At 32.4% G+C, this 70,610-nt stretch overlaps 10 protein-coding genes and 1 pseudogene across 12 annotated transcripts in view; 6 read left to right on the forward strand and 5 right to left on the reverse strand.

The window, feature by feature from the left end:
• LOC114367226 overlaps positions 1–249 on the forward strand; it is a 611-nt gene extending 362 nt beyond the window's left edge. The window contains exon 1 of the mRNA XM_028324367.1: positions 1–249. This exon is cut by the window's left edge and continues 362 nt beyond it. Within this exon, the coding sequence (XP_028180168.1) occupies positions 1–46 (46 nt within the window). The 3' untranslated portion in view covers positions 47–249.
• A 2,771-nt stretch (positions 250–3,020) lies between these two features.
• Positions 3,021–5,268, forward strand: LOC114368832. Its single transcript, XM_028326095.1, has 2 exons — positions 3,021–3,448; positions 4,691–5,268. Exons 1-2 carry the CDS (start codon positions 3,110–3,112, stop codon positions 4,940–4,942), a joined length of 591 nt encoding a protein of 196 aa, XP_028181896.1. The 5' UTR covers positions 3,021–3,109; the 3' UTR covers positions 4,943–5,268.
• A 2,519-nt stretch (positions 5,269–7,787) lies between these two features.
• LOC114368834 (heavy metal-associated isoprenylated plant protein 25-like) lies at positions 7,788–8,762 on the forward strand. The gene is made up of 2 exons (XM_028326096.1): positions 7,788–7,903; positions 8,029–8,762. Exons 1-2 carry the CDS (start codon positions 7,831–7,833, stop codon positions 8,256–8,258), a joined length of 303 nt encoding a protein of 100 aa, XP_028181897.1. The 5' UTR covers positions 7,788–7,830; the 3' UTR covers positions 8,259–8,762.
• A 60-nt stretch (positions 8,763–8,822) lies between these two features.
• On the reverse strand, positions 8,823–9,914 carry LOC114368831 (dehydrin DHN3-like). Its single transcript, XM_028326094.1, has one exon. The coding sequence runs from the start codon at positions 9,912–9,914 to the stop codon at positions 9,153–9,155; it is 762 nt and encodes a 253-aa protein (XP_028181895.1). The 3' UTR covers positions 8,823–9,152.
• Positions 9,915–16,316: 6,402 nt separating this feature from the next.
• Positions 16,317–22,503, forward strand: LOC114425580 (aluminum-activated malate transporter 9-like). The gene is made up of 6 exons (XM_028392523.1): positions 16,317–16,936; positions 18,679–18,816; positions 18,939–19,208; positions 19,332–19,468; positions 19,566–19,712; positions 21,440–22,503. Exons 1-6 carry the CDS (start codon positions 16,519–16,521, stop codon positions 22,124–22,126), a joined length of 1,797 nt encoding a protein of 598 aa, XP_028248324.1. The 5' UTR covers positions 16,317–16,518; the 3' UTR covers positions 22,127–22,503.
• A 2,298-nt stretch (positions 22,504–24,801) lies between these two features.
• Positions 24,802–33,474, forward strand: LOC114368837 (serine/threonine-protein phosphatase 2A 65 kDa regulatory subunit A beta isoform-like). Its single transcript, XM_028326099.1, has 13 exons — positions 24,802–24,941; positions 25,133–25,552; positions 25,882–26,128; positions 26,465–26,577; positions 28,186–28,265; positions 28,532–28,673; positions 28,763–28,843; positions 30,299–30,403; positions 30,515–30,697; positions 31,428–31,520; positions 32,290–32,429; positions 32,500–32,566; positions 33,063–33,474. The coding sequence occupies exons 2-13, from the start codon at positions 25,160–25,162 to the stop codon at positions 33,180–33,182; spliced, it is 1,764 nt and encodes a 587-aa protein (XP_028181900.1). The 5' UTR covers positions 24,802–24,941; positions 25,133–25,159; the 3' UTR covers positions 33,183–33,474.
• A 1,630-nt stretch (positions 33,475–35,104) lies between these two features.
• Positions 35,105–37,266, reverse strand: LOC114368838 (lysine-specific histone demethylase 1 homolog 1-like). Its single transcript, XM_028326100.1, is given in 2 exon segments — positions 35,105–35,314; positions 35,316–37,266. Coding segments are annotated over 2 exon segments (2,013 nt in total). The 5' UTR covers positions 37,263–37,266; the 3' UTR covers positions 35,105–35,248.
• Positions 37,267–38,303: 1,037 nt separating this feature from the next.
• Positions 38,304–43,052, reverse strand: LOC114368839 (aspartyl protease APCB1-like). 2 transcript variants are annotated; one of them, XM_028326101.1, is made up of 9 exons: positions 42,334–43,050; positions 41,622–41,739; positions 41,180–41,412; positions 40,860–41,099; positions 40,415–40,565; positions 40,220–40,305; positions 39,906–40,020; positions 39,749–39,821; positions 38,304–38,679 (listed from the first exon to the last, which is right to left on the reverse strand). In XM_028326101.1, exons 1-9 carry the CDS (start codon positions 42,900–42,902, stop codon positions 38,546–38,548), a joined length of 1,719 nt encoding a protein of 572 aa, XP_028181902.1. In that variant the 5' UTR covers positions 42,903–43,050; the 3' UTR covers positions 38,304–38,545. The 2 variants fall into 2 exon arrangements, with proteins under 2 accessions (XP_028181902.1, XP_028181903.1); XM_028326102.1 differs by lacking the exons at positions 38,304–38,679; positions 39,749–39,821 and having other exon boundaries at positions 40,201–40,305; positions 42,334–43,052.
• Positions 43,053–44,834: 1,782 nt separating this feature from the next.
• On the reverse strand, positions 44,835–50,490 carry LOC114368486 (annotated as a pseudogene).
• Positions 50,491–54,950: 4,460 nt separating this feature from the next.
• LOC114368841 (cytochrome P450 CYP736A12-like) lies at positions 54,951–60,061 on the forward strand. Of its 2 annotated transcripts, none has more exons than XM_028326103.1 (3): positions 54,951–55,779; positions 56,149–56,687; positions 58,130–58,587. In XM_028326103.1, the coding sequence occupies exons 1-3, from the start codon at positions 55,096–55,098 to the stop codon at positions 58,428–58,430; spliced, it is 1,524 nt and encodes a 507-aa protein (XP_028181904.1). In that variant the 5' UTR covers positions 54,951–55,095; the 3' UTR covers positions 58,431–58,587. The 2 variants fall into 2 exon arrangements, 1 of the variants encoding a protein (XP_028181904.1); XR_003657432.1 differs by lacking the exon at positions 58,130–58,587 and adding an exon at positions 59,899–60,061 and having other exon boundaries at positions 55,064–55,779; positions 56,149–57,209.
• Positions 60,062–61,545: 1,484 nt separating this feature from the next.
• On the reverse strand, positions 61,546–69,469 carry LOC114368842. The gene is made up of 4 exons (XM_028326104.1): positions 68,735–69,469; positions 65,674–66,504; positions 63,663–64,253; positions 61,546–62,629 (listed from the first exon to the last, which is right to left on the reverse strand). Exons 1-4 carry the CDS (start codon positions 69,404–69,406, stop codon positions 61,790–61,792), a joined length of 2,934 nt encoding a protein of 977 aa, XP_028181905.1. The 5' UTR covers positions 69,407–69,469; the 3' UTR covers positions 61,546–61,789.
• Positions 69,470–70,610: the final 1,141 nt, after the last annotated feature.

Genomic DNA, 70,610 nt, shown 5'->3' on the forward strand with positions numbered 1-70,610 from the left:
CTTCAACCTTCGTTTCTTCTTCCCAATTGGATTAGGGATTTCTTAAGTTATGTTTCCATAAATACTTGTTATATATAAGTAAATATAAAGTTTCCTCAAAATCAGCTTATAGAGACACTATCTGAGAGGATTTACCCTGTTAATCTTTGTTATTATTGTTGTCATCATCAAGCTGCTGTGCAAAAGTATAAATGGATTAGGGAGATCTTGTAGATGTTTTATTCTAAGAGAACATATTTTTGGGTGATATTTACTTGTGCCAAATAAGTTAATTGTAGACCACAATACAGTTGTATACATAAGAAAAAAACTCAAAATTTAGATCACTAGTTAAAATAATTTTTTGCTGTTGATTAAAAAAAGTGAGAATAATTCTTGGCTGAAATTGCAAATGATTTTGATTTTGCAGTAGTGGGAGAAGGATTATGATCTGAATTTTACTATCTAGGTTCCTTGATGAGCCGTTTCATCAAAAGAATCCAATGTTAAAACATCCGCATAAAAAAATCGAGGTAATTGAATATGAAGTATGAACCGTGTCTGTCATGAAAAAAGCCTGAATTACACTTTTTTTTTATAGTTTTGTTTGGCTATGAAAAAAAAGTTAAAATTAGAAGAAAAGAAAAGAATAAAATAGAAAAAGCTGAAAGTGGGACAATTTTTTTTTGTTTGATAAGAAAGTAGAAGAAAAAGAAAATGATAGAAAAAATGTATTTTTATATATTGGATGTAAAACATGATTAGCGGTAGTGTTCGTTAACTCCATTAGATTCCCACTTAGCGGTTAATCGAAAGAGATTTTTTTTTCTTTGAAAGATATCTCTAGCAGTTGTCTTAACGAGATTTCTATGTTAAAGTTACTCCTAAAGTGTGTTTGGATAAGTTAATTTAACTAAATAATGTATTTTTTATAGGAAATTAAATTCTTTTTTTTTATCAAAAATAACTATTTGGATATTTTAATAAAATGAATTTAAAATTTTAGAATTTTAAAGAAATTTTAGCTAGTTGAAAGAATAGAATTTCAAATGCTATCTGCAAGAGAGTGAATTTCAAATTCTCAGACTCTGGCGTCGTCGTGGACTGCGTCTCCGCAGTCAAGAACTAACGCGGCAAGATCTGTGACCTCACGCATCAGGCGGCCAACACTGCGAGCTGTCACACCACGGCAAGGTCCGATGAAGGGCTGATTCGGCGGTTGTAGATTCCGGCCAAGTCCACCACAGACAAAGGACTAAAGTTAACATCAATAGCGTTTCTTTCACTGTTGGGCATGTATTCGACGACGAGTAATTTGTTATCGTTTGGGTCGGTGCTGAAGTCGATGAGGTTGACGAGGCAGGGGTTGGGGATTTGGGAGAGGATCTCAATCTTGTTTTCGGTGAGACTGGTGCAGTTGCCGCAATCAGTGCATTTGGTGGCGTGGTTTTTAGAGGTGCTGGTGGCGACAAGTTTGGTCGTTTTGACGACGGTGAGGAGCTTGTCAGCTTCGAGGGTGGCTCTGTAGACTCTGCCGTGGCGGCCTCGGCCCAGGAAGGTGTCGGAGGAGTTGTTGGCGGTGGCGACGATGTCATAAATGAATAGCTTCGACTTTTAATAAAGAAATCCAAACACAGAATTTTAAAAATAGAGAAATTTAAATTGAAACATTTGAAATTCTTAGAATTTGTCTCATCTAAACATACTCTAAATGAATCGTGGTAAAGGAAAACCAACAAACGATTAAAGTAAATTGCATAAACTTAAAGAAATGCAATTAAAGGCAATGAAAACAATAAAAAAATGTAAATGACTTAGTAAAAAATATTTAAAATTTTATATAAATGATTTTTCTCTTAATTTTAATTACAAAGGATGTAAAGTGATGTGAACCTAACCACGCGAGTGTTTATTGATTTTTTTTTAATTATTTAAAGAAAAACATTAAATAACAAGTCAAACTTTTAATATCATAAATTGATTTTCGGAAAGTATTTTCTATTTTTCTAAACTAAGGTTCTCTTTGAAATTCTCAAGTGCGTTGAATTAATAAAAAAACAAATACTTTTTTTGCTGAATGAAAGTTAGGAGTGGGAATAGGCCAAGTGGCCTGAGCCTAACCTACGATAAATATTTGAGGTCTGAGCCTAGCTTATAGTCTATGAAAGACTTTTATTTTGACTCGGCCTGATAGTCTTTTTAAAAGCTTTCTTTACAATAAATATTTAATATTTTATGGAGTACGAACATGTAGGAAAGTTAAAAAAAAAAGGAAAGTCAAAATAATGAGGAATATAAAAGAGCACATGACTCACACCTAAATTGTAATTAAAATCCTTGATTATAGGAATATAAGTTATGAAATAGTAATATGTAATCAAAGTCTGATAGTTTAAAAAAAATTAATTGTATTCAAAAAATAATATTATATATTGGTACCCAAAAAATTATATATATATATATATAAAAGTCGGTATATCAAGCTTATAAGGTTTTTTAATAAGCCTACTGATGGTCTATTTAATAAAACAAGGTATAATGAATTGATATTTTATTTAAAATATCTTTTAATTAATTGATATTTTATTTTTTATGACTATTTTATTCTTGGTTTCAAGGTATAATGAAAGACATTTTAATAAAACAAATATCTTTTAAATTGATTAGTATAATTAAATAGTATAAATTATCTTTGATTTAATTATAAATTTTATCATCTAGCTTTTATAATTTTATAAATTTTATTGCTTAAAATTTTAATTACTACACATTTTATCGCTACTGATGTATAAAAAAAAAGTTAAAGGAAAAAACAAGTAAGTTTGTTTCTGTTTCTGAGGTTAATCCTTTGTTACCTATACGAAGGTAAAATATTTTAAAAAAAAAATAGGTGGTAAGATTTGCAAAGATAATAAATATTAGGTGATAAAATTTGTATTTTTTATTACACAAAAAAAATCAGATTAAAAAATAACTGTTGGCATTGACAGTGTTATAATTCTGGTTTAGCATAAAAAAGAAAAGAAAAGAAAAGAAAATCCTTGTGGATAGGACGCAATCAAAAGAGCAAACGTTGTTTGTTGGTGTGTTATCATAAAATTATATTTTTTAGGCGCATTCTCATTCACCAATGGCGTTCACCGTCGCCAGTGGCAGTGGCGTGGCTATAATCCCCTGCGGCAACACCGGCACCGCCGCACTCTTCCCTCACCGAACGAGAAGAAACCTCCACGTGGCGCGCGCGAAGAAGCCCCTCAACGGCGACGACGTTTCCGTTTACGCTGAGCTCCTCAAAGCCGAAGTTTCCGTTTTGGAAAATAATAAGCCTCTCGACGACAACGATGCCGCTTTGAAGTTCCTAGAGAAGATAGACCGTCAGTTTCAACAGCCCGATTTATGGGAAGGACCCCAGTGGGACTGGCTCGGCATCTTCATCAAGTTTTCCCCCATCATTGGCATCGCTGTTGCGGTATACTATCCTCTTCAACCTTCCTTCTTCTTATTCTTGTGTTCCTTATACAAGTAGAAATGGATTAGGGAGTTATTATGGACGTGTTTGGATAAGCTTATCTAGAAGCACTTTTTAGGAGAAAAAATAAAATTAAATGAACTTTTCCATGAGCTAAAATGAGTTCATTAGCTAATTTGTCGGTGTCTTTCATCTTTTTGACAAATTATACGAGAGAGCCTACAAATTATTAGCTAATGGTTAACTAATAAATAAAGAACTCGTTTAAGCTTATGGAGAAACTCACTTTATTATTTTCTTCTCTTAGAAATGTTTCCAAAGAAACTTACCCAAACAGGCCCTAAGTTGGGTTTTGATAAATTTCTCAATAACCACTTATTACAAGTAAAGATTTTCTTATATATTAACTTATGCATAGGTTTAAATCAACCTTTGGGGAAGTTATCTGAAAGAGCTTCTGGAAATTAACTTGTGCATAGACTAATATTGATGGGGCCGTACATTAGTAGAAATGGATTAGGGAGGGAGCTCTTAGTTGTAGATGTTTTATTTTAAGAGAACATAGGTATTCTTGAGAGACAATTCTGCTCGAGTCGAATAACTATATTGTAGATGTAGATGACAAAGTTTGAGTATTTAATGCAATTGTAACATTTTATATCTAAGACTCTAATTTTGAACCACTAATTGTGCTTGTTGAAGTTGCAGATGCTTTTGATTATGTAGTACCTGGAAAAGGGAGTATGATTTTGATTTTAAAATTTAAGAGAATGGTGTTGTTTTTACACTTAGTTTTGTTGCATCGGTGTTGAGTTTGCTTCCTGTGGATTTCGCTGCATTGAGTTACTGAGTACTATAAAACATTTTCTGTTAATTTAAGGGCTTGTATGTTTTGGCAGAAAGAATTAGGCTTTGATTTTTTTTTTCTGGATGAGCCTATGTATCGAGTCAAACACTAATCTCTCAATGCACTCGTTTATGTGATTTAGCTCTTCTAGTTGATGTTATTCCATACACAGAGTGAGACTCTTAATTTATTTACAAAATTTTGTAGCCGTGTTTGTTTTGTTTTTTGAAAGAAAAAAGAAGTTAATGGAAATAGGGTTAGTTCTCACAAGGTGGGTACTAGAAATACTGTGTGGAGGAATGTCTTGATTGGAAATTTTGAGTAATCTAAGTCACGCAATTTGCATGTTGATTCAATCAAGGCTTTAAACGTGTTTATGATCATTGGGATTGTAGGCAAGTCTTGCTATCTACGGTTGCTTTACATTTCATGAACCACCAAAAAATGTGAGGGAGGCTGCTGAAAGGCTGTATTCTGTGCAGTCTGGTGTGGAGTCCAATGCAGAGTCCGATGATGTGGAGTCCAGTGCAGAGACTGATGTGGAGTCTAGTGCAGAGTCCAGTAGTGAAGTTTTCAAAGAGCCTGATGCATATGACTCAGATGTGTTTGATTCCAATCCAACAGAGGTAGCACCTAGTTTGGAGTAGACTCTCCGTAGATACTGCAAATATACCTTATTTTTAGCATTTGAACCAGGTGAAAGGATTCAAACTTTTTCTCCACTAAATTTGTAAGGCAATGCTTCTGCTTACATGTACACCCTCTTAAAGTGTATCAATTCTGAGACAGATCAAGTGGATTAGTTGTACGTGTAAATGTATGGTTATTTGTTGCATTGCATCTGATTGCTCTGATCGTTGTAGACAATCTTTTATCTATGTTATAGATCAGAACTACTGTAATGGAATCTTTTACAAACATATATAGTTCAGGTAGAGTTTGAGTTCAAATTGATACTGGTTTTTGTGGACCAGAATTATGTGTTACCATCTACTTAATTTGGTCTAGAATTTTGCTATAATTCATGAAGTATAAGTAGGAATTGATAGAGAATCAAATGTTGATTGTATAATTCAATGGCGACTGATTGTTACTCATGAAGTCCACTTGCATGGGAGGAAAAGTTTTATAATGTCTAAATAATAATAATACCTTCTATCTTGGACAGAAGGTATATTTCTTTGTTACACAGAAAAGATGTTTATTTGTTACACGGAAGGATAACGATAATCTACTATTACTCCCAAAATAAATGACATTATAAAGTTCATGAAGTACACTTGGACTGGACATATGATTTCAACTAATAGTAGTACAGTACAAATGCTAACAATAAAATTGTTACAGTTGTAACAACAACAAATTTGTTCCACATTTTCAAGTTAGTGGCTGTGCTACTTCCAAATCCGATCCCATCATGGTTTGTATTGGTGGCACTGAAAAATGCGGGAGAGCTACAGATTCAAAAGAGAACATCAAGAAGCATGATATAATTTTCAGGACATTGGCCAAGGAAATTATTATTAAGGAACATATAATCCTGTAAAAGTTAATATGGAAGCTAACCTAGGTTTATATTTTCCATTCATTTTGAAACATCAAGTTTCTCATACCAATACAGAAGTTAGAGGAATGGATAAATGAGAATGGAAAAAAAAGATGCTTGTTTACCAATACCAGTGGAGTTGTTCTTTGTCCCAAAGGAAACCTGAGAATGAGAAGTTGCAGGCATATCCACTTGTTCCCCTGTGGCAAAAAAATACACAGGTTTAGAAATAAGCATTAAAAATCAAGCACAGGTCACACTTTTTGAATGTAACCAGTCAATTATAAACAAATTGCTAGATATGTTTTAAGATTGAATGTGACAGTTTATGAAACCTAAACAAGCCGAGATATTGGCATTAACTTGAAGGGTGCAAAGAGCTGGTAGCTGCAGAGCAAGTGCCCTGTTGATGGGGAGAGATCTCTCAAGTTAGTGCCATTGAGAAAGAGGCACAGATAGTGTGGTTTTTGGCTGTAGTGTTGCTTGAGGTTGCCACAGCAAGACCCTGGAGAAGGGGAAGTACGCTGCACAAATGCTGTGCAAGGAATAAGGAGAAGGAGGCTTGGTGTGCATTGAGCTATAGTGGGGCTTGAGTCTAGCGAAAGTATGTTAGGAAGATGGGAAGTCAACAGCAAGAGAATAATAATCTGACACAAGATGGGGACAAAAATTAAATATTTCGGAGAAGACATTATGTTATTACGTGATCATGTTGTGATGATGGGAAAATATTTACCAAGGTGTCTAAATAGAAAAAAAAATTATCACTTTTCTGTGTGAGTTGTTACGTGCATGGTGAGTGAGTTGGATCTATAACATGTGTTTGTTGTTTCTTCCTGTGAAAGACTAACTCATTGAAACGCTTAAAATGTTAGGTAAAGATATAATAGTTTAATTTTCATGCATCTAAATTTTTTACACTATCAAACCAATCAAAATAACTCTAAATATAACTAGTTATCACAAAATTTAGCAATTTTACTATAAAGTTTTCTCAACTTTGATTATAAGATATTTTGAATACAAAGTAGTTAAAAAAAAAAAACCAATACAAATACTCACAAAATGCTCACCGTATTCCTACATTTACTTCCTTTTCCCCTTCCTATGCACAATTAGTATGGTATATATACTTCAATTCCAAGATAAAAATGTTTCAATTGTTATTTTTAAAATGAAAAAGATAAGAACATAATTGTCAAATCTGGAACACAAATCAAGTCAGGGAACCGGTTCACAGGGTCCCTGATGGGACAGCTGATCTGGATAGAAAAACTACCTCTACATTAATAATAATTAATTAAAAAGGACAAAAATAGCGGGTTGACCAAATCTTGTTAAAAAATTGGTCGCAAGATAGATACACATTTGTTCCATTGAACTTTGAAATGCTTGGTAATAAATAAATAAAAAAAATCATTTCTTGCATACTAAATAATGATAATTTGATATAGTACAAGCACACGATTTTGCTTTATATAAAAAAAAATTGCAGGCAGAAACACTTTCATCATTCTAGCAGAAGTAAGATCTTTATGCCTTTTTTTTACAAAAGAAAACGTGCTCTCTTCCTTTGTTTATGTAGTGGCATGCACAAAACGGGAACAAGAAGTCAAGAATAATGTGACAAAGTACGCTACATTTGCATCCCTTGGCAGACCTATCGACACAAAAGGAATCAGATTCAGCAATTTAAAGGAGCATCAAGGTCATCAAACGGAAATGTTAACCAGCTCATTATAAACCCTTTTTGGCTCTCAAAGTTTTGTTGTTGCTTGCCTTTTAAGATTCACTTAATTTGCCTTTGCTAGCTCACTCATACTACTTTGGATTTTCAAATTCCTGTAACTATCTCTCCCTCTCTCTGATTGATTTCATGACAGTGAAGGCAAGTTCTAATCCACCATCTTTTGGTTATCTTGTTAGTTCTATAAAATACCGTTAGAATCATTTTTGTTTTCTTTGGTTGGCACTTGGCAGTACTTCTGCATGGTGATGAGGATCAATATTGATTGTAATGGTTGCTACAGAAAAGTGAAGAGAGCCCTTCTTGATATGCCAGGTTAGGCATCATGCATGGATCATCCTTAATTAATTTCTATATGCAAACTTCTCATAGTTCTGAAATTGAGAATTCAATTGTAAATTATATATATTTTTCTTTGACTATGCTATATATTGTGCTAGAGTTGGATACTCATCTGCTAGAGAAGAACCAGACCAGGGTGGTTGTGTGTGGAAGGTTCATCCCACAGGATGTTGCAATCAGGATAAAGAAAAAAACTAACCGTAGAGTTGAGATATTGGACATACAAGACTTGAGTGAGAGCAATGCTGAAATGGAAGACCAGAAACCAATGACCAATAATTGGACTCTTCTAGCCACCCAGAATAAAATGGAAACATGTCTGGCTTGAGAGAAACAGAGGATATATTGTCTCATTTGTCCACATATATCCACAATTGAGTATGTGACTTCAACCATTTCTTTTTAAATTATTAGAAATATTCTCACTACTAGGTATGTGACTTCAACCTTTTTTTTTTAAAATTATTAGAAATATTCTCACTAATCATTGTAATAATTCTAGACATAATTACTAACTTGTAATTGCATCTATTTCTGTATTTGATTATAATTTCTTTATCAAGAATATATAACAAATAATATTTTCATCTATTTCTGTATTTGATCGTAACTTCTTTATTAAGAAAGATATATAACAAATAGTATTTTTTTTTGTAAGAAATTATAATTTAGTAGCTTTTGAATTAGGTTGCGTTTTAAGAAAGAGGAGGTGCTGGATTACAAAAGCTTTGCCTGTGAAAAGTAATTAGAAAGTAATTTATTATTTACAATTGTCTCTTTTCTTCCCTTATTCTCTGTTGTATGCATGTAAAAAGATATTACCATCATACGTCGTAACGGAATTTTTTAGTTCCTATATTAGGCTTTAAAAATCTAGAGACTTTGGAAAGGGTTAGAAAGAAATTAATAAATAATTTCTAAATCCAAAAGTGAACAACCCTGCTCCACCACCACGTAGGCTTTACATGTCCCAACAACTCTCAACATATGATGTATTGGCACAACATCTCTGCCTTTATTATGGTTTATATTTCAGCCACATATATAAGACCCTTACATTACTACATGCATACATTTTTTATTCTTCTACATAAACTATAACCATATACTATATCCTCCACATACATGACAAGACACTGTACGTACGTAAGTACATATGCAGCAAATTTATTCAAAGACAACAATATTATATATATGCATGCATGCATGATGCACGATGCATCTACTTGTCACTGTGTCCTCCAGGAAGCTTCTCCTTAATCTTGTCCATAATCCCTTTCTTCTCGTTCTGATCACCATGAGATTGGTCATGCTGACGATGTTCCTTCCTATATCCTGCTTCAGTGTGCGCACCCCCAGTGTTGACTCCATACCCAGTTCCACTTCCATAACCAGTGCCACCAGTTGTTCCATAATCAGTGCCACCAGTGCCTCCATAACCGGTGCCGCCCGTGGTTCCACTTCTGGGACCAGTACCGGTGTCTGCGGTGTTGGTTCCATAGTAAGGGCCACCGATGTTCCCATGTTGCCTACCAGTGTCACCGGCATAGCCACCAGTAGTCCCATGTTGTTGCCTATCGGTGTCTATACCATAGACACCGGTAGTTCCATGATGTCTATTGGTGTCATCATTATAGCCACCAGTAATTCCATGATGTTTATTAGTGTCACCATCGTAGCCACCACTAGAATGCTGTCTACCAGTGTCTACGCCGTAGGCATTGGTGGTATCATGTTGCTTATTAATGTCATCACTGTAACCACCAGCAGCAGTTCTGGTGGCTACATAGGTGACACTAGCAGCATGAACAGGGTTGCCGTATTCGTCGGTTTGCTTCTCAACGTTGCCATACTCGTCAACCTTGCGACCCTGATCATCGTAGTGCTTTTGATAACTTGCCATAGTTGTTGTTGGTTTTGATTGTAAGGAAGTACTTGTAGTAGTTGTGTGTGATGTTGGATGATGAAAGATGCATGCAAGCATGGGGTTTATTTATATAGGAAACCAAGCATAAAAATCTGGTCAAGGAGTCTTAAAAGTCTGACACGTGCTGCGTGGCGTTGAGGATGTAGCTGCCACGTGCATGGACACGTGTTGGTTTCCTTTTTAGTGAAACCGTGTCATCGCTTTCTGATTCATGGCTTGACACGTGTGGACTCTATCCAAAATTTGGATAAGTGTTTAGCTAGCTGGGCCATGGATGGATGTGAATTTAAGCGGTGTTACCGACTCTGGATTTTGTGTGACATCTGTGACAATTTGACAAAGATACAAGAACCCCGAATTAGTCACAAAAAAAGTTTAGTGGCAAACATGTTAAATTTTGATCATTTGTATTTGCACAATCTTTAGCATGCACATAGCAGAACAAGTGAACAACCAATATAATTTATATCAGTAATCTTGAATCTTTATCAAAAATATTTTGACGTGAGTATAACGTTTACAAACACAGCTAATTAAAGTTTTGAGAATATATTTAAATAAATTGAATCTATGATATTGTAAAATAATAGTAAAACTTATATTAGCACAAACTATAAACTTTCCATATAGCCTTGGAAGTTGGCACCACGGATAACGGTAGACTAATGAAACGGACTACTTGATCTAACTTGGGTTGAGCTGATCCTAACCAAGAGAGTGTTATTTATTGGCTGAAATTGTTGTTATGAGTAGGGTAGGTATTACTTTTTGCACCCGCTTTTTACTTATACATTTTTCTTTATTTTTTTTTTGTATTTTATTTTAAAAATATTATTTTTTCAAGACTAATTCTAGAACTTCATTTTTACAACTAATACTTTTTTCAAATTTATTTTTTTAAATGAAATAATTTTGTTCCGAAAGCTAAAATTTTAAAGTGTAAAATTTTTAATACTTTTAAAAAATAAATTATAAAAGAAGGCTTCCCACGTTTTTATTTTAGTGATGGCTGTTAACTTAAAGAAGGGATTGTGTGGGGTATTTGGTTTGCTATGAATCAATATGTTTTTAAAAATAGAAAATTAGATTGTAGTCAGGTGCTTAACAACGTGTTTAACCTCAAAATGTTATCACCTAATCTGAATAGTCAAGTTTATGTTGAATCATATGAGGTGATAATATGGAAGAAGTCCCGGATGATCTTCATAAAATCAATTTTCATACTGCAATTAGAAAGGATAGAGAACTGAATTGGATTTAATTGTCCGTGATGTTCAAGGAAATGTCCTAGCTTCGGCCACACAATATTTTTATAGTTTATTATTCAGTAATAGATGGGGAATAAAATTGCTCACAATTTAGCTGCTTTGTCTTTTACCTATTTAGGTAATTGCTTTATTGAGGAAGTCTCCTACAAGTTGGATCAAATCATTGCATATTATGTATCTCTAGTGCCGTCAAAATGGGTTCTAGTTTGTGGGTCAGCCCGATCCATTGTGAACTAGAGGTGAGTGGGGTTTAATTTTTTTTAATTCAGTATTGATAACTTTTCAGTCCGGTCCACTTAACCTGTGGGTTAGGTGGGCTCAATCCGTGGGTTGGTGGATCAGTCCGTCAACCCACTAAATTTAAATAATATATTGTTTTATTTTATTATTATTATAAATTTATAATTGTTAATGTCAATGACAAATCTGAATTAGATCTCTATTTAGCCGAGACACCGCTTGAGCCAAAGTTTTTTCTTAAGTTCAATATTTTGAGTTATTGGAAGGACCGCCAAGAACGTTATTCAAATCTTTGTAGATTGATATGTGAAGTGTTAAGCATTCCTATAACAACTTTTGCTAGTGAATCGGCATTTAGCATTGGTGCTCGTGTGCTAAACAAGTATCGTGCTAGTCTTTTTCCTTCCAATGTTGAAGCACTAATTTTAGCCCAAAATTGGATAAATGGTTTTGAAGATATTGGTAATTTACATTTCTTTTTCCATAATTTTTAGTTTGTTATTGGTTTGTTGTTTTATTTATTTGACTTATTAATGATATTGTTTATTTTTTTTTGTCTTTGTAGATGAAATTAATGATGATGTTGAAAAAGAAGAGAAAGTTATTCTAGATTTCACAGTTCATGACTCTAATGTTTAATTTCAATAGTTTAGAAGTTTATTTTTTATGACATTTAAATTTTTTATGACTCTAATGTTTTATTTTGAAGACTTCAATCACTTTAATATTGAATGTTTGAATTTGATTTATTTTGGTTTTTATATTGGATTTTATTTTAAGTTGTTTGGAATAATTTTTTTTTTTTAAAAAAAGACAGAAAAGTGAACCAGCTCGCATAACCCACCAACCCGTGGTGGGCAGGGCCGGGCTGGTATTTTATTAGCGCACACAAAAATATCTCCTATTGATTCTCATTAATAATATCCAATATTTACCTTTAACAAAAAATAAAGAAGGGACTCATGAAGCTTCTTGGTCCATCCACAACATCGATTTCTTTCCCCCACCCACTCATGCTATTGTTTTTAGTTTACTAAGCACCATGTGTTCAACAGTCACTACAGTCATAATTATTGGATATAAATAAAAAATCCACCGATATTTGAGATACAGTACTTTCCAATTAAATTTTAGCGAATAACTAAACTCAATGACCCTCTTAATTTTTAGTATTTGTTATTATCATTTTGCAAAAAATGTGCTGAATTTGGGGTATTGTAGAGTCTAACACCACTGTTTGATTTACTGGAAATAAACTAAGGAAAGAGAAAAAAAAAGATTTATTTTTTAATTTTTTATTTTCCAACTAGGAAAAATGTATTATCCTCTCTCTCTATATATAATTATTTCCCCCCTCCTATAAACAAAATAATAAAAAGGGAATTTGTACTGGGTAGTGAAATCTGAATTTCTCTTGCATCAAGATTTATTAGTTTCTGCCATGTATTATCTTTTTAAAAAAAATCTTAATATTTAATTCTGTGTTTATTATTTTTTAATTATAATTTGAAATTTACTTTGATAACTTACTTTAACATTTAATATATTTTTTTTTGTGTAGATTATTAAAATAAAATTTTAATTTCAACTAATAAATGATATTGAAACTACCTTATAATTTACATTTAAATTTTATCATTTATTTTTAACTTTACATCTTTTGAATGTAAAAAGAAGAATAAATTATATTCATATTTCTTGTGTGTGTGTTTTTTTTTAAATTGCATTCGACACTCATTTTTGTGCACCCTACAAAAAGTCCTTAATTGTTTATCTCACACTTATACCTCCTTCCTCCTAAACAACATTTAATAATTTAACACAAAGTAGACACATGTTAGTCACATGATTTTTAATGAAAATTTATGTCTAAAATACCCTCATCTTTTTTCTCACACTCACTCCCTGTGTTTTTTTTTTCAAATTGCCTCCGACACCCCTCTTTTTTGACATCTTACAAAAAACTCCTTAATTGTTTAGCTCACATTACACCTAGACCCTTTTCCTCTTAAACCGCGTTTAATAATTTAAAAGAAAGTAGGTACTGCTGGTCACTTGACTTTTAATGAAAATTTATGTCTAAAATATCTTCATCTTCTTCCTCTTAACTCTATAAAAGACTTGACATGATTTTCAACCTAAAAATATTTTAACACTCTTCTTTCTTTTTCTTTTTCCTCTAATTGGACCTGAACCTAGTTTTTTGTTGAACGTGAACTCACTTTATTGGTACGCATGTGTTAACACTTTTCATTCTTCTTCTTTTTAGTTCAATTTGTCTCGTGTGTGTTAGGTCATTTGATTGTTGCATTTTTGTTGGACGTGTTCCCCACAATGCCTATTGATTGTATATTGTCCTTTATTTTAAATTTTAGTGTTTTCTCTTGCTTTTATGTTTTTAACTCATTTTTTTGAAATTTTTTTTTATGCCTAGGTGTTTGATATAATGTCTTAATCAAGAGTTGCATTTTTTATAAGTGTTAGCAACAATGAAGTAAGAGTCAAATATTAAAGGAAAAATTGTTATTACCTTGAAAAAAGTTCATTCTCACATTCAATTATTAATTTGTTATTGAGTATTTAATAAAGATGTTAGGACAATTTCTTCTGTTTAAATATTTCAATTGACATTAGTTAACAATGTTAACAAAAAGATGGTAAAAGTAATGTAAAAAAAGGAGGAGTAGAGGAGTATCAGGTATAATTTGAGAAAAACATAAAAGATGTGAGTATAACAAAGATGTTAGGATAATTTTATCTACTCGCATATTTTAATTGACATCTTAATCGAAGAAAAATAAAAGTAATGTTAAAAAAGAGAAAAATATTGAATATAATTTAAGAAAAACACATAAAGTACCGGTGTACTTTACTAAAAAAATGAAATAACATGGACTAAACGTTTTATATGAATGACGAATCCCTCTGCACACTTTCAACTTTGAAGTTTCAATAATAGAGAAATCAAGTTCAAGAACTCATCCACCACTTTCATAATTCGGAAGTGCAAAAACTCAGTCACGACTTTTAAAAATGAAAATCTATTTGTTATTACCTCGAATGGAAAACAAAATGTTGAATTTCAAAAGTGGCAACTGTAAAATGTGGCAGCGAGATATCCATATAAATCCTGTATATAAACGCCGACTTCATAATTTAATGACAATTTTTAGAAAATTAATACGACGACTTTTAAATTTCTGAAGAACTGATTTTACAATTAACTAATTTAAATTTTGATATTCTGACACGTAAAATTTTATAGAATACAACTAAAGATATTTTTTACAAGCAAGTGAAGTGGTTAAAATTTTTAACAAGCCACAATATGTAATAAAAAGACGAGTTAAAGTATGCTCTGGCAAGAAATTGTAAATAAATTAACTGATCGCTAAAATTAAGAGTGTTTTGTATTTATATCAAGACAACCAAAAAAATTTCTAAAAGGAAAATATAATTCAAAATTAAGAAGTAATGTAAATAGTCAAACAAAATATATACTAGTACATTACTATACAAATAATTTTAAATTCAGAGAAACATTTAAAATAAATAATTTTGAATTATTTAAAGTATAAGAGAACTATATATGATTAATTCATATAAAATACATAAACTGAAAGAAAAATGATTAAATTTATAAAAACAAGTATAATTAATCAAAAACTAAATATTGAAAATCAAATTAGTATATTTTATCTACGATACTTTTAGTCTTTTAATCTCATATTATATGTGTTGTGTTGGAATTATTATATCACAAATGAGGATATATAACAACAACAAAAAATCACAAGTGACTACTTCATTGGGTGAAAATTGTATGCAGCTGACTTTATTAATCAATATTACATGTTAAATATAAGTAGTGATCATACATACACTTTGGCTTTGGGTTTGTCATAGAAAAGAAAGTGAGTTGATCCCACGTATCTGTGCATGCGTTGATGGGTTTAATGAGTGTGTGTGTTTGTTTTTTTAATTTATAAAAAGACAAATGAGAATCTTGTATTAAAACTGATGTGTAATTGTATGAACCGCTATTTCAAATATTAGTGTGTTACACTTTCGAGATCTTGGATGACCGTTAGAATAAAAAATTATGAATTTTTACTTTCGACATAAAATACATGGAAGAGTGTGTGTATGATTAATCTAACATTAAATCAAATATATATTTAAAACGATAAAATCTAATTAAGAATATAGTTATATAAATATTAAGTTATGAAAATCAAATAAATATATATTAATATTTATAAGAAAAAAATTATACTTTAATTATATAAAATAATTTTATATATATCATCATTTAATTATAAATTATTATTTATGATAAATTTATTAGTTTTTATTAAATTATCTTTAAAATCACTATTCTATTAATTTTAAACTGTTATTTTATCATTGACCATTATTTTTTTAACCATAGTTTCATTAAAAAAACTCATCATTAAATTAATTTTTAATGAAAACACCCCACGAACACTAGACTGATATACATGTTAAATTTTTTATATTTTATAAAAAAATTTTAAAAAACATACAGTCCATAAGAAAATTTTTAATTGATTATCTATACAATTTTTTGCATTACTATATTAAAAAATTAGAAGGATAAATTTAAATATGAAGAAACAAATTATTACTTACAAGTTACAATATAATTAAGTAATAAAGAATTTTGTTGGACCACCTTTTAAGTTCTATAACTTAAAGAAGAAATAAAAATTAAATGATTGATTTAATTGATGATGGAATACAATCTTAACTAATTAAGAAAAATTAAGTAATTAAATACATATAATTAATGTATTGAAACTAAAATTAAATATTTAAATACTATCTTAATTCATTTTTTTATAAAAATAATTTTTAATTAGATTTTATTTATTTTTCTTAAAAAGAAAAGTTAGGAAGAACATGTGCTCACGTAGTGTACAGTGTAGATGATTCTTCCATCACCACAAAGACTTATAACCAAACCTGCGTTTCTTTATTTCTCTTTGGTCGGCACGTTTCATAAACCCAGCGATCAATCAAATAGCCACACAGACACACAAACAAACACAACTTCACTTTTCACGGTCCCGCCGCCGAATCGCGTCCGCGTTTAGTTAAAAAGTTCTTGTTAGATTATTGTTTGTTCCACTATGATGATGGGTTCGACGGCGAGGGTGCCGAAGCTGGGTTCTTTCCGCCACAGCTTCGCGGAGAGGAAGGAGAGACTGCTCTCAATGAAGGGCGGCATCGGCGGCGGCTACTCCCAAATTGGGATCCCGCTGCCGGAGTCCGACGAGGAGGATCACTCTCCGACGCGGAGGCGCTGCTGCTCCTACCGCGCCGTCTCGGACGGGATCGTCGGCGCGTGGAAGAGCGCGAAGCGCGTGGCTGCGAGGGCGTGGGAGATGGGTCGCTCCGATCCAAGGAAGATCATATTCTCCGCGAAAATGGGACTCGCTCTGATTCTCCTTTCGCTTTTGATTTTTCTGAAACAGCCCTTTGAGGACATTGCTAAACACTCCGTTTGGGCCATTCTCACTGTCGTTGTGGTCTTCGAATTCAGCATAGGTATCAACCTTTCACCCCCCTTCCTTCTTTATTACCATTTGAAATTACATATAATTATGAGTTTAATGCACTGAAACTCTAAAATAGTTTTTTTTAAGGTCTCATCCAATATCCAATAAGAAAAATCTAACATTTCAATTATTTTAATATGATTATTTTAAAAATCAATAAATTTATTATAAATAATTAATGATTGTGATTAAATGAATAATTTTTTTATAATGTGACCCTTTTCCTCTAATTATATATATCATATCATTTCTCTTTTGGAGTTATAAAGTTACTTTGTGGTAATGTATTTCCCACCCACAACTAATAAATACTAAGGATTAATAATTAATATTTGTGAATTAAAAAAATATCATTTCTCTTTCTTAAATTATTTTTAAATAATCTTTAATTTTTGGAATTTAACTGCCTAAAATGAGATCAGCAAGGATTGAAATCATAACTGATTTAAGGTTCTAATTCTACTGATAGTACTGATAGTTTTTTTTTTTTACGCAGCAATGAGGATCCGAACTTAAATTTTTATGCATATACTCCAACCTAAATGATTATATATGATTGAAATTTGAAGGATGTAAATATTTTTATATTGTTCATATATTTAAATTAAATTCTTATTATATATGTGTGTGATATTTATAACAATCATAATGCTGTTTTTTAACATCTAAAGTAACATGTCTACACTTTATATTTTTTCCTCCATCATTTTGGTGTCTAAAATTGCACGTGACGTTACTTAAGATTGCACGAACTTAGTCCTTTTATTGCTAAAACTAAAAGTATCTTAAAAAATTGGTAACCTGTGATTGAGAACCAAACTGATCTCATCAGGGGATCTCCTTTATTCTTTTCTTTTTTCTTACAATTAAAAGGTCTAAATAGTATCAAGTGTCTTCTGAGACCAAATTATCGTCATCCGTATACGCGATGGATTAAAATGAGTGTTAATTATTATTTTCTTTTTTCTCTTTTGGGGTTTTAGTTCCTCTTTTTTAAGTGGAATTGGCGAAGAATATGCATGGATCAGTGGATAAAGGTCCATACCCTTTTCAATAGAGATATAATGTGGTATTTTCATTTGGTCATGGGGAATAAATAGCTAGAAGAAAATTGGTTGAAATATTTGACCGTGGTGTAATAGTGGTGATGTGTTGGTTCTGTTAAGTTAGTTTGTTGGGAAAATCAATGCCAAGTATGCTAAGGAACAATACTTGTTGACGAGTGTCTTAAGGGAAGTGGTTAAGATACATTCAGTAATTTTATTAAATTTTTTCAATTACTTAAAATGTAAATGTTAAATAATTTTTTTTAACGTAATAATGTTTTCTTTATCAAATATTTTACTTTTGTTTTCCTTAATGATTGTCTTAAGGATGCTCGGTAGAACTCTCCTATTTTTTTTTTGGTGAATATAGAACTCTCCTATTTAATTTATGAGGACAAGCAAATGCCATTCTAATTTTAATTAAAGAAAAAAATATAATTCTCCCTAGATTCTTCTGCTTTTTAATGAATGAAATGAAATAAATCATAGGCTATAATTTAATTCAATTGTGTTCATGTACTTCATCTTTTATTAAATCCAATATTTTGATCACAAATCATTGGCTGAAGTAAACCATAACCATTCATTTGTAAAATCCAAGTTTCAAGCTTTCCATTTGGTCAACACAGGATAAGCATCAATGTTTCAGTTATAAGCAATAATTGGTCACAATGTACTCCTGCAGGGGCAACTCTTAGCAAAGGGCTTAACAGAGGATTGGGGACTTTGTTAGCTGGAGGACTAGCATTGGGAATGGGACTTTTATCAAAATTGTCTGGAAAATGGGAAGAAACCATTATAGTTGTTAGCATCTTCACTGCAGGTCAGGGTTTTGAATCACTTCTATTTCTTATCATGTTGATAAAGATTCATGTGACTTTTATTTTTTTTTGTTTTTTTGCTTACGCCTTGTTCTCTGACAGTATTATGATGTGTGAATGGCAGGGTTTTGTGCCACATATGCAAAGCAATATCCAACAATGAAGGCTTATGAATATGGTTTTCGTGTGTTCTTGATCACCTATTGCTACATTATTGTATCAGGGTATCATACAGGAGAGTTTGTTGAAACAGCTGTAGATAGATTTTTGCTCATTGCATTGGGCGCTGCTGTGGCTCTGGGGATAAATGTATGTATATATCCAATCTGGGCTGGTGAGGATCTACACAAGCTTGTGGCGAAAAATTTTGTGGGCGTTGCAGCATCATTGGAAGGTTGTCTACAATATTTTCTTGATCATCATATTTAGTTTGTGATCAACTAATTACTACCATTTTGTTGCTGCTTCATAATCTTATTTTATTGGACTGATTAACGTTGTTAAGCTTCTTTTTCAGGTGTTGTAAATAACTATCTTAATTGTATTGAATATGAGAGAGTGCCTTCAAAAATTCTCACGTACCAAGCTTCTGAGGACGTGGTTTACAAAGGTTACAGATCAGCTGTTGAATCTACAAGCACAGAGGATTCATTGGTATACTACTGTCTACTTCATTTTCTGTCCGTTTCACTTTCACAAAAAAAAATATTGATAATCTTTTTGACTCATTGTTATGAACTTCTTATTGAAGATGGGTTTTGCTGTCTGGGAGCCACCTCATGGTCCATACAAAATGCTTAGATATCCATGGCAAAATTATGTGAAAGTAAGTGGGGCACTAAGGCATTGTGCGTTTATGGTCATGGCTATGCATGGATGTATACTTTCTGAAATACAGGTACTTGTTGCAACTTCTGTTACAAAGCCTTTGAGTCTAGAATTTTGTGTTTTCTTTTGGTGGGTGGTTTTTGGGATTTACTACCTTTTTTAAATATGCAGATCTTTTGGATAATCTGTCCTTTTTTTTAAAATTTTGTTTTCATTCTTGATTTATTTCCCTTTAGGTTTGTTATTTCACCGGAACATGTTAGTTCTATTGAGTGTTTTAAATTTTTTTAATATTTAGAGAGGTGATTTTCAAGGTTAAACCATATACTGCTGCAAATAATAATTGATATATTATCAAAATATGCTGTTAGAAATGACTCTGGTTTTAATTGTTGTGTTTGGTGCTAGCAATGTTAGAGGTCAAAACTTGAGGTTTCTTTCAAGGGACAACACTTACATGCAATTCCTTAAGTATTTTTGGTACTGTTCTCCAATCAAAATTAGAGTTTCTTGTTAATTGGTGCAATAAAGATTTGCATTAAAGGTCAACATAGATTATTGAGGTGAACCTCCAATTCTAATTAGAGAACAATACCAAAAACACTTGAGAAATTGCAGCTAAGTTTTGTCCTTCTGAACTGAGATTGACCATCAAATTTAGCCATTTGAATTTATAGAGATTAGAGAAATGCCTTCTGAATGTAAAACTTAGATTTGGGATAAATAAATTACTCTGATATGCTGAAATTTAGCTTCATTTGTAATCCACTGCTTTGGTCCCAAAGTTCAGATATTAATATTGCTTCAGCTTGTCTTCACTTTTGTTATCCACTATTGACCCCTTCTTTCCCAAGTCTTTTATTCTTAGTGGCTTAAGTAGAGATGCTGTCAAGTCTTAGCACTTAACCCAAGTATACCCAATATGTACTGGTACCTGGTATATACTGTGGTTTAGTAGATTGTTTCTGCCTTAAAATCCTTTTTCTGTTATTTGCGACATAAAAACAGATCACCTTGTCAGTTGTCACTTGTCAATCCTTCATATTTGAAATTCAAGTCCTTCTGTGCTGCCTTTTCACATCCCAGTAGATTGAGTCTGGTCACTGCATTAAACTGAAGTTTTTGTGATGCCAAATTACCATTTAATTTTTTCCATTTCTTGCCAAAACAATATATATCATTAGAATGTATTCCAGTTGCACAAAAAATTTGCATTTTTTTGTCCTTCAAATTCTAACGGAGGGACTAAAAGAGCATTTTTTGAATTTGAGAGACTAAAAAATGAAAACCTTTATTTGGAGGACTAAACAAAACAAGGACTAAAAAAAACAGACCTCCTAATTTTAGGGAGTAAAAAATATCCTTTACTCTGTATTTTTGAGTAATACACTAAATACTTTGAAATTACAATTACTGGTTAGTTTAGTTGTTGAGATTATAAAAAACTCATTTTAGTCCTTAGTACTACAGAAATTGATAATTTTGGTTCTTATTTTTGTAATTTCAAAGACTAAATGGTTGATGTTTGATAACGTTAGGGACTAAAATGACGGTCATTTAGTAATTTTAGGGATTACAATGACATTTTCATAATTTTAAGCACTAAATTTATTCTTCCTCATAATTTCAAGGAATTTGGTGCATTACTTTTATGGTTCTTTCTCTTGAGATAGAGGAAGATTCTAATTTTCTGATAATGCATTAAGGTATAATAGTTGGAAAATTTTCATTCTCGTTTCATTTTTTTTTAGATTTATGCTAATACACATGTACTCGACCCTTCTTTTTGATAAACAGGCTCCACCTGAGAAGAGGCAAGTCTTTAGTAGGGAGGTTCAAAAGGTAGGTTCTGAAGCGGCCAAAATTCTACGGGAACTTGGGAACAAAGTAAAAAAGATGGAGAAACTAGGCCAAGAAGACATTCTTTATGAAGTTCACGAGGCAGCAGAAGAATTGCAACAGAAGATTGACAAAAAATCCTTCCTCCTTGTAAATTCAGAGAGTTGGGAAATCGGAAACCGTCCCAGAGAGGAGGGTGATCCTCAAGACCTCTTGAACATGAATGAAGAAAGACACTTTTTGGAGTACAAGTCTCTCAGTGAAGCTGTGCTTGATCTCAGAGCTGTCAAAGTTCCAAGAAGTTGGGGAGAACAAACAACTCCTGACAACAAACCTGCAGCACCTATAGGTGTTGGTGATGAAAACATGTTCAAGAAACAGATATCATGGCCTGCTCATATTTCATTTAAAGCAGATGCAGTGACAAGAGAGGAAGAATCTAAAACCTATGAAAGTGCTAGTTCACTGTCTCTAGCAACATTTACATCCCTTCTGATTGAGTTTGTGGCAAGGCTTCAGAACCTTGTCGATTCTTTTGAAGAGTTAGGTGAGAAAGCAAAATTTAAGGACCCTCTTGAGCACGTACCACCAACATCTGGTGGGTTTTGGAACAGGTTGTGTAATTGTTTGACATTCAAGGATTGAGATATGGCAGCATATATATCATGGACCGATCTAAATTAAATGCCGGTACCCCAAATTCAGTGTGCATTTCTGATTCTTTAGATCATCTGAACTCTTCCTCAGAGTTATCATTCTTTGTTGGCTTTGCCTGCCAAGGACAACTCACCTATTGTTAAATCAACAATTGCCAAGAGCTATTACTGATGCTATCTCACTAAATTTTGACAATTAAATACCCATTGTTTCTTAAATAAACCTTCAAAATTTGTGTGTATCCATATTTCAATTTTGTTAAAATAGAGTTTAATTTTTGTGCACTGTAAAGTTTTTTATATTATTGACTGTAGGCAATAAACAACAGCTCCCCCCACCCACAGTTAGTTTTGGACTTTTGGTTACATGTATAAAGGTCTTATTTCCATTTTTATATATAAGAAATAAATATCTATTTATAGTTAAGTTAATTAACTTTAATTAATAATATCATAAATTCAAATTTAATTTTAAAAATATTCATTGAATTAATTGATTTAAATGATAATTGCATTTAATGGTACTACTCATTTTTTAAGGTACACATTTTTTCATTAATAAATATGATTTATTTCATTAATATTCTTTACAATAAATAAAAGTATATATGAAAATTAACAATTAATGTATTTAAAAGTGATCATATGTTTCTTATAATTAAGGAGAAAAATGTTCTCATCTATTATTATTATTATTATTTATGAAAAAAATGTTCAACGGGAACAGTGTTAACCTCCGACTCACTTAGATTTTCCAACCGCCCTTCAAATTTCAAATTTAAATTCAAATTTCAATTTCTCATCTATTATTTTTTTTTCCTCACCCCTTCCCTTCCGGCTTCTCCCCTAGGTTTCTCTCTCCTGACGAATGTGGCTTTTAAGTAAATTTTTCAAAATCTATGATAAGTATCTCAAAATTAGTTCATTCTATTTATAATATTTATTTCTCTATAAAATATTAATCATATTCTTAATAATTATACAGATTTACACGCATACTATAACAACAATTGAATACATTTTTGAATCAACATTCAATATATTCTGGTAAGTGCTTTTAGAAAATGATGTTTTCAATACTCTTTCTTCCCATTCACAAATTCAATAATTATGACAATATATTTTCTAATATAAAAAAGGATAATGTCAACTATTATAGAACAAAATTTGCGGATAAATATTTTTAAATATATACATTTATGTTGACACTAATCGATAATATTTGAATATCTAATTACATAAAACACTAAACACTAATTTGTTAATAATATTTGTCATTAGACACCATTTTATCATAATAAAATCAAATATGATACAACTCTACCTATAAGGGAGTATACATTGATCAACTTTTATCAATTTGGATTATAAATTTCTCCTGAAATGAGTTTGTAACAGTTGTATTAGGATATCTAAATACAATTATATTATTTTTAATTTTTAAAAAGTCAATCAATAATTTATCTTTTTCCTAAACATATAGTTTTAATTAATTGTCCATTTCACATATATTGTTTTGTCAACTGATGTAAAAAACATGTAAACAACAATATTACCTGTTCGTACGCACGAGCATTATACTAATTTGTTTTGTTTCTTAGAAAGGAAGATAATATCATATTGTGAATGATATCTATAAACTAAATTATCGAGTCAGAATTTTTTTTTTAATAATTTCACCTATTCTTATTTTTGTTTCTTTTATCTTTAGTGATTAAGTTATCTTTTGATTTATTAGAACTATGTCTTCTTTACACATGTCTAAATTGTTAAAGGTAAATTTTTACCCTTTTTGTTATAATATTCTACTTTTTGTGTGTCTTATTTTGTCTAATCTGTTGAGGCATACATGATACAACACATTATTCTCATTCTTGCTGCACTAAATTTATATTCTTATTGATTTTTTTGTTCAATACTCAATTGTATAGAACTTCACAGGTTTTACACTTTTTATGCTTTCTTATATAAATTTTGAAGGCTAAAATAAACATTTTTCTTTGTTATGGATTAGAAACGTTTTGTTTTAAATATTTCTTACCTAATCAAAGCATGCTGAATTAGATTTGACTATTCGTCCCATATAACATGCCAGGGGAAATTGAGATTGTTTGGAAACTTTTACGGGTTTCATACTTTCATCATTTCATGTTTAAAAATACTAGTCAAAACTTATGGTTAAATTAAATATTTTTTGAAGCTAAAATAGTTTTATGAGAATAAGAAAAAAATTGACTGTTGAATTCCATAAGTTGTTTTAAAATTAAATCTAAAACAAAAAGCAACAAAATAGTGACATTATCAATGAATTTTTATTGAGAGAAAACGGAGAAATACAAAATGGTCTCTTAATTGTTGAAATCACAAAAAATAAAAACAATGACCTATTTCAAATACTCAGATAATATTTTAATAATTTAAGAAATTAAATTAACTAGTATTAACAGTCCTTTTCCACTATTAATATATAAACTATTTTCTCAAATAATAAGCACCTTATAATCCATAATATTTCGAGTCGGGTGCAATTATTTTTAAAGAACAAAGGATATTATTATTTTTTTAAAAGGAAGAAGAAATGATATTTTTATCAACAATGTTTTATAGTAATAATTTATTTTACAATTATTATAAGAAATATTGCAGGCAATGATGAAGAACAATACTACTACAAGGGAAAGAAGCAGTTATACACCCTCGAGAATGGTGAAATTCCAGGCAAAATTATAAAACCATTTTTTTTCTCTCTCTGTCCAAACGGCAGATCAGATCCATTCTTCAACAAATCCCCTTTTCAGTTTCAGGTGCAACAACAACACTTTCTCCTTCTTCCCTCTCTTTACCTCAACAACACTTTTTTTTTTCTTTTGTTTTCAATTTCTCTTTGAACTACGCTCCATTGCTTCAGATCAAGCATCATATTGTAGATTTCCAGGTTTTGCTTTTCTTTCCGTTTCTCGTTTTGTGTTTGAAATTACATCTCCGATTATTGCAGTTTTTCTCGAGGATCCCGTGAAACGACATGGCGATGGTGGACCAGCCTCTGTATCCGATTGCCGTTTTGATCGACGAGTTGAAGAATGAGGACATTCAGCTGCGCCTCAACTCGATCCGAAGGCTCTCCACGATCGCGCGCGCGCTCGGCGAGGACCGCACGCGGAAGGAGCTGATTCCGTTCCTCAGCGAGAACAACGACGATGACGACGAAGTGCTCCTCGCAATGGCCGAGGAATTAGGTGTCTTCATTCCCTACGTCGGAGGCGTTGAGCACGCCAACGTGCTTCTTCCTCCCTTGGAGACGCTCTGCACCGTTGAGGAAACCAGCGTCAGAGACAAGTCGGTGGAGTCGCTGTGCAGAATTGGAGCTCAGATGAGAGAGCAAGACTTGGTTGAATACTTGATTCCTTTAGTTAAGGTAGTATATGTAGTTGCATTGCGTTTTCATTCGTTGTGTTAGGTTCTGTTTGGATAAACTTGCTCATAAGTACGTAAATGAGAAGAAAATATAAAGATAAAAATGTATTGAGGTTCTCCATAAGCTATAAAATTAACTTATGCACCTTAGGTTTTGAAGAAGTTAATGAAAAGAACTTCTATAAAAAATAAGTGGTGCATAAGTTGATTTGAGCTTAAGCTCAATTCATTTTACCTGTTTATGGATAAAGTTATCCAAACATGACCTTATTATGAGCCTGATTGTCGCTAGAGTGGCATTCATTGCGTTTGTTATTTTGCTTGTTGTAGAGGCTGGCTGCTGGTGAGTGGTTCACGGCACGGGTTTCATCGTGTGGTTTGTTCCATATTGCTTACCCTAGTGCACCCGAGGCGGTGAAGACTGAACTGAGAGCCATATATGGGCAGCTGTGTCAGGATGATATGCCCATGGTTAGGAGATCTGCGGCCACAAACTTGGGAAAGTTTGCCGCTACTGTTGAAGCTCCTCACTTGAAATCTGACATCATGTCTGTGTTTGAGGATCTCACACATGATGGTATGTGAAGTTGATGTGATACCACTAATTCCGGCACCGCATCTTGAATCTGTTAAATAATAGTAGGATAAATGCAACAGTTTGTGTTTGTAATTGTTTTTAGTTCAATAATTTTTGTTGCTTAGATAAGTTGAGGGTCCCCATAGTTAGGTAGCTGTGAATGATATTCCTCAAGTTGAGGCATTGTCAGTATATTGGACTGACTATGTGAGAAGTGAATACAGTTTGAGTGTGTCATGTTCATTTGTTAAGTAGTGTTATTTTACTGTGTTTTTTAAGTTGATCTGCTGGAAGTGCATACATTAACTGATGATTTTTTTATCCTTGTTCTTGCAGATCAAGATTCTGTTCGGCTACTTGCTGTTGAGGGTTGTGCAGCTCTGGGGAAATTGTTGGAACCTCAAGATTGCGTGGCACATATTCTTCCTGTCATAGTCAATTTTTCTCAGGTTTGTTGGCCATTAGTAATACTGATACACTGATACTATATATGTAGAGACTAGAGGTATATCTTCCATATCCATTTTGTGGCCAACACTAATGAGAGGATGTCTTGACTGCAACATTTGGATTGCTTTTCAGTTAACTGTATATGTGTGAGTAGTTGAGTACATTGATAGGATGAGACCAGGTTTATTTATTGCTCTCCAAACATATGTACCACTAAGCAAAGTACTATGCTTGCATAATTTTGGACACTAATATATTTGTTTCATTTCATGGGAAGGATATGTAAAATATGTATCAGTTTAACATTTCTTTTTTCTAATATAAATAGTGGATGTGTGGAAGGAAAGCAAACACAAATACTGCAAACCAATTTTTTATTTTGGTCTTTTAATATTGTTTCAGAGCTTAAGTGCCAGTTTAGCACATATAAATAGTAGCACAAATGTTTTATAGTATTGAATATTGGGTGATGATACAGTGCTAACAAAAGCTAAGTGTTGCAGAGATGATAGTGTGCGATAGAAGAATGGACTAAAAGAAATTAGAGTTTGTGAATAAGAGAAGCTTGTACCACTCCCAAAGATGGGTGTATGATATGTATTTATATGCAGCAAACTGGGTTAGTAGTACTAGACAATACAAAGCAAAGAGTTATCCTCAAGCATATAAAACACATGCTTAATACTCTGCTTCTAACAGAGAGAAAGCAAGGTAGTTAAAAATGGTAGAATTGCACCTAAGATAGTGTGTATGGTCATGTGGAAAAAGACCAATAGAAGCTGCAGTAAAAAGAGTTGTTCAAGTGGAGGATAGTCTATTAGTATAAAGTAGAGGAAGACCAAGAAAAACTCTTACTAAACCATTAAAATTAACTTAGATTTAAATAGCTTCTGTGAAGACTTAGTTTTAGAAAGAACACAATGGTGTAGTTTGATCCACATAGTTTATCCTACCTAGTGGGAAAAGATTTTTGTTTTTATTGTTGTATAACATTGTGCCAAAGGATTCTTTATTTCCCCTTCATATCTACACATTTTGCACATGGTCTTGTCTTATTTATTCATTTTTGAACTGTACACTTGTCACTTGTACAAATACAAATTTTATTGAGCTTTATAGTTCTATTATGGATATGATGCACTCAACTCAGATATTTGTCGGTGGAAGAATGATAATCTTAAACTACTCAAGATTAAAAGATTAAAGTTGGAAATGGACCTACTTGCTCATGCAGTCATGCTTGGGTTGATAACAATCCTCACACGCAGCTATATATTGAATTATTTGATAGTTGTATGAGTTTGCTAGGTGACCTATGAGCAATAAATAATTACATCAGGAGTTATTGGACAGTTAGATGAGTTTAATCCTGGGATGTAGTCTGTAGAAGGTGGATTCTCTTGTGGTTTTACTGTTGGTTGTCTGCATGTTTTTCATGTTCATGGTCCCATCCTCTTGTCATTTTGTAATTTGAAGAATCTTTTGTATTCTTAATACTAAGAAACTAAAAGATACATAGAAAAAATAATTTTGCTTTTGCTGTCTAGTATTGCTTCCAAAAATGAAGTTCTACATTTTGTCACATAGTAGAATTACTTCTTATCCAGGATAAGTCATGGCGTGTTCGTTACATGGTTGCTAATCAACTATATGAGCTATGTGAAGCTGTTGGTCCTGACCCCACCAGGTAAAACCTTTTGTACCTGCTAAACGATTGATTGGTTGTTGTGATTTTCTGACAAGCTTTTTTTCCATTGGTGCTATCTGAAAATCTGTTTTTATTAATATTAATCACTAAACATTCTTCAGTTGGTTAAAAACTCATGTTTCATGATTGAAAGGTATAAAAGTTATGACTTCATATTAATTTCTTCTTGGTCTATGACATGATTTATAGTGTATTTATTTCTCACATTCTAATTGACTTTTTATATGATGGTGATGCACTTGCAGATCAGAATTGGTCCCTGCATATGTTCGTCTGCTGCGTGATAATGAGGCTGAAGTACGTATTGCTGCTGCTGGGAAAGTAACTAAGTTTTCCCGCATATTAAATCCCGATCTTGCGATTCAGCATATTCTACCATGTGTGAAGGTACAGTCACAGTAAAAAAATTGGGATTCTTAGAGGTTAACATTTATGATACTAGTATGATTACAACTGATAAAGTTTGCCTACTATAGGAGTTATCAACTGATTCTTCTCAACATGTTCGCTCTGCACTGGCTTCTGTTATAATGGGTATGGCACCGGTGTTAGGGAAGGTATATAAATTACTATCTAAGCTCATTATTTATACTGACATAAATTTAACACATTTAAAGTCATTCCAAATGTGGCTTAGGTTATTATGTGTTGGGTAGGAGATAAATGAATGTCTTGATTACACAATGGATACTCTTATTTATAATTAGAATCTAAATATAATGGATAAGGGTTGCAAAATTATACAGCTCATAATATCTCGAGTTACAATATTCCCTATTTGCACAGTACATTACATAATTACTAGATTCCTAACAATATACATCAAATAGTTAACTATATTTTGTTATGCTTTCTTTCTGGTGGTGGATGTGTGCTAGGAATTGGGGCAAATGCCCTCTCTACCTTAAATTTCTATTGGAATATACATTGTTGGTCCACTACATATTTTAAATTGCCCTCACTAATCAATAAGTTGTATAAAAAATGTGAAAAAATAAAATTCTTTTACATGTTAACTACAGAGATAAGTTATTATATTGTTTTGAACCCCAAACCTAAGAAACCTCCTTACTCTTATGTATTTTGCTTTTGGTATGTGAGAGTCATTGCCATGAGATAAATTTATGTCCTTGATCCATTCACCACCTAACGTCAATCATTTGAGCATGCCTAGATAACCCAATTATATATACCTTTTTATCTTGCATAATCATTTTTTGAGGTAGAAAATTGATTTTTGGGAAAAAAGGCTACCCTTTTTTTTTTTTTAAAAAAAGTACAAATCAGTTTAAAATCACTGGTTGTTATTTATATTTTTCTCTTGAACTTAACTCCTTTTTCCATAAAAAATGGTGACAATTATCTTTCTAATCCGATGCCTCATTCATGACATGTTTTCTTTATTTCTTATAAAAAATTTCTTTACTAATAGATTGATCACATGTGTATACACTATTATTAACTTTATATTGATAGAAATATTAAAAGTGGTTTTTTATGCCTATCTATTGTTTTTCTCCCACTCACTGTCTAAATTTTCTAAATCCTGCACCTGTCTCTTATGGCATAAACATCAAATTATATATTTTTCATTTTTCATTTTTCATTATCCACAAACATATCATGGGATGAAAAATAGTCATACTTTTGTATCTCTACAATACATGCCATAGGCAGGGATTTGGTCTATTTTCTTTCCAACGTGTAAACATAAACCTTAGCCTAAAAAATGGGAAATTAAGGCTAGTAAGTATTTATTTGAAATTTCAGTGCTCCTTTTTTGTGCATGTATTAGATAAGTAGAATGACATGTTTTCTTCAATATTTTTGTTTCCATCTTCTCAGACAAGCTTTCCCTTGTTTCCATATTCTCATACTCTATTCTCCTGTGTGAGCAATCTTTGCTTCTATTCCTAAACTCTTGAAACTGTTTCCATGTAAAAGTAATTCAACTCTTAAAGAGAGGATGGATGCACCTTCTTGCTTTTAAAATGTTTTTGTGGTGGTTGCAGGATGCCACAATCGAGCAACTTCTGCCTATTTTCCTTTCTCTTTTGAAAGACGAGTTTCCTGATGTCAGGCTAAATATTATCAGCAAGCTTGATCAAGTGAACCAGGTTTGTGGCTTAAAATTGAATATTCATTCAGGTTGACCGTGTACATTTCAAACACAATTATTTTTCATATGCTCCCTCTATTGAAGCTTGTGATTTACACATGAATTGCAGGTTATTGGTATTGATTTGTTATCTCAGTCTCTGTTGCCAGCCATAGTAGAACTAGCTGAGGATCGGCACTGGAGAGTTCGACTTGCAATCATAGAATATATACCCTTATTGGCAAGCCAGTTGGGTGTTAGTTTTTTTGATGATAAGCTTGGAGCTCTTTGCATGCAATGGCTAAAGGACAAGGTTTGTGAAGCAACTAAAATTATATTCAAATTTGTTCTACTCTTGTTTTTGAAGTTTATGTTATTGAAAATAAGTTATTTTATCTTGTACCAGCATGTTATTTATAAATTTCATTAATTATTTCAATTTATCTATTTGGTAAATAACTGTTTAGTTTATGCATGTTTGAATTAACTTTTTTATTTAATAAAAAATATAGCAGAAATATATGAAATTTTTTTAACAGAAAAGTGTTTTTTGAATACAATATAAATGAATGCACATATTTGCATGCACTTTTGATTTAGTTTTCCTTACATACATACATGATACATGTAAGTTGTGTAAACATGAGTAAAAAAAAAGAACAATGTCTTTTTTTTTTAATCATGTTACAATAATTGATTTTAGAGGTCTAGAAGACCAATTTAAAACAAAATGTTAAATAGTAGTTATTTTCTGTTTCATATGCAATTGCAATTTTATTGGTGGTTTAGGCCGTAGAAGGACTAAAAAGAAAATACAACTCAAAGTTTAATATAAAGGTCACTAGTCTTATAAGGTTTAAATTGAATCCTTCATTGACTAAGTTGGTTATAAAAAAATCTTGTAAACTCATCTAGTCAAGAAGCTGGCTATGCTTTCTTTTATTTTGGGGGGATGGGGGTGGTTAATGCCTTTCTGTTTTTATTTATTTATTTATTTTTTTTAATTTAGAGTAAATGTATCATATTGACTCTTTCCAATGTAGGTATACTCAATCCGTGATGCGGCTGCTAATAACATCAAACGCTTGGCAGAAGAATTTGGACCGGATTGGGCAATGCAGCACATTATTCCCCAGGTTTTTATAGCAGATGAACTTAGTTCCTTGATGTACATTTGCAGTATATTTTACCTTAAACTTCAGAAAAGAATTCCAACACCAGGGTCTGTGTACAGCCAATTTTGCTTAGGTCATGTTTTTTTTCTTTCAAAGGTCAATTAAAAATAATAGTATTTGGTATCTTGATCATTTCATAATTCAATATATTTAGGCATTGGCATCTTAACCTAAGTATAAAGCATAAAGCCTTGGGTGATTGGGATGACGAGTTTGAGTGTTTCTTGGATTGTGGATTATGGTTATTGGCTTATTGCTGTTTGGTGACAAGGATTTTGTTTCAAGTGACGAAGTGAAGGTGGGTGTAAAAGGATTTTCTGAGTGGCCTTTTAAAAATCTATGCTAACAAGAAAATGCTCAGCATAGTAGCTACCCTATACCTACTTCAAAAACTCATCATTTATGTATAGCAATGCTGTAGAAACAAGGTATAGAATTCATCAATTAGAGGAGCAGAGATAAGTTTACCATCTGAAATTGCAAATAAAGAAACAGAGACTTTAAATTTACTTTCTGTGCTTATAAAGCTTCCAAGTTACACTCGTGTATTATTATTTTTGAAAAAAAGAATCATGACCACTGCCCTGTATCATGTATGCAATGATTTAATCCTCTGTGAAGCAACATAGATTTTTTTTTTTTGATGATCCATTAGGACCATGGATTCCATGGAATTGTATGCTCTCAAATTATTTACTATTTATCTATACAAGTATTGTATCCTTTGCAGGTTTTGGACATGGTTACTGATCCACATTATCTGTATCGAATGACAATCTTACAATCAATTTCTCTACTAGCTCCTGTTCTGGGCTCAGAGATTTCTTCTTCAAAACTGCTCCCTCTGGTCATTAATGCATCAAAAGATAGGTAAAATTGTGTATTCCTTACTCCTTTTGTGTGTCTTCATTTCAGCCAGTGCTCATAGCATGTCTTGCAGGGTACCCAATATCAAATTCAATGTAGCTAAAGTGTTGCAGTCTCTCATCCCAATTGTTGATCAGTCTGTAAGTAGCTTCCATTTAAGATTTCATCTTCAGTACACTTCCCATAGTTACTTGGATTATAATAATATGGACTTCTAAACTATTAAACTTGTTTCTTGAAAATTATTTAGATGAGCTATATGGTTAGTATTAATTTGGTCTAGAAATATCGATGTCTAGATTATTGTGGATTGGAATATATTTTATCCTACTTTTAAGTTATTGTTTGTTGAATTCTTCACCACAAAAAAGTATTTTAAACTAGTTGCTTGCCAAAATTGCTTGGCTTAACAAAACCAGCTAGTTAAAAGCTAACCTGGCTGCTTGGTAAACTGTAGTAATATCACTTAAAAATCTTTTTCCCAATACTTCTCACGAGCCTATTGTTTGTTTTTGATAAAGCTTTGTGACGTAAGGAATGATATGAAATGCATTGCTATTACAGAAAACCGTTGAGTCTCTCCAAATGCATCATTCTTTTAATATCTCTTAACTAATTATCTTTTGAACAATGAAGGTTGTTGAGAGTACCATTCGTCCCTGTTTGGTTGAGCTCAGTGAGGATCCAGATGTTGATGTTAGGTTTTTCGCCTCACAAGCACTACAATCTTGTGATCAAGTCAAGATGTCTAGCTAGATCAGTTTGCATGTGGTCTTTAGTTTTTTTTTTTTCTTATAAGATTTACATTTTCTTCTGTAATTGACATGACGCCAACTTGCCCAATCCTTTGTATCACATAATTGTTGTGATCCTGCTTTGCTTTCATTTTATCCGTATCTATGCTACCAGGTTCTTTGTAGTGATGAAACATTGTTCAGAATTGAGATGGGTTTTGACGACCACTAATTATATGGTTTACCAATGTGAAGATTTTGTCTGAAATTTTGATTTACCAATACAATGAATATATTTCGTTCTGTTTAAAAGATGTACATTTATTCTGGTGCTTGTTTGTGTTATAAAATGTTCATGTTAGTCGTGCTACTGGATCGCGATTCTGTTTGGTTTATAAGGTAGTTTACCTTTGAAAAACAATCGATATACGTTCATTTGGCACCAATATAACGAGATACTGTATATCTTAGTGAATTAAAGATCCAAGTTGGTCAAAATCCATGCCCAATTAGCAATAGTTTTTCTGTTCCTTTGTCCTTGGGACACATTAATCCTTGAAGAAAAAAAAAATCACTCCCTAATAAGCTACTATTTTTTTTTTTTAACAAAAAAATCATCTCCCAGCTGGGTTCTATTGCACTCAACATATGTGCGCACACGATAAATTGCTTAGTTGATAATGACTTGAAATGACGAAAATAACTTGCCAAAGGTGAATCTAAGATTAGCCTTTTTATCAAATGTCCATCTCAGCTTTTAGGTTGGCTTTATCCCAAAACTCATCACCTGTTCAAGTTCCAACTACTGCAGTCTGCCAGTATTTTCACACAAAAGCATAAGGCTTTGGCAAGGTTACTTATTCCCAGTGGGATAGAAAAGCTTCTGTCGGCGAGTCTTTAGAATAAATATGGAATAGATAAAATAATGTCGAAATGTTAAAACTCTTGTTTATCATCCATTGAATGTGGAATAGACGATTTGAACTAGTTCCGGAAGAATATTGGTAACCAACTTACATCTAAGAGTATGATTGGATAAAAGATTTTAACTGAGGAAAGTAATTTATCAGAGAATTTAAATTTCTGTAATTTAGAATTCATTGTTTGAATGTTTTTTTATGAAAAATTTAAAATTTTGAAATTTTAAAACATAATTTTAAACAATTAAAAATCTAGAATTTTACTTTCCTTCTAAAAGACAAAAAATTGAAATTCTCTTCTTAAATTATTTTTCAAGAAATATGAGATTGTGGAACATAGATCGAGCCTGAACAGAGAGGAACACGTATAACTAACACACCAATCATATCTTTTCTTTTTTTTCACATTTTTTTCCACCCTCATAATTTTAACTTTTTTTTTTCCAAACATAAAATTTTAAAAATAAAAAGAATTTCAATTAAAGTATTTAAAATTCTTAGAATTTAAAATTTCTCAGAATTTTAAATTCCTCCATCCAAACCCGCTCTAAATATTTTAGATTCATAATCATAAAGAAGAGAATACAGCAGAGCCAATTAAATTTGTTCACTATGGAACATCATTGGGAAAAATGGTCAGAAACTAATTGAATTTAACAGAAATGTGTTTAATACAGTTAACGGGGGAGGAAGGAGGTTCATTCCCCATGATGCTACTGCGAGTTTTCCTTCCCAGTCATAATAAGACCATTTTCCGCTTCATTAAAGTTGGGTCTAGACAGTTTTATGCTGGCAATAAGAGATTCAGCAGCACTACTTAAACCCTTCCTCCCAACCAAACTCACCCCGAAATTGCGGTTTAACATTCTCATCCTGTTCTCATCTCCCTCCAACTGACTCAACTCAATGACCCACTTCTTTGGAAGCAAGGCATAGAGATAAAGACTGCCAGAGTCCAACACAGCTCCTCCAATTTTAACCCTCAGTAATGAACTGGAATCAAGATCATTCAAATTTGGATCAAACAAGGCAGAGAAGCTCCCAAATGTCAGATCAGGTTTCACAAACAATTTGTTCAAATCATCATTCTCCTGGTTGACACTTTTTGATGTGTCAATAGGCATTGAAGACCTCCTCTTTGCCACTCTCAAAATGTTTGCGGCCTCTCTCATTCCACTGAGAAACGCCCCGTGCATAGTTGCAGGATACTGCTTGCTAGTCGCCTCTCCAGCAAAGAACACTGTCCCATCTCCAACACTCTCTGCAAGAATATCATAATCGTCTCCTGAAGATCCAACTGCAACATAAGAGTAAGATCCATACGCAAAGTGATCCTTCCCCCACCGAGTACACGCGGCCTGAACTGGATCCGGAACAACAATCCCCTTCGGATTAAAAATATTCTTCAGAATGTCCAACACCCTCTTCACAGACTCCACTGGTGACATCATTTCAAACCTAATCGCAGCCTCCCCAGCAACAAGCGCAACCAGAAGCGGGCCCCCAGACACCGAGGAGTAGCTATAGAACAGAAAAAACTCCCCTCTCATACTCAAATCCTCGGTCAAATGACCAAACGTGTCAATGTCCCCACCCCAGAAATTATAAGGAAACAATATTGCAACCTTGTTCAACAACCCAAACCCCAACCTATGAATAGCATCCTTCTTCCTCTGAGGAAGCTCCGGCACAAACTCAATATCTCCCTTCTTTAGCACCCCCAACGGCACAGTACACAGCACCATGCCCCCCCTAAACTCCTGCCCACCAGCATAAACCAGCACCCCGTCACTCCCATACTTGACACACTCCACAGTCCTCCCATAGAAAATTGGCAAATCCTCGGCCAAAGCGCGAACAAATTTCTCATTCCCCCCAGGAATGAAGCAATGATCACCACCCATCTCATAGGGATCATCCTGATCCCAGTACGCCATTGACAAATTTGACATAAGCGTCGCATTCGCATACTCCAAATTCGCGAGGTGCCAATTCAGCAACATCCTCTCCTCCTTATCCTCAGCCACCATATAAACCCTTCGGAAAGCCTCCAACGCCGTCCCCAAGGGCACGTCCACCGACTTCACCTCCTCGATCATCGCCTGCCTAAGCTTACAAACCCTCTCCAGCAGCTTGTTAAACGAAACCTCAACCCTAGAGTCAACCTCAGAGTCAACACTCCTCCCATCAGGCAAATAGAGAGGACAAATATCCCTAACCTTATGCAAAGGCAAACCCAATTGTCTAGCAAGAACCCCAAGAGGGTTCCCGTTTATTCCAGTGAGGACACTTCCACCGAAATCCGCTGCAGCCTCAACCCCATCACCACTCATCTTCTTAGTCTTAACCCTCCCACCGGGTCGGGTCCTACCTTCCAAAATCACAACTTTAAACCCCATGAACACCAATTGTCTCGCCGCAACCAAACCCGCGAACCCAGCACCGATCACAATCACCGTTCCTCGGTCGGACCCATCGAAAGGTTTCAGCTTTAGGGTTTGGATCTCCTGCGCGAGGCCGAAGTTAATGTAACCGTGCTCCAGCAGGAACCGGTAAGCGGTTTCGACCAAACCCTTGTGCTCGGACCGGATCGACCGGAGGGCCCGGTCATGGGTTAACCAGACCGAAACGTTGGAACGCCAACGCGCCAATATGTGGTTTCGGACGACGATGTAGTTGGATTGCTCGGAGCCTCCGACGGTGGAAACCACGTTCGCTTCGATCTCTTCTTCGGTTAAGGAATCCACGGGAAACCCTACCGAGATCGCGATTAGGGCTTCCACGTCACAGTCCTTGGCGACGTCGTTTCGGCGCGTGGATGGCCCGGTGGTGAGTTCCGTGAAGAATTTCTTGCGGCGGCGGCGTTTTCGAGGCGGAGGATTCGGGTCGGGTCGGGTTGTGGCGGAGTCCGGGGAGTCTGGAACGGCGGGCTCGGGTGTTGTTTGGGTGGGGAGGGAGGAGTCTGGGTCCTCGGAGGAGTTTTGGGGGGACATTGCGACGTCGTTTTCCGGTGAACCGGATTGCAGTGGTGGCGGTGGCTCCGCCACCGGAGGTGGTGGGGGGTTTGTGTTGGTGCTGTCACTCATGGTTGCCGATCTTTCAATAATTTTGTTTTTGGATGATACAAGTATTAAATTTCTTTGACTGCCTGACCCGTATATGATTCTTTTGAATGATGACATATACAAATTCAAATCCTCCCATATATAACATCGATCCTGATTATAAGACATTATGGGCTAATTCACACATATTATAAAAGTTGATTAATATTAATTTTAAATTTGTTTATAATTATATTAATTTTAAATAATCGATCTAATAAAAAAATGAAAAAAAGAATATGATTTTTATATATTGGTAGTGTAAAAAAATCATATAATTAATTAAATTAGTTGTTTTTTGTTGGAGTTTGATACAAAGGAAAAAGAGTCTTTGAAAATAAAATAATAAAATATTTTAAGATAATTTCATTAAATAAAATAAAATAATTAAAATTTATTTATATTTAAAATCAAAGATACAATAGATATTTTTTTTGGTTTGTATTTGAGATTTGAGAGTACCAATTTAAAATATATTGCTTGAATTTATTAAGAGAAAATTGAGCATTAAATATTAGAATATCTTTTAATAAGTATTATCATCATCACTTTATAAAAATGCATTTTTTTTATATTAAATCTAGCTCTCATTAGTAATAGCTTCGTTAAAAAAAAAGAGAGGAAAGAATCAATGATCACACCCCACTAGAATTGACTTAACAATGAAAGATTAAAGTAATATATATGAGATCAGAATTTTAATTTCAGTGTGATTATTATAAAGAAGAAATCCAATAATCGCAACAAATAAAATAAAATTGAGAGCATCTTTAATGACAATTGAAAACTAGTCACATAAATATATGATATATCAATACCTTAACCTAATCACCATTCTCATGAGGCATATATTAGGCAAAATTTCCTTAAGCATATACAACTAATGATACAATGGTGCAAAACCAACTCAAAGCAAATCACCCAAACTAAAAGTTTTTGTACTAGGAAATCGGTTCAGGGAAATATTTATATGAATAAAAAAACTATAAAAAAAGGAATATGAATAAAAAAAATATCTAACATCATTATTCAGTCCTTGCCTTTTTATTATGCGTTCATCAATACAATTTTTGTTTTTTCCCTACTTTTTATATTTCAATTTATTAATTACATCTTGGATTAAGATGGAATGCCCAGTCTAGTAAGTGGTCACAATTGAACTATTTTGATATACAAAACAAGTTAAATAAATCTTGATGCATAAAACTATCTTTGATGTCCATTAATCGTTCTTCTAAGTTCCCATATTTTGGCTGTAACTGTACATAGGTTGTTTTACTCGTCGATGGCATATTAGATTTAGCATGAAACCGATCAAAATAATACAAGGTATAAAATCTTATGAACACTTTCAAATTAAATTATAGCATGCTATCAGGGATGAAATTATTTTTCTTTCTCAATCTTCTGCTTGGCATGCCACAGTCTGCTCGCTTCCAACCAATTTTTTGCTTCACATTATCATATACAACCGAATATCCTCTCAATGAAATGTCTGCAAATGTCATAATCATTAATCAATGAGAGCATAAAAAATCACCAGTTGAGCAAAAGAGAGATAAAGACATAATGCATCGCTACACAGGGGTAGTTGAAATTTCACTGCTTACATAGCCTGAACAAGCATTTTTAATAATGTTAGATAATTTGGCCAGTGACAAGGTGCTACATGATAAGTTTGTAATTTTTGTATGATTGCAAGAACTGAGGAGAGGAAGGACCAAAAAATTATAATGCTAGTGGGATATTATAACACCAAGTGCCTATACACATATTTTAGCTAGTGTTTCAAGTTCAAGCAGCGGCGATCAAGAGTACAGTGAGTGGGGACAAAAAATTATAACAAAAGTATAGTTAAAATTTATAATATTGTCAAATTAAAATTTTAATTTTAAATCCTCCTAATAATTCTCTTAATTATTAAACAAAGAAAGTGTTAAATGTTTTTATGCTTGCAATATAGTGAATACACCTACTTTTCATTATTTTATAGTTTTCTTTATGAAGTGTAAGTAATAAAGAGGGAGTTTTAAGAGAATATAGCTAGCAGAAGTTAGTAACAGATGAATCAAATCATTAAAGAAATTTCAGAACTGAAACAGCCCATGAACTAACTTATCATAACTCTGATTACTATAATAAAGTGATAGAATCTGAATTTCAAAGGTGGCTCAATAAGTGGCACTACTTCTGATGCACATATGAGCTGACTAGTTGAGTTATTCATCATCAAACACACTAAAAACAAATGTATAAAGAATATTAGGCTAAGTGAAGTACTAGTGTGGGACACGTGATAAATTAGAGATGACAATAAATGAGAAGGTGAAAATTTCACAGATACTTCATCAGAAGGTTTGAATAAATAGACTATGGTGTCTATAACAATAGAGATACTAGAATTCCAAATCTAGGATATACGAAGGAGCTAGGGAAAGAAAATAACCCCCTATTTTCAATCCAATCATTGACGGTTATACCATTAAAAGGGAAAACAACAAATAAAATTATTATAAAAAAAAAATAGAAAGCTTTCAGGTTTTCATTGAGAATGAGAGTACTACCTCCAAGTATAATTGAGGATCCATCATTTACATTACTACCGTCAAGGATTCCCAAGCACACATGGCCTTTGTTCTGCAGCATAGCAGAGTTTATTAGAGGACATGACAATAACAAAATCAGTTGGAACAAAGAATTGTATTAGAAAGAGAGGATTACACTAATGATCAAGTAACCCTCGGGAGATATCTGAAACAATGTGGACAAAATCCACCACTTGCTTCCAAACCGAAGAGTTAAGGTCTTGAAGTAATCCTTGACATCTTTGACAGATCTGCATGCATGTAACATGGATTTTAGAACAGCCTGCTCCATTGTGATTAGTCAAACAGATGCAATAAAATAATAGAGTTATTTTATTTCTCCAAACATAAGGTATTAAAGAAGATAATCGTCTTATTATGTTACTTGTTAGTTATTAAAGCCAATGTCATAAAAGGAAAACTAATTGCACCTTGAGTAAATTCTCTTACTTGATTGGGAAATTTGCTTGCCAGCAAATGGGTAAAGTAGTATCTGAATCATCTTGAACAAGGCCTAACCCAGAAACTTCATTAAGCTGCAACAATAGATACATAATTAATGAATTTGTGGTGTTCAAATTTCAATACCAGACCTGGATGAAAAATGTAGAAAATGGTTCCAGACGGATAAATGTAAAAACTCACAGAAGCAACAAGATCCAAGTATGCCTCTTTTGGGAAATATGTATAAGAACTGCCACTATCAAAAACCATCTTTCCTACTTTGCTTTGGCCATCAAATCTGAGTTGCCGATTTCCATAATTTATTCCAAGAATCTCAGTTTGGTATAAATCCCTTGAGTAGATTAATACGCCACATGTAAGTTAAAGAAGAATCAGAACAAACCTCAGAATAACGAATACCAGGTGCTCCAAATGGAATGATAAAGCATGTCAGAAAAAAAATGAGACATAAAAAATATTAAAATAATGGAGGTTGTCAAATGAAAACAATATAAAATACAGTATCAATTTGGGTATAAATCTTGACATTCTCACTGTGAAACGTATCTTGCAGTTTCCCACAAGAAAAACACTCAATTCATAATTAACAGGGAAAGAAACACATTCTTAAGAAAATCATACTCACGTAGTTAAGGTATAGGCCATGGGTACCCAGTTCATACCCCAATATGGCACAAAATCATCACCTAAGAACATGTATCCACCACCAGCTCCATCATTGCTAAGGCAATGACCAACAACATTCTTAATAAGCCCTTTACTCGCTAACTGGTAGGGTAGGCTGACTTTTGCCCTACTCAATCCCATGATTCCATCTGTTTTACCCAATGTATTCAAAAGTAAGCCTGCTTGATCATATCCACACCTTAAAACAAAAATATTGCATATAACATATCAGCACTATCTTAAAATAAAAAGATAGAGTTGCAAAAAGCAGATTCATACCCAAAAACAACATTTAGCTTGGTTTTGGATCCATTAGTAGTTACAAGATGAAGTTCATCTCTAACAAGAACCCCCAAGGAAGAACTATGATCTGCATATTGAATTTCATAGTCACACTGTAGCAAACTTTCATCATGATGTCCATTCTTCTGATTTTTCTGAACATCCAAGCAGAGAGCGTCCACGGATGATACTACATTAGATCTTGTTGGCTTGTATAGGACATGTGCTCCCTGTATCAATTTTATCCTTTGAGTAAACACAGTTCTTCAATCTCAAAAATCCACAACAGCAAAATTTCATTAATTATAAAGTTAATATCCATAGTGCATATTGCTGAGAGGCATATTCTATCTTTCAGCTTACTTTTACACAGGAAATTCCACATGCATGTAACTGAGGTGGATTGATATTTGATAAATATAAAAATAACTCAAATTACCTTCCCACAACTTATGCATGGAGCATCACACTGCATCCAAGTTAAATCACTCCCTGTATCCACATCAAGAAAATAACTTTTTGGAGGATTTCCAACACGTAAAATAGTGAAATACAACCTGCAAGGAATAACAAATTGCTAAGCCATCACGGTGATACAATATGGGGAAATGGAGTTGCTACAATACAAATCAGTAGCAGTTCCTAGCTTAATTACCGAAACTGTGTATCATTGTGAAATATGTTGCTGATGTGGCTGCAATTAGGACTGAAGCAAAACTTCTATATTAATTATTGAGACCCGTTTCGATAAACTTTTCAAGAAATACTTAAAAAAATAATAATAAAATCAAATAAATTAAACTTATCTCAATGTTAAAATTAATGTATGCATAGACCGGAGATATAAGGAAAAGGAGACGGGAAAGGTCCGTAAGACTAATTTGCTGCACTTTCTACGTATTTAGGAACTAATTTCATATTTTTTATCTTTCTGGAATCAATTTGTTTCGAGGAGGAATTTGATTATTTATCATAATAAAATGAGAGAGTTATAAAAATTAAAGTGCATAAAGTGCCTAAATCCCTGATGAAAAAACAAAACATTTAAACTTTTCAATTATCTTTTTCCTCTTATGATTTAGCTGAACAACACATGGTTTAACTTCTAAAGCCAACAATCAAATCAGCAAAAGCAACGATTTTGATCATACCCATCTGGATAAACATTGCCACTGACTGGAAAAACGGATGAAGAGTCAACGGCCACAACTCCAGAACCATCACCATCGTCTCTGTGTGTCAAAAACTTCTCTTTTTGAGAAAGCTTCCCCAGTTGGAGCTTCAAATCCTTCTGCCCCAAAACACCAAATTTCGGAAACAAAGGGAACAGAAATGAAGTGGCTTTGTCATCATCATCGTCATCATTGTTGCGGCCACGTAGTTCCACAGTAGTGGTTGAAGAAACAGAGCCATAGAGAAAGAGAGCAAATAGAAGAATACCAAAGAATGAGAAAAGCTTCACTGGGGTGCTGTGGAAGAGTCTTCTGAATGAAAAACTAAGCTGAGGATTTGATGGGTAGGACTGAAGTGGAGGATCAGTGTTGTGTTGAGCATTAGGGTGTGTTGGTTGACTTTGGTGTTGGTGGGGTTGAATAGAAGGTTGAGGAGAAGGGTTAGAGAAAGTAAAAGCAGTGATGGTTTTGCCCAAAGAAGGGTTATCTGGGGGTGGAAGGGAGATTATAACAACTCCTTTGATCTGAGGAGATTCATCATCTTCCATCTCTTCTGTATCAGAAAATAAGAGCAAAAGAAGTAGTAGAGAGGGAAGAGATGAATAATGAGCAAATGAGCATGAATGAAGATTGTTTCCCAAGTCTACCAAAGTAGTCTTTAGTTTACTCTGTCATGTTATGAGACACGGTCAATGCTCGATACTCAATAGGATAGGATCCGATTCATTTATTCAACACTGAGAAGCTTCCAAGCAATAACCACCTTTAAAAAATGTTACCCGGACAATTGAACTGATAATATTTTCCTAGATTTAGATTATCTTTTTTAAATTATTATTTGATCTCTACGGTTGCAACAATCTCTTCTTTTAGTCCCTATTATTAATTATTAATTTTCAATGAACATATACATAGTTCAAATTAACAACATACACTCAATTTGTAGGAGAAGACTGGATTTAATTTCCACATATAAATGAACTTGGAGTTACTAAAAAAATATTAATGTATTTTTTGACAATTAAAGTGCTATCAACCTAAGCAAAAATAACACTACGATGAAAGAACCAAACACATTGATACTCTAGGCTACATTGGAATACAGACATTATATCAGATGGAATGGTGCAAATTAAGAAGACTCGTACATAAGAATAATAAGTTTTTTTTGACAGATTTCATCACAGGTGGTTCCCTTAAATATTAAGCATGATCTGGATTTGCTAAAGATTGAAGATGGTTGAGCAAAATTTGACGCCCTCGAGGATCAGTTCTTCAGAGTGAATATTTAAATGTGTCAAGGTGGAAATTAATAGTCGCTGTTGTGACACATTAAGTTATGTTAGTTTTCTGTTGTAATTAATTTTCTATTTCTCTCTTGCGAAGACAATTTTGTAATCCTTTTTGAGAGGTTCTTGGAAACTCGGTTGTAATTGGAGTAAAGGAAAATTGTGTGAAAACTCAGAATGCTGAGGGCCAGACATCAATTCTTCAATTGTTATTATTGACAATGAATAAGGTTGGACTTGAGTTGTGTTAGGCCCCATAGACATTAGCTTCTTTTGTCAAACTACATCATTAAATTCTTGTGTATGTGCTTCCTTCTTTTTTTATCATCTTTCTTTATTCCAGTTAGTATATAAAGTTATTGCTTTGATTTTGGTTAATTTTCAGATATTATGTATTATTGTTTCTAGTTACTTGAAGGTGATTTACTGCAACGCGTACCCTGTCCCAACTTACACAAACTATCTTATAGGAATCCTCACTAGTCCAAAAAAAAAAGTTGAATTATAAAGAAATCTTCTACAAAAAGTAGCAATTTAAATAAAGATAAGAAATTTGAAAGAACTGAAGCATCGACAATATGATAATCCAGAGAGAGATTTCTACCCTTTTAATTGCCAATCTCTTTTCATAGAAAAATTGTCTGGTTACCAACCTGATGTAAGCCTTACATTAGTCCCAACTGAAAACCAATTAAGTTACTATTATAGCATTTAACTTCAAGATTCGAAACAAGCTAGCTCAAAGCATCTTATTAAAAAATAAATTGACCAAGACCTCTACTCCATTCATTTGGTTTCATTTATTTGAAACTTATAGAATTAAAAGTCTCTGTTGTGTAAAATTAAAAAAATGATTTAGTTATTATGACTAAACAATAACTTGTGTCGGCTAAGGACGCATAACAAGACATCAATAATTAGTGTGATCTTTCGTCATGACATCAATGTAGTTTTGTAAGAAGACTAGTTTAAAGATCATCTCACTTAAGAGTTATTACTAACAAACAAAACTGAAAAAAAAAAGAAGAAACGATTGTCTTAATTGGAAAAGAACTACTGGTGAACTTACAAAGGAACGGCGGAAAAAGGCGAAATTCCAAACTAACTAGAGTACTTAAGGTGATATAAGTTGAAATCATCATACAAACACTTTAATTTCTCAATTTTTTCCATCTAACTTTAATTATGATATTAGACCTGCCACCATTGTATCACAAGCAAATGCCTTGCTCTTGGCATTGACAACCCAGATTTCTCATTCATATCCAATTCATCAGGATCGATACCATAAGGTAGCCCCCAGTGGAAGCAATATACCAATTGGGCCAAAACCAACTTTACTATGGTCAAACCCATTACCATTCCTGGGCAGCTTCTACGACCAGACCCAAATGGTATAAGTTGAAAGTCTTGCCCCTTAAAATCTACGTTGTCATTCATAAATCTTTCAGGATAAAACACTTCAGCATTTTCAGACCACACTTTAGGGTGTCTCCCTATAGCCCATGCATTTATTATAACTCGTGACTTCTTCTTCATGTAGTAACCTTCAATCACAATAGCTTCCATTGATTCATGAGGGGCTAGTAAGGGCACAACAGGGTATAGCCTTAGTGTCTCCTTCACAACCATATCCAAATAGCATAATTTTGCTAAATCGTTCTCCTCCACCATTTTGTTTATTCCAACTACATTTTTTAGCTCGTTTTGAAGATTTTCCATCACTCTTGGATGCCGCACAAGTTCTGAAATGGCCCATTCAATCACATCACTAGACGTTTCCGATGATCCGATTATCATATCAAACACAATGCCCTTGTTGCTCCTTTTATCGATTATATGTGCATGTCCATCGTGGGGATGTATTGGTTGGTCCTTTAATTAAAGTAATGTGTAAATGAAATCCTTAAGGTGCCCTTGTGCTGGAGGAGCTAGTTGATGCTCCTCAATCATCTCAGCTAACATTTTGTCAACTCTTTACTGATTTTCTTCGAGCGTCGTGTTAATCCCTTTTAATTGTGGACCGCCAAGAACAAAATACAAGGCATAATTAGTTATTGAAATACATATTATCAAGTGGATATATTAAAAATTTAAATTAGTTTTTTAGTTTCATATTCATTTATAAAAAAAAATTAAAAGTAAATTTTGAAAAGTATTCTTTACATTTATTTTATGAACATCTTTATGGCCATTGTTGAATTATCTTTAAGTTAATTGTAAATAAAATCATTTCTGTTTAAAATAAATTTTTTAATATATTAGAGACTACAAACAACATAAAAATTTATTAAAAATCTAAAATAAAATTTAATCATTTATAAAAATTTGAAATATATTTAGTCCTAAAGACATTGTTTAAGGAAAGAAGGTGTTGTTGGGGTTCAGGGAAGAGAAGGATACCATGGATTATATACCAAATTGATTAATTGAAGGGCATTTGTGTAAACTCAATGTCAAATAAAAAATAATTTTAACTCAAGTGTCAACCGGTATCGAAATCTCAGTCTTTGAATATTATACATTATATCTAACGGTTATAATATGATTATAAGACAGTGTGGTTCATCAAAGATGATTCATATTCATGGTTCACGTTAGACATCATCTTAAGGTTACTATAAATGATCAAATTTTAATTGTAAATGAATATTTTTGTCTTAATAAAATTAATATATATTTATGATTTTTCCATTATAGTTTTGATGAATTTTGATTGTGGAATTTGTATCTTGATTAACACACGCACACACAAAAACACTAACCTGGAGATCAAAGAGGCGAAGCCAAGGCACATAATCTGCCAAAATGAAAGCCACCGAAACACTCATATAGCCCTTCAAGTCAAACCTACGATCCTTGTTCCTTCCCAACACCATCTTGCATGCCATATTCCGCAACACTTCCCCCACTCTCTCACTAACGTCCACAATCTCACGCGCCATTGCTGCTTCCTTCAGAGACTCCACCATCGCCCCAATCTCCCTCTTTCTCAGAGCACCAAAAGACGCTAATTTCGACGCTCTCAGAGGGCGCGTGGTGCACACTTCCTCACGTTTCGCCAGTACGGCCCGTACTCCACAAACGCAGGGCCGTTTCGAACTTTGGCCTGTTCGCGAACACGGTGTCGTGCGTCTTAAGGAACAGTTCCGCGGCTTCCGGGGACGAAACAACGACGGTTGGAACGTTTCCTAGTTGTAAAGACATTATGGGACCGTAACGTTTGGAAAGGGATTGGAGGGAACAGTGTGGGAGTGTTCCTGATCCTCCTAGCACGTGGAGGTTTCTGATGATCGCTAACTGTGGCGGTCCCGGCGGACACGGTGGTGGTGCCTAGGATGTAGATTAATGTGACAAGGGGAACTATGAGAATGACTAGTGTTAGAGGAGACATGTTGTGTTGAAGTGATCTTAGTTTAGTGTATGTTGGTTGGACTCTAGTTCCTTATGTACTCGTTTAAATCTTGTTATTATGCTCTTCGACTTGAAAGATGAAGTGTTTATTTGCAGGTTTTCCTTTTTAGGAAAATGTTCCTGTTACTAAATTACCTTCTATCTTATTAACTCCAACTTTTGTTAGGTGTCTAATTTAAAAATTATTTTTTTATTTAAATAAGTTGTCACCTTTACATAATTTATATAATTAAAAAATTGATTTTAAAAAATAAATATATCATCATTTTAGATATTTTGATTTATTATTCATATTTCATTTTAATAAAATCTCTGTTTTTGTGTATGTGATAATTTTAGACATTAGTCGTCGTGTCAAATGTTCATGCTTCATAAATACTAAAATAAGGTTTTAAAAGGCAATCAATCGCAATTTCTATTGCAACATAAATTTTTTTGGAGTATTTGTGACCGCAATGCAACTAAAATTGTAATATATCGTATGTAATTTCCTATGAAATCGTTGAAGGTGACAAAACTCTGAGAGTGACCATGACTTAAAACCTTGGTTGTATGTATCCTTGGTGTTGATGACATTTATCGAGGTTGAAAAAAGCGCAATAAGGATTTGTCTCATGTCGTGATTCGGGATGATTATACTTTACAAAACTCTAATTGTTTTTATTTAACATTTTGATGCTCGTGGAATTTGTTAGAATTGATACAATGATGTGAGAGACACCTAACTTAGGTAAAAATTAATAGATAAATAAATAATAATTAAATTAATAAAAGAAATTTTGAGTGACATAACTATTACTTAATGAGAATAATGATTATAAAAAACTTAATATCACTAAAGTCAAATAAGATTTAAAAAATCAAAGTATTATCTCTAATTCTTAGTCTTCATGAGACACATAAACAATAAAAAAAAAAGCTAAATTTTGTTTCTATCATTTTTCCAGAATTCAAAATATATCAAAGAAAAAATTTATTATAAAAAAAATATATACTATTTATAAATCGTATATTTCAAGATTTTATTAGTTTTTTTATATATATATAGGGACCTACATAATTTTTACGTGGGAAATCAGATAACGTATCTTGTTTGTATCCAAGAAAAATCCTCTGTGGATTTGATTCTAATCTATATGAAAGCCAAAGTAAGCATTGATAAAATAAATTAGGAGTGACCTGGTCGCTGTTTTGAATTTGATTAAAGAGCATTGAAGATGAAGATATCAAAACATATCCTTAGAAAATGACAATAGTTGAACAGCAAAAGAATGTTTGCTTGTCATTTGTTTCATTAGAATTAAGAATTGCTTTATCTCTGATGCTAAGAATTAACGAATTATGTGTCTTATGAAATCTTGTGACGTCAATTGAATCTCACCCTTCGTTTTCCACCTTATGAACGACATCATGATTGACTTCATTTTGTGCATTCAAATGTGACGATCGAATTATTTTACATTTGTCATGAGATAGATTATTTTTCAGAATGTCTGTTTGTTATATGCCATGATTACCAAACTGAGTGAGTTCGTTTATATATTCTGTTATTTCTTTACCATAAATTGTTGCAATGCTGATTTACTGCTCCAATTTCGAATGTTAGAATACTGAATGGTTCAAGTATAGGGTACCAATGGCAGAGTCATCACAGTAATCAGGATGGAGATTGGAATGATGCATTTATTCTCTCTCTTCTGCTGAAGCAACAAATATAAATTACAAAAGTATATAAAAATGCAACTTCAAGGTCATATCAATGCAGAATTGCAGATCAAATAAATAAATCGTAACTCAAATGATTGGGAAGCAAGGAAAAGTCTCTCCATGCACTTAAGCATTTAGTTACTCAAGTTTAAACCATCTAAACATTCCTTAGCCCACCACTCGCAATTTGTTTGCTTCGGCTATTAGTTAAACAATCACATCTTTTTGAACTGACCAGGGAATTTTAGTAATACTAAGAAGATATGGTAGTTGTGAGGTGAAGTCTTTTATCAGTTATTTTTTAAGGAACCATGGAGTAGCCTGTTATGACTCTTTCATACACAGTCGTTTGACCCAGTGAGCATACAGACTGGTGCAGGAATATTGTAATAATCACAATCTGTGCAGCAGGGCCTGCGCAAGTGATGGCTTGGCCTGCACTCATGTTTTGTTTAGACAAGGAGAAAAATAGAGAGGAAAGATAGAAATATAAGAGAAATAGAATATAAAAGATTGTTAATATACTTACTAAATAAACTTATCAATAACTACTTAGAAGAGAAGAAAACAAGAGTTGATATAATGTCACAAGAGAAAGATACACATAAAAATGAAATGAAAAATAATTAGAAGTATTGTTCAACCTTTTCATATTACAATTTTGTAGTGTGTACCATTAACACTATTGCAATCAGTGCATTGGGTTTGATCCAATAGCTACAAAGAAGCCATAAAGCGGGGACCAATTCTTATTTATTTTAAGAAATAAAATACAAGTATCATTTGACATTTCTTAATTTAATGATAAGTAAACCTTATTTTACCTATAAACATAATCTATTTTAATTTAGCCCTTTACAACTTCCCCAGCTAGCCGGCAAGTTGGTACAGCTAGCAAGTGATTACTTCTTGGAATTGTGAGGCCAAATTTCTCAGTCATGTCCAAGTCATCAGGGGACATGCCTAATGGAAGCTCCCAATTGAAGCAATGCACCAATTGAGCTAGAACAATCTTAACAGTAGTTAGATCCAAATGAATTCCAGGACATCCTCTACGACCAGAACCAAATGGTAAAAGTCTAAAGTCATATCCCCTCATGTCCACATTGCTATTGGCAAATCTTTCTGGATAAAACACCTCAGCATTATCTGACCAAACCTTAGGATCTCTCCCAATTGCCCATGCATTTACTATGATCCTTGACTTTTTCTTTATGCAATAGCCATCAATAGTAACATCTTCTCTACACTCACGAGGTATTAGCAAAGGTGCAACCGGGTACAATCTTAGTGTTTCCTTCACCACTAAGTCCAAGTAAGGAAATTTTTCCATATCACTCTCCTCCACCTTTCTATTCATCCCCTCTACACATTCCAACTCATCTTGAAGTTTCTTCATCACACTTGGATGCTTTAGGAGTTCTGACATAGCCCATTCAATCGTTGTAGCAGATGTGTCAATTGCTGCGACAATCATAGTCATCATAATAGCTTTGATATTTGTTCTATCAAGAACATGACCATGTTCGTCCTGGGGATCCAGGGGTTGATGCATAAGCGCTAGGAATATGTTCACTAAGTCCTTCTGGCGTTGGCCTTTCTGTTCTCTATCAGAAGATTGTTCATGGTCTTTGATAATCTGCTCCAAGACTACGTCAAATGATTTACTTACTTTCTTTAATCGCCTTACTATTCCCTGATGTGCCAGTGATTGAATAAGACACATAATATCTCATTATTTCAGGGTAAGAACAATCATAAATGATAAATAGAGTGAATAATGAAAAGAGAGTCACATCCCAAAATTCAATCAGTAACGGAACTCATCCTTAATGATTGTCTAATAGTTAGTTTGGATGTTAGTAAACCCTTACAAGAGAAGAACATAAAAAGAATCAAGAGGAGATAAAATGAATCATAAGTTAAAATTATGGCTAAAATATATGTTTGGTCACTAAATTTTTAATTTCAGCTTGGTCTACTAAGTTAAAAAAACTTTCATTTTGATTTTTTATAGTGTCTATGTTAGACCAAAAATAGTTCTTTCATTTCTTACACTAACTGTGCTAATTTTGGCAGACATGACAAACACTCTCCGGCTTGGTATCTCTTTGGGAAGAGAATAAGTTGAATACTAACAAATTTAAATGGAAAAAGGGAAAGGTAGAATAAATGCCAAGGTGGAAGATAGTTTGCAGAGAACGCACATTGTTTGGTAAAGTGAAAACGAAAAGATAATTTTTTTAAATTAAAGTAAAATGTGGAAATATGAATATCATCTTATTCTATTATTATTTTTTTTTTCTCTACAAACGAACGGAGACTTAATGATACATATTACAACCTAGAAATCGATTGGGTCTACTGTTCTAAATACCAAAAGAAAGAAATTTCCCTGTTTTGAGGGACCTTTTAGGTGCTCTTTGATTTATAAGCTTGTACTATTAATGTATGTTTATTGCCGATTAAAAAAACCATGTGGTGTGAATACAGATACAAGCTTTTCATACACAGACTTAATTTCTCACATTTTTGGGTTCAGCAAGATGATCGAAACCACATCAGGTATATATTTTGCTTTCATATATTTTATTTTAGTAATTTTAATAATTATCTTGGATTCTTTATGTCATTTGCCGAAGTTTTAATCCCATAGCTTGCGATCATCATTTAACTCTAAGAAGATATTATTCCTTAAGGTTTGTCAGGTCAATGCAAGTTAAATCTTCCCATCTATTTCACAGTAGTCTAGAGTTCCAATTTTAGAAGCTCAAACAGGGTAAATTTCTGGCACAAATTAAATTTGCTTCTAACTAAAATATCTAATTTCTATCAAGTCAAACTTCTATGAAAAATGGGTGATACCAAGAGATATTTCAAACTTTGCTTCATTGTGCTAGTGATTTTCTAAGGTGTCATTTTGTAACAATTCTTTTGTTTTAAATTTAAGAATTTATATTAGAGATATTAAAGTTTTACTTTGTAGCTATTATTTTAATTATATATTATTCAAACCAGTTCATGAAAATTAGTTAAGATATGTTTTTGAAGAAAATGAAATAAATCAATATCTAATTAATTTAAATTTCTGTATATTGTCTTGGTCATTTATACAAGATATATTTTAGTGGTGTACTCTATTTCTTTTCACGTATTTTTTTTTTCTCTTAACATAATTTATTACAAAGTAGGATGTTCAATTTCTTTCTACCGGCTTATTAATCAATAATTTCTCTGTAAATCATGAGGTATCCGTGTGTTATTATATATTCTGTTTTTCTTTGTAAATCATATTTTGATAACAGAGTATCGTTTTAAATTGGTGATGTGTTTCATTATTTGCAAAGGGTACACTGAAGTAATTGTAGTCATATCAGAAAACACCAAAGCATGTGCCTCTAAAGAGGATTGTGGCAGAGACATGATTACTTCAATTTAATTTGTCCTTATTTTCTAATTTTTAATTTCTAATTTTGAGTGTTTTGGTGATCAGTGATTTTGCTCCTTTTTTACAAAAGGATGTAGATTTCTATGTGATTTACTCTGACTTGATTAATTCATTGTAAGTATATTCTTTAGCCTTGATTTACTTGAACTCTTTTGTCTTATTTTTTTTTAATTGATTAACCATTAAGAAAATTCATTTAATTGTTAATTTTTTTATTTCTTTCGTTTAATTTTCTGTTAATTAAGTTAAATATTAAGAATGAATTTGTCGTGAATTATATAGTATTTTTGAGTAAAATGATCACAAATTGTTACTTACTTTGTAATCCTAATGATTAATTTTAATTGTCAGTGTGACGATTTTTAAATTTTCAGAAATAGTTTTTAATTGTCGTAACCGTGAATATGACTCTTGTCCAGTACTATCTGACAAATGAACTCATAGTGTTTTCTTTGAAAGGCAATTGAATTAATATGTTGAGAAGATATTATTCAAGAAGTGGCGGCTTTGTGCGAGATGCATGTCTGTCGCTTTTTTACTGGTCCAGGAAGGTTTGATTATGATATGACTAATAGTTAAGTCTCTCTCTTTCACGCGCTCGTGTTCCTATTTGGTACATGTATCCATTCAATGGAGTATCTATGCTTTTATAAGAATCTACCCCTACTCTGGTAAAATAACCTTGAAACATGTATTTATATTAAAAATAAATTAATTAATATTATAATATATTTTGTATATAATAAGAGCATTCTAGTAATTTCAAATTACCAAAATCAACATAATTTTTTTTATACCACCAAAATTTACATGTATGAATACTTTGCCATCCACCCCTATTCTATTAATAAGTGGATAAACATTAAGCTATTTATTCTTAACTAGTATAGGGTCTTACCGACAGATATCTTTAAGTGCGATTGTTTTTTTGGCCACCCTTAGATTCGACAAATTTCATGGCAACTCACCCTGAGTAATTGTTTTGATCATAAAACAGCTCTAAATGATTATAAGAGAACTAATCAGATGTGTGTGTCTTGCCTTAAGGTTTTGATCCCGTGGGTATATGTCCTTGGTTAGTGTCTATAGGTCCAGATTTTGTGGAAGTGGGCGAAGGTGCTGCCTTGATATTAGGATGATCAACGTTTTGAACTTCTAATAAGACCACGTTGGTGACCTAAGTTGGTTTAGATTAAAATTTTAATTAAGAAAAAAAACTAAATTTCATCAAATCAATCTTTACCTTGGACTAAATTGGTGACACAACAATTAGTTTTAAGAACTAATTTGGTGACAAAATATTTGAAAGACTAATGTAGTTGTGATGAAAATAATAATTTAAAATTATCAAACAAATATAAATATAACTATTAAATAATAATAAAATTATATGTAAAAGATAAGAATCAAATTAATAATGTAAAAATAGATTAAAGCTTGATATACACGAACATCAATTTTATTTTAGACATTCTCAACTCCCAAAGTCCCAGCAATCTCTCTTGACTTTTGCAACAGGAAATTGTGCCCACGTCAAGGCGTCGGCTAAGAACTTGTGATGATTTTTTTTAGTGATTAATTAAATTTTTAATTTCTAAACTTTTTAAAATTTTAAATTTTAATCCTTGAATAAAATTATAACCGATCAAAATGCTTAAAATTTATTTTCTCGTTACAACTTTTAATCCTTGGCATTAGTATGTATTGTTAAATGATGATGTGATAGTCTATAAATTTTCACATGTTATTTTTTTAATGGTTCATTTTTTTGTTGATTAAAATTGGCTAAATTTGAGACTTTATTGAAAGATATTAAACCCGAAAATCTTTATGGTTCATTTTTCTCATACCTTTTTGATGACGGAAAGAACTTGTGATACAGCTATTGCTATATCTTAACTTTGCGTGCAGGGAAATTTTTTTTAATTTTTTAATTCCCACCTCCAAAGTATTGATTTCATTTAACAATCTTACTCTTGTGGACCACGGTTAACAACTCAATCTTTTATTTAAGATTTAATTACTTATTTGTTTGTTGTTTATAGTTTTATTATTTATATCTTTTAGTTTTTATAATTTTAAAGTGATTTTTTATTTTTTATAATTTAAATTTTAATTCTTTTGTAGTTTATGTAACTTGAATATGATATTTTTTAGTCTTTATAATTTATATTTTTAATTTTTTTTTAGTTTTTATAATTTGAAAATGATATTTTCAATTTTTATACTTTATATTTTAATTTTCTTTTAATTTTTATTATAAAATATGAGTAATATTATCCATTTTAATTAACTATAAAAATAATAACAAATAATTTCTAACTAATAAATTACAAGATAATTTATAATAAAAAATAATTGATAATTTATAACTAATTTGAAACTAATTATTTTTATATGTTTTTTTATAATAAGAATTAAAAAATAATTAAAATATAAATTATAAAAACTAAAAAATTATTTTAGATTAAAAAAAATTAAAATACAAATTATAAAAATTAAAAAGATTACTCTTAAATTATAAAGATTAAAAAAAATTAAAATATAAATTATAAAAATTAAAAAATTACTTTCAGATAAGATTATAGATAAGAAGGAATGTTTATTTAATTATCTTTTCTGTCCTTATCTGAACCCCCAGTGTGGATCATGTGGCTACTATTAACTCGTATATTCTCAACGGATGGAGGTTTAATTTTTTCCGTCCTTCATAAAATTTTGCTTGGTGGGAAGTATCCTTTTTAGAGGAAGTTATTCTGAGACACCCAACAAACATATACTCTATATTGTTAAAAGAAAAAATCTCTGACATCATTATATAAATGCCATATTGGTGTATAAGACCCAAACCATTCTCATTTTCCATCAAGCAAACGATAAGAAATGTTATCAGAAACATTGGCCATCCCTGCAGTACTCCTTGTAATACTCATTTTGATTCTATCCTCTGTCTTGTTCCATCTTCAAGATGAAAGAACAAATCCACCAGGTCCTAAACCCCTCCCAATTATTGGTAACCTTCACATGCTGGGGAAACTCCCACATCGTTCCCTTCAAGCCCTTGCCAAAAATTATGGACCCATAATGTTCATAAAGTTGGGACAAGTCCCAACCGTTGTAGTTTCCTCCCCTGAAACTGCAGAGCTATTCCTCAAAACCCATGACACTATCTTTGCTAGCAGGCCAAAAACTCTAGCTTCAGAATACATGTCTTATGGAAGTAAGGGCCTAGCGTTCTCTGAGTATGGACCCTATTGGCGTAACGTGAAAAAGTTGTGCACCACACAACTTCTGAGTGCATCAAAGGTCGAGATGTTCGCTCCATTGAGGAGGGAGGAGTTAGGAGTATTTGTGAAGTCACTCGAAAAAGCAGCAGCCTCACGTGATGTTGTGAATCTGAGTGAACAGGTTGGGGAGCTTATATCGAATATTGTGTGTAGAATGATACTTGGCCGCAGTAAGGATGATAGATTCGACCTAAAGGGGCTTGCTCGTGAGGTTCTGCGTTTGACTGGAGTGTTCAATATTGCAGATTATGTTCCTTGGACAGGCTTCTTGGATCTTCAGGTATGAGCTTCAACTACATGATCTTATTTAATCCCTTCTTATACCTTTCATCAAAGTGCTACTTTCCCTTCTAAATATATAGTCCCTTAAGTAATAAAATTGATTAAGCACTTCTTGTAAAATAGTATTGAATGTTTGCAAACTCGTGATTAACTTACCCCTTAATGGGTATTTTTTTTAAAAATCTACCGCCATTTGTTAATATTGAAAAAGAATTGTCCCCTTTGGATAAAAAACCGTAAGTGGTTAGGCTATATTAACACATGAAGCATAGTAAATATTGTTGGATTTTTTTACTTGGATTGTACATTTGTGTGAAGTTTATTACTACTATATATGCCACTTAATCATTTAGAAAATCTACAACAGGGACTAAAAGGAAAAATGAAGAAAATGAGTAAGGCATTTGACGAAGTGTTTGAACAAATCATAAAAGACCATGAAGATCCTTCTGCAAGCAACAAGAATAGTGTGCACTCTGAAGATTTTGTGGACATACTGCTATCACATATGCACCAAGCTGTGAATCAGCAAGAGCAGAAATATGTCATTGGTAGAACTAATATCAAGGCAATTATATTAGATATGATTGCAGGGTCATTTGACACATCAGCTGTTGCAGTTGAATGGGCTATGTCGGAACTCTTAAGGAACCCAAGTGATATGAAGAAACTTCAAGAAGAGTTAAATAATGTAGTGGGGGAAAATAAACTAGTGGAGGAGTCTGACTTGTCAAAGTTGCCTTATTTGAACATGGTAGTAAAGGAGACCTTAAGGTTATATCCGGCTGGACCCTTGCTAGTGCCTCGCGAGTCCCTAGAAGATATAACTATTAATGGTTATCACATAAAGAAGAAGACAAGAATTTTAGTCAATGCATGGGCCATTGGACGAGACCCTAAAGTTTGGTCAGATAATGCTGATATGTTTTGTCCAGAGAGGTTTGTGAATAGCAATGTAGACATTAGAGGACATGACTTTCAACTTTTACCATTTGGTTCTGGTCGAAGAGGATGTCCTGGGATTCAATTGGGTCTGACCACATTTGGCCTTGTTTTGGCTCAATTAGTGCATTGCTTCAATTGGGAGCTTCCATTTGGTGTGTCTCCTGATGACTTAGATATGAGTGAGATATTTGGCCTTTCACTACCAAGAAGCAAGCCCTTGCTAGCTATACCAACTTATCGCCTATTTATCAAAGCTTAACTAAGGGTCCTTTCGATTGAGTAGAAAAAAATAAAATAAAGATCAAATGGTTCATTTATCTTTAGAAAAATTCATTTTAGTTCTTTATCTTTTTAAATTGCCTGCTTAGGATTGGTGAGCTTCTTATTGCAGGAATTAGGATGGATCTAGATGTTTATGTCTGAGTCATTGTAAAATCAATAATGTATTTATATATTGATTCTACTCAGATCTTCAAATCAGAGGTTTTGACTTTTTAGATCTTCTCTCTGGAGGCTTCTTCATATTTACTTCTCTACATGTTTAGAGTTTCTCATGTATGTTGGCATACGACCAAGTCTATAGCTTTTACTTTTTATCTTTTAATAATATGAAATGGAAGTGGGCCGGCATTCGGATATTTACTTATGGTCTGAGTATCTCTTTTTGATCTTGGTTGTTCCCTTGGTGTTGATTCATGATATGATATTGGACTTGTTCCTTTATCATTCTTTTAATAAGTGACATTTTTAATTCAATTTTATGAATAAATATTATTAAAATGAGTGACTGTGATATAACATACAGTAATATTTTTGTCCTTATCTCAAAAAAATATGAATTGAATCCTTAATGGGTATTTTTTTTAAAAAAATCTACCGCCATTTGTTAATATTGAAAAAGAATTATCCCCTTTGGATACAAAACCGTGAGTGGTTAGGCTATATTAACACATGAAGCATAGTAAATATTGTTGGATTTTTTTTACTTGTACATTTGTGTGAAATGTTAGGAAGTTTCACATCGAATGACTCAATCCTTGAGGTAGAGCTTATATATTTGTTGGATAATTTCACTTGATGCTAATTGGTTTTAAGATGAAATCTAATATGGTATGTCCGTCTTAATTTTCTCTCCTATGTCAGCGGCATTTGTGTGAAGTGAATATCTCTGAATATTTTCTTTCTTTCTTTTGTTTGACACAAGTTATGAGTGAAAACAGTTGAGACGCAGTTGTTAATAATAGATTATTGAGAGAAATGGGTAAAAGAAATTTTCACCCAAGATTTAATAATTGATCTATTCTTAGTTAGACAACTTCACTTAGTGCTAATTGGTTTTAAGATGAAATCTAACATAAAATTTTAGTCAATGCATGGGCCATTGGACGAGACCCTAAAGTTTGGTCAGATAATGCTGATATGTTTTGTCCAGAGAGGTTTGTGAATAGCAATGTAGACATTAGAGGACATGACTTTCAACTTTTACCATTTGGTTCTGGTCGAAGAGGATGTCCTGGGATTCAATTGGGTCTGACCACATTTGGCCTTGTTTTGGCTCAATTAGTGCATTGCTTCAATTGGGAGCTTCCATTTGGTGTGTCTCCTGATGACTTAGATATGAGTGAGAGATTTGGCCTTTCACTACCAAGAAGCAAGCCCTTGCTAGCTATACCAACTTATCGCCTATTTATCAAAGGTAAGTAAGGGTCCTTTCGATTGAGTAGAAAAAAATAAAATGAAGATCAAATGGTTCATTTATATTTGGAAAAATTCATTTTAGTTCTTTATCTTTTTAAATTGGTTCAAAATGGTCCTTTTATCGTTTAAAGTTAACGTCATTAATGATATTCAAATATTGATAGCTAAATGGCTTATTTATCAAAGCGTAAGTAATGGTCCGTTTGGTAGAGTAGAAAATAATAAAATAAAGATCAAATGGTTCATTTATCTTTGGAAAAGTTCATTTTGGTTCTTTATTTTTTTAAATTGGTTCAAAATGATTCTTCTATGAGTTTGAAGTTAACGTCATTAATGATATTCAAATATTGATAGCTAAAAATCATCACAAAATAAAAAATCCCATTATTCCTAAACTGTCATAGCTCTTTCTCCCTCTTTAGAATCATTAATCTTCTCTCAAAGGCCAAAACTTTTAGCATCTTACCCTTCCTTATCAACTTCCTCTCTTTCCATAATCAAATTTGTCCTCATCATTTTGCTTTCCAATCTTTCCCAAGTGGATCCTCTCTACACCAAGCAAATCTCAAAAGGCAATGAGAGTGTCACAAATTTTGCTCATTACATACCTAAACAGACGTGATTACTCCTTTACCCTCATCGCCAGTGCATGTAGTATCCTCCATGTCGTGCACGACAACAAGATTACCTCCAATAGGATCACTAAATCCACTGATCCATCACGTTGTTCACTCAAATTTGATTATGATTTATGATTTACATATGTAATTGTAGGATTTTGGATCCAAAAAAGGATTAGAGTTGTGAAGGATGAAATTAATTTATCAACAAAGTGTATTTTGAATCCTTCTTATTTTTTTCATTTTATGACAGCCTTTAATTGTTGGTATTTAAATATCATTAATGGAGTTAATTTCAAATTAACAAAATGATTATTTTGAACCTTTTTAGAAAGATAAAGTTACAAAATGAATTTTTTAAAAGATAAATAACTAAAATAAAAAAATAAAAGATAAAAAATCAAATAAATTATTTGACCTAAAATAAAAATTAATTGAAATGAAAATTTTGAATTAAAGTAAAATATAAAAATCTGAATCTCACCTCATTTTATTATTCACTAATTTTTTTTTTCTCTTTCCATACAAACCGACGGATCCTAAAAAGGTTTGGAACCTATAATTAAAGTGGCAAGTTATTTTAGTGAAAAAATTTCATCAACAAATTAATTTTGGCTGCTTAGGATTGGTGAGCTTCTTATTGCAGGAATTAGGATGGATCTAGATGTTTCTGTCCGAGTCATTGTAAAATCAATAATGTATTTATATATTGATTTTATTCCCAATTATGGTCTTCGATAATATGCCACCGACAATAAAAAAAGCCTCATCCACGTGTTGTGTAGCAGTGTTCCATGTGATTTAGATTTGGAATAGTTTACCCCAATGGGTCTACTCAGATCTTCAAATCAGAGGTTTTGACTTTTTAGATCTTCTCTCTGGAGGCTTCTTCATATTTACTTCTCTACATGTTTAGAGTTTCTCATGTATGTTGGCATACGACCAAGTCTATAGCTTTTACTTTTTATCTTTTAATAATATGAAATGGAAGTGGGCTGGCCTTCGGATATTTACTTATGATCTAAGTATCTCTTTTTGATCTTGGTTGTTCCCTTGGTGTTGATTCATGATATGATATTGGACTTGTTCCTTTATCATTCTTTTTATTAAGTAACATTTTTACTTCAATTTTATGAATAAATATTATTAAAATGAGTGACTGTGATATAACATACAGTAATATTTTTTTAATGGCTGCTATTAAAACAAAATCCTTTAATCGGGATTCATCAAAGACCCATATATCTTGTTTAATATTACAGTTGTTAATTAATAGCACTTTGATAATAAACCGGCATCTTTAAATATTACTCCCTAACATTTATGTTTTTTTAATTAAGAAGAGTAATAAATAATTTAATTAATAAAATAATTTCACTAAATTAACAAAGTTTACCTATTGAATTAACAATAAAATTTTAAAAATTTAGAGAGATTAATATGGGATGAAAAATTTTAGAGCGACCAATTTTAAATTTCATATAATTCAGAGGGACTAAAAATATATTTTATTCATTATTTATTTATGAAAAAACTAGAATAAAAATTTAACGATCCATTAACAATTTAAAACATCGAAACACCACTTAATATGAAACCTTATTTTGAGTTTAAATATCACTTATTTTAAGATGTATTAAAATCTATTTTTAACGTATTAGATTTTAAAAGAGTTTTACTTACATTAATTTAAGGATAAAATAAATGTTAGATTAGAAGAATTAATTTCTCCTACGGATAAAATTTCCGACTCCACTACTGCTCTCATATGTTTGTATATACAGGTTCTTCGGCCAGTCAAAAAATATGAATTGAATCCAATTATCGAAAACGAACTTTTAAACACTAGCCCAATAGTACATATATATTAAAAAAATATACTAGTCCAATAGACACCCAATTATTAAAGAGTAAAATACCTTTTTTCTGGAAAATATTTAAATTTTAATTTTTTTAAAAAAATATAAAATTTAATTAAAATATATTAATAGTGTAAATATTTTTGTTTACGCTTTTTTTATAATGTATTTGTATAGATTAAAATTTTATAAGACATGTCCCAATGTAAAATTATTTGAACATATATTAATAATCATAATTATTTTATATATATAAATTATATACATATCTAACACATTTATAAAATTAAAAAATAATTGATAAAATTTTAAAGTAAAAATTTAATATGTGAGCATTTTAAAACTAATGAAATTAATACAGACGGATTTCGTTGGGTAAATTTCGTCTCAAAGATCAGTCTCTGATTATGTTTACAAGATATAGAGGCGGACACTTTCTTCTCTGAATAATGTCTCTAAAATACAAAAAAATTGTTCCGTCTCTAAATTGAGTCTGTATATCAATTTTTTCTAGTACTGTATTACATATTCCGATTGGGAAGAAGTTTACTTTTATGTTGGATATGCATGCGTTGAAATCGATGAGCAGCCAAGGGTACGTGATTTACTCAAACGAAAACAAAATTGTAGAATACACATACATAAGCAGATATGACCCATTATAAACCACTATTTGTAATAAAATCAACATCAATTAATACATATTTACAATCATATCATTACAGCGACTCTTACATTAGCATCAAAGGTCAATATCCTAATCTCTTAGGTCTGATCTTATTCCTGCAACGAAGAAGCTCAAGGCACACATCATCAATCCATATCAGATTTTTTATAAAACCAAAATAACTTGCCACTATAAATATATATAGTTCGAAACCTTTTGTTAAGCTTTATTCAATAGGCGATAAGTTGGTATAGCTAGCAAGGGTTTACATCTTGGTATTGTGATGCCAAATTTCTCCGTCATGTCTAAGTCATCAGGAGATATGCCCAATGGAAGCTCCCAATTGAAGCAATGCACTAATTGAGCTAAAATAAGACCAACACTAGTTAGACCCAATTGAATCCCAGGACATCCTCTACGACCAGAACCAAATGGTATAAGTTGAAAGTCATGTCCTCTAATATCCACATTGTTATTCATAAATCTCTCTGGATAAAACATCTCAGCATTATTGCACCAAACTTTAGGGTCTCGTCCTATTGCCCATGCATTGATTAAAATTCTTGACTTCTTCTCAATGTAATATCCATTAATAGTGATATTTTCTAGGGACTCGCGAGGCACTAACAATGGTAAGACCGGATACAACCTTAAGGTTTCTTTCACAACCATATTCAAATAAGGTAACTTCGCCAAATCAGACTCTTCCACCTTCTTATTTATCCCCACTACACTATTTAACTCATCTTGAAGTGTCTTCATAACCCTTGGGTGCCTTAAGAGTTCTGTCATAGCCCACTCAATTGCACTAGTAGATGTGTCAAATGATCCTCCAATCATATCCAATATAATAGCCTTAACATTAGTTCTATCAATGACATGTTTCTGCTCGTGCTGATCCATTGGTTGATGCATAAGTGATAGTAGTATGGCTACAAAGTCCTCAGAGTTGTGCACACTTTTCTTGTCGCTATCGGTAGGATCCTCATGGTCTTTGATGGTTTGCTCAAGCACTTGGTCAAACGCCTTTTTACTTTTCTTGAATTTTCTTTTTAATCCCTGTTATATAGATTTTGGAAATGATTGACATATATAATAATAATAAACTTTGTAGTTGGTAGCTCGGTATATATTATATCACACTCTTCCCAAATGGCATACCAAATTTGACTAATGGATAATCCAAGTCAAATATATACACTAGCATAATCAAATTTAAACAGTTAAAGGTCATAAACAAAAATAATAATAAACAGCATGATTAAATATTTTTCTTCAAAAAAATATCATTGACCATCCATTGCTCTTCTAGACTAGATGAAAGAGAAATGTTAATAACATTCCATCCAATAACACTCTATCCAATATATTTTTTATTATTGATTATAATATATTAAAATTATAAATATTTTGAATCTCATTTCTTATTTAATAATTCAAATAATTCTCTGTTGTGATTTTATAATTTTAAATAAATATCAATCTTAGAAAAGTGTATGTTACTAACACTTAGTAGATGTAATGACGTAACAAGAAGATTGTGATACAAACAAATGAGTGTTTACGCCATAATAAGTGTCATTATTACTTTTTTTGCAATTAGAAGTTTTCCAAAAACTAACTTTTGGAAAAGAAAAAAAAACTTGAGATAATCTGCAAAAATTGGGCCCACGTGGGCATTAAAAGTTCAGAGTACAAGTTTTAAAATGTATTGTGATAGATCAGGAAGCACTGGGGTGGGTAGCAACCTTTTAGCCTTTTGCCTTTAGTTGTTATGGCTGAATCAAAACTAAATACCTTATTGATTAAAAGTTCAATTTTTATTGATACAATTATTTATGTCTATAAGAAGTAACAACAGAGATCGAGAGGAATATTATATAAGGGGTTTGGATAAGTATTATGGACACTCATGCTATATGAACATCTCGAGAGAAGAAACAAAAAGTTAGATATAACAAGTGATATAATATGATAGATAGGAAAAAAGAGATAAAAGAGAAATAAGAGGCATCAAATAAGTTTGTAATAAATAACTATCAAATAAGTGCAGATATATCTGACACCACATCATGTAGTTGGAAGTTCATACCTGAAGATCAAAGGCACGTGCCCAAGGTACATAATCTGCCATATTGAACACTCCACTCAAATGTAGAGCCTCATGAGTGAGCCCCTTTAGGTCGAATCGATCGTCCTTATTACGGCCAAGTATCATTTTATAGACAATATTCGACATAAGCTCTCCAACCTGCTCGCTGATGTTCACAACATCACGCGAAGAAGCAGCTTTTTCAAGAGACTTCACAAATAGTCCTAACTCCTCTCTCCTCAGAGGGGCAAACATGTCAACTTTAGATGCACTTAGAAGTTGTGTGGTGCAGAACTTTCTCATGTTGCGCCAATAGGGTCCATACTCAGAAAACACAAGACCCTTGGTGCCATAAGACATGTATTCCGATGCTTGAGTTTTTGGCCTGCTAGCAAAGACAGTGTCGTGGGTCTTAAGGAATAGCTCAGCAGTTTCAGGTGAGGAAACTACAATGGTTGGGACTTGACCTAACTTGATGGACATTATGGGTCCATATTTTTTGGCTAGGGCTTGAAGGGAACGATGTGGGAGTTTTCCAAGCATGTGAAGGTTACCAATAATTGGGAGGGGCTTAGGACCTGGTGGATGTGCCTTATCATCGTCTTGAGGTTGGTTTGGATGGAAAAGGGCATAGGATAGAATCAAAATGAATATCACAAGGAGTGCTGCAGGGATAGTAAATGTTTCAAGCAACATTTTTTTATAGTTTGCTTGATGGAAAATAGAGAACAGTTTGTGTATTTATACACACATAGGGTATTTATATATTTGAAAAATGATGTAAGAGATGATAGCATGAAGCGATAGAAAAGAGAGAGAAAAATAAATAATGAAAAAAAGGTGTAAAAGGCTACAAGAAAAAAATGACAAAAAGAATATTATTTATATTTGTAAGACCTTGAGTTCTTAACCGTACGTGATCCACAAGAGGAGATTAATTTGTTAAATGAATTCAAGACTTAATTTGGATTTGGGAATGTTAAATTGAATGCTGTGTTCATTGGTGATTTACATAAATAAGATATAATTGTAAAAAAGAAAAAGAATCAGTTTCTCTTGGTTCAAATAGGATACTGGCATTGGGTGCCTTAAGAGTTCTGTCATAGCCTACTCAATTATTACACCACACCCGATGTTGTGAAATGCTCCTGAAATCATATCCAACGCATAATAGCTTTGATATTAGTTCTAGCAATTGGTTGTTGCATCAGTGACAGTAGTATGTCGACAAAATCCTTATTAGAACGCATACTTTTTGAGCAAGTATATAACCTTTTTTGTCGTTTTTTGATGGAAAATAGAGCAGGCTTTAGTTATTTATATAGGAACTAGTCGATATTTTATATTGAATAATGATGATGCTAGGAAAAAGAAAAACAATTGACAAAAAAAAAAGTGCGTACGTGTAAATGGGATACAAGAAAAAAAATGACAAAAATAGTATTTATTTATTATATATGTACGATATTGAATTTTTACTCGTGGGACCACAAGAAAGAGATTGGTAATGAAACCAAGACTTTGGAGGTGGAAATGTTAAATTAAAAATAGTCTTGATTTGCAATCATCAGTTCTTTGCTGACGTCTTCGCATGGGATATCATATATTTTTTTATGATACATGGGATATCATGTGAGCTCAATTTTCTGTTACAAAAGACAAGAGAGTTTGCTGTCTTAGCATTTGGCGACTATATCAAGCATCAATAATCTATTTTAACATTACAAATTTGGTCGTCATTTTTTACATATAATTTTATGTGAAGGTTGTTGCATGGAAGCTGAAAAATGAAAATGTACCTCATCTCTAGACCGAATCCTCCCATCTCTTCAAAACTTAGCTTGTAGAGGTATCATTCAAAGGTAAATTAGATAAAAGCATTTGATTAAAAACAAATAGAAAAATTGTTAATTTTAATTTCACATGACTCATTGAAATTTAAACAAACTACAAATATATGTAAATAAACCTTACTGCGCATTATTAACCTCGATCTCTTAACTTAATCAACTAGTCGATAAACTGGTGTAGCTAGCAAATGCTTACTTCTTGGCGTTGTGAGTCCAAATATCTCATTCATGTCTAACTCATCAGGAGACATGTCCAATGGAAGCACCCAATTAAAACAATGCACCAATTGAGCTAGAACAAGCTTAACAGTAGTTAGACCCATATGAATCCCGGGGCAACCTCTTCGACCGGAACCAAATGGTATAACTCGAAAGTCACTTCCACGAATGTCAACATTGCAATTCTCAAATCTCTTTGGATCAAACATCAAAGGATTATGCCAAACTTTAGGATCTCTCCCTATTGCCCATGCATTTACTATGATCCTTGATTTTTTCTTTATGAAATAACCATCAATAGTAACATCTTCTCGACTCTCACGAGGTACGAGCAACGGTGCAACCGGGTGTAATCGTAGCGTCTCCTTCACCACCATATTCAAGTAAGCCAGTTTTTCTAAGTCAATTTCCTCCACGTGTCTGTTCATCCCCACTACATTTTCTAGCTCATCTTGAAGTCTCTTCATCACACTTTGATGCCTCAAGAGTTCTGACATGGCCCACTCAACCGTTGTGGATGACGTGTCAAATGCCGCCATAATCATATCTAATATAATAGCCTTGATGTTAGTTCTATCAATGACATTTTGATGGCCCTGAAGATCGATGGGTTGATTCATAAGTGATAGCAATATGTCCACAAAGTCCTTGTTATTGTGTGGAGCTTTTTGCACTTTATAATTATCATATTGATTATGTTCGTGGTCTTGGATAATTTGCTCCAAGAATTGGTCAATTTCCTTACTTGCTTTCTTCAATCGTCTTGTTATTCCCTGGCGAGGCAATGTTTGCAGTTGAAGATATAATAAAATGTAAAATTCAATATGTATCAACAAATTAATGTAACATGGATTTTATAAATACATGACATGTATGTACCAATATGATTGTGCAAAAGGAAAATGGTGTTTGACACTAAATAACTAAATACACTATAATTTTTTTTTTCTTTTCTAGCTAAGAACACTGTATAAATATTCATGTATATCCTCTTGGACAAATCATACTTTGTACTTAAAGGTATTAATTTCGGTTGGTTCAACCTGTTCGGGCTATATATATTAAGAGCCAACAAATTTTTTTAGCTGTGTTAAGAGGTATATAGCATGCTAGTTCAAGCTGTCAGGCACCATCAATCGTGGACCAAGCGAGCAACCAATATGATATCACTTTTTATTTTTTATTTTTAAAAAATTACTTCTCAATACATCAAATATAATATAATATGTACATGATAATATAAAAAATATTAATTTACTTCCCATATCTCAATACATCATATACACTTGTTCTCTCTTCTATTCTCTATCATCTCGATCTCTAGGTATCGAATATATAGGAGATACGTGTTCATGCACCATTCTTCTGCAACATTGACTTGATTATGATGCGTGAGAGAACTTTTTTGTATGACTGTGTTGTTTTTCTTCGGGCTCCTAATTTTGATCGTGTTTTCTTTTTCTGTTAGGTTTGCGTGGTTGTCATGGGTGGGCCGGGGTTTCTTTAGGTACTACTTGATGGTTTTTTTTTAATATGAATTTAATCTCCAAAAAGTACTTTGTGTTTTTATTTTATTTTTAATCTATATAAGGTTGTATTATTTGAAAAAATTGTCTCCTATAAGTTTTTTTTTTTCATTTAATTTCATGTAATCCTTTTATGTTTGTATATTTTTAATTTAATTAATTCTTTAAGATTTCAATTTCTAGCTTATGTAAGTCCGTGCTTTAGGGATTAAAATTAAAAAAATATAAATTTATTTAGATTAAAGTTCAATAAAAAAATCTTATAAGAACTTAAAAAACAAATTTAAAACAATTGAAAATTGAAAATGAACAAGAAAATTTACAAATTTCAAAATTAAAAAAATACTAACTTATGAGTACTAAATTCATATTTGAACGTTTTTTTTTTTTGGAATGTCATATTTCTTGTGTTTTTGTAGCTAGTTCTTTTCTTGTTAATACAATATTTTGCTAATAAAAGATTAAAATATATTTTGGATTCCTAAAATTATGATAAGTGATGTGACCAAAAAATATGATAACTGGAAAAAATTAGGCAAAGCAATATGATAAATAAAATAAAATAAAAATAATAAATTAAAATTTTGAATGTAAATTGATGTGTGTGTAGGTGAAAAGTATGCTATTGTACAAGTCAACTCATGAATTGTACTCACCAAAAAATCTCAACGTGAATTCTGGACCATACAAAGTATATCCTATGGTATCAGTTTTCTTTTCTTTTATTTTAAATCTTAATTAGTACATCAATATTAATGTAAGGTGTGTGTGTGTGTTGAGTTACGTTGTTGGAAAGTATGCTATTGTACAAGTCATCTCATGAATTGTACTCACCAAAAAATCTCAACGTGAATTCTGGACCATACAAAGTATATCCTATGATATCAGTTTTCTTTTCTTTTATTTTAAATCTTAATTAGTACATCAATATTAATGTAATGTGTGTGTGTGTGTTGAGTTACGTTGTTGGAAAGTATGCTATTGTACAAGTCATCTCATTCATGAATTGTACTCACCAAAAAATCTCATCGTGAATATTCTGGACCACATATACAAAGTATATCCTATGTTATCAGTTTTCTTTTCTTTTATTTTAAATCTTAATTAGTACATCAATACTAATGTAACAATTAATACATATGTACATAATATTATAAAAATTTATCTCCCATTCTTAAACATTCTCGTATATTATTTTTTAACACAAGGATTACACCAAATTCTATTTTTGTGCGTTTATCTTTGGCTTTGTACATTACATGGATCAAAATCTAGTTTAATAAAACATTTAGTCCAAATAAATAACAGCAGCAAAAAATTAAGTATTGATTATACTGAAATAATCGTATAATAACTTTCATGGTAAAAGTTTAATTTGGTCTCCCAAATTATTAAGATCCAGCAAATAGATGCTATATAAGAAGTAAGAAGTTAATAAATTAATTGCCATGCACATATGTATAATTGAATTTGATACCTGAGGATCAAACGCACCAAGCCAAGGCATGTAATCTGCAAGATTGAAAGCTCCAACCAAGTTCATCACCTGGTGAACAAGTCCTTTCAATTCGAATCTATGATCCCTAGCACGCCCCAATACCATTTTATACACTATGTTCTCCATAAGCTCCCCCAACACCTCACTGAGGTCCACAACTTCACGTGATGCCGCTGAATTTCTCAGTGACTTCACTAACACTCCCAATTCTTGTCTCCTCAAAGGAGCAAACATGTCAACTTTTGAAGCACTGAGAAGTTGAAGGGTGCACACTTTCCTCACTTTGCGCCAGTAGGCGCTATACTCGGAAAACACCAAGCCCTTGGTGCCATGAGAGAGATATTCAGAGGCTTGAATCTTTGGCCTGCTTGCAAAAACAGTGTCATGGGTCTTGAGGAATAGTTCAGCGGTTTCAGGGGAGGAAACCACTATGGCTTGGACTTGCCCTAGCTTCAAGGACATTATGGGTCCATATTTTCTTGCAAAGGTTTGAAGGGTGCGGTGCGGGAGTTTCCCTAGCATGTGGAGGTTACCAATAATTGGCAACGCCTTGGGACCTGGTGCAATCTTCCCATGACGTTGCTTTGGTTGTACCACCCATATGAATATCACAAGGAGTATTGTAGGGATAGCTAATGTTTGCAGTAACATTTCTGAATTATTGTTAATTTGCTTGATACTAGGAAATAGAGATGCATTTGGGTATTTATAGCTACACAGCGGGAATGCTATTTAATGTGAAAATATATGGTTTCATCGTCAACCCAAAACCTAAAAATTTAATATTATATTCTTTTTGTATTATTCATGTGATTCATTTTTTACATAATTTTTGTTATATTTATGACATTTTTTTAAAATATTAATTAGTTCTTATAATTTTTGTGTAAGTAAATTTAATAAAATAAGATTCATGTATATCTTAAATCCATAAAAGAAGATTTAAAATTATGTTCAAAATTTAAAAAAATGATTAATTTTTTAAAATAACTAATTTATCATGAATTAAATAAATAAGGGGACATTTTATAGCTTTAAATATTAGGAACCCAATTTAGAACCAAGAAACAAGATAAGGAATGACCTATATGTTTTTCATCAATAATGACTTCTCAAGTTATTAGAATCAATATAACTGTAGGGATAAAATACAAAATGAAAAAAAAAATATAAGCATCAAAAGTCAAGAAAAAAAAATTATTAGGTCCAGATATAAAATTTAAATTTTATCAGAGGCAAACATATTTAAACCAATTTATTATAATACATTTTTTACTGGGCAATATTTGTTATGGATTATGGAGAGGACAATGTAAAGTTAAGTATTGTTCTGTGTTTGATCTTCAAATATTTCTTCTATACTATTGAATGACTATATTTCAAAATCAAACATAAAATAAATGTTTTTTGTATTGCTCGGCGCCTTTCATCTTCAATTCATAGTTTAGACAAATCATACAAACTACAGGGAAAATCAGGTAGGGACGTGCTCTACTTTAAACGGATAAATTGAGAAGGAACGTTTCTTCCATGTTAAATTTGTTGAAAATGAGCAGTAGTTTCCAATTATTTATGATTTTTTTTCGTATTATATCACATATTATATATTTATTTCTTTTATCTCTTTCACTCTCTAAATGTGAAGTAGGATTTACTACATCCACCAATTTTAGTATTTTATTATATTATATCACATTATATTTATTTATTGTTGTATATCATACTCTCTGGAAGTGAAATAAAGGATTTGGGAGTCTATCAATTTTTTTTTTCCTTTGGTGAGATATTCAATGCCCTCGGACCCAGCTGATGAGCTGCTGTTTGCTCTTTTTTTTTTTTTTTTGTATTGCCTTTC

This window comes from Glycine soja, chromosome 9 (assembly GCF_004193775.1).
Source record: "Glycine soja cultivar W05 chromosome 9, ASM419377v2, whole genome shotgun sequence".
In the NCBI taxonomy this organism is placed as follows: Eukaryota; Viridiplantae; Streptophyta; class Magnoliopsida; order Fabales; family Fabaceae; genus Glycine; species Glycine soja.

Excerpts from the sequence above, each read along its gene's own strand:
- LOC114368832 (XM_028326095.1), top strand. The coding sequence starts at position 3,110 with ATGGCGTTCACCGTCGCCAGTGGCAGTGGCGTGGCTATAATCCCCTGC. Across the intron at positions 3,449-4,690 it reads TCATTGGCATCGCTGTTGCG|GCAAGTCTTGCTATCTACGG; the intron begins GTATACTATCCT and ends TTGGGATTGTAG.
- LOC114368834 (XM_028326096.1), top strand. The coding sequence starts at position 7,831 with ATGGTGATGAGGATCAATATTGATTGTAATGGTTGCTACAGAAAAGTG. Across the intron at positions 7,904-8,028 it reads AGCCCTTCTTGATATGCCAG|AGTTGGATACTCATCTGCTA; the intron begins GTTAGGCATCAT and ends ATATTGTGCTAG.
- LOC114368831 (XM_028326094.1), bottom strand. The coding sequence starts at position 9,914 with ATGCTTGCATGCATCTTTCATCATCCAACATCACACACAACTACTACA.
- LOC114425580 (XM_028392523.1), top strand. The coding sequence starts at position 16,519 with ATGATGATGGGTTCGACGGCGAGGGTGCCGAAGCTGGGTTCTTTCCGC. Across the intron at positions 18,817-18,938 it reads TGTTAGCATCTTCACTGCAG|GGTTTTGTGCCACATATGCA; the intron begins GTCAGGGTTTTG and ends TGTGAATGGCAG. Across the intron at positions 19,209-19,331 it reads CGTTGCAGCATCATTGGAAG|GTGTTGTAAATAACTATCTT; the intron begins GTTGTCTACAAT and ends CTTCTTTTTCAG.
- LOC114368837 (XM_028326099.1), top strand. The coding sequence starts at position 25,160 with ATGGCGATGGTGGACCAGCCTCTGTATCCGATTGCCGTTTTGATCGAC. Across the intron at positions 28,844-30,298 it reads TGGCACCGGTGTTAGGGAAG|GATGCCACAATCGAGCAACT; the intron begins GTATATAAATTA and ends TGGTGGTTGCAG. Across the intron at positions 30,404-30,514 it reads AGCTTGATCAAGTGAACCAG|GTTATTGGTATTGATTTGTT; the intron begins GTTTGTGGCTTA and ends CATGAATTGCAG.
- LOC114368839 (XM_028326101.1), bottom strand. The coding sequence starts at position 42,902 with ATGGAAGATGATGAATCTCCTCAGATCAAAGGAGTTGTTATAATCTCC. Across the intron at positions 41,740-42,333 it reads GGCAATGTTTATCCAGATGG|GTTGTATTTCACTATTTTAC; the intron begins GTATGATCAAAA and ends TATTCCTTGCAG. Across the intron at positions 38,680-39,748 it reads ATCCTCAATTATACTTGGAG|ACATTTCATTGAGAGGATAT; the intron begins GTAGTACTCTCA and ends TGACATTTGCAG.
- LOC114368841 (XM_028326103.1), top strand. The coding sequence starts at position 55,096 with ATGTTATCAGAAACATTGGCCATCCCTGCAGTACTCCTTGTAATACTC. Across the intron at positions 55,780-56,148 it reads CAGGCTTCTTGGATCTTCAG|GGACTAAAAGGAAAAATGAA; the intron begins GTATGAGCTTCA and ends AATCTACAACAG. Across the intron at positions 56,688-58,129 it reads GGACGAGACCCTAAAGTTTG|GTCAGATAATGCTGATATGT; the intron begins GTCAGATAATGC and ends CCCTAAAGTTTG.
- LOC114368842 (XM_028326104.1), bottom strand. The coding sequence starts at position 69,406 with ATGTTACTGCAAACATTAGCTATCCCTACAATACTCCTTGTGATATTC. Across the intron at positions 64,254-65,673 it reads CTACACCAGTTTATCGACTA|GCACATCCACCAGGTCCTAA; the intron begins GTTGATTAAGTT and ends GACGATGATAAG. Across the intron at positions 62,630-63,662 it reads CACGTGCCTTTGATCTTCAG|GGATTAAAAAGAAAATTCAA; the intron begins GTATGAACTTCC and ends TCTATATAACAG.